At 40.7% G+C, this 72,089-nt stretch overlaps 1 protein-coding gene and 3 long non-coding RNA genes across 6 annotated transcripts; 1 reads left to right on the top strand and 3 right to left on the bottom strand.

The window, feature by feature from the left end:
• Positions 1–2,891: 2,891 nt before the first annotated feature.
• On the bottom strand, positions 2,892–15,149 carry LOC121820344 (uncharacterized). Of its 3 annotated transcripts, none has more exons than XR_006060847.2 (3): positions 14,723–15,148; positions 8,596–8,845; positions 2,892–4,783 (listed from the first exon to the last, which is right to left on the bottom strand). It is a non-coding gene; the product is annotated as an uncharacterized LOC121820344 (long non-coding RNA). The 3 variants fall into 3 exon arrangements; XR_006060848.2 differs by lacking the exon at positions 14,723–15,148 and adding an exon at positions 10,778–12,117; XR_009594973.1 differs by lacking the exon at positions 2,892–4,783 and adding an exon at positions 6,789–8,422 and having other exon boundaries at positions 14,723–15,149.
• Positions 15,150–15,299: 150 nt separating this feature from the next.
• LOC132657185 (uncharacterized) lies at positions 15,300–21,981 on the bottom strand. The gene is made up of 3 exons (XR_009594975.1): positions 20,972–21,981; positions 19,999–20,067; positions 15,300–18,906 (listed from the first exon to the last, which is right to left on the bottom strand). It is a non-coding gene; the product is annotated as an uncharacterized LOC132657185 (long non-coding RNA).
• Positions 21,982–33,909: 11,928 nt separating this feature from the next.
• Positions 33,910–44,879, bottom strand: LOC114116376 (uncharacterized). Its single transcript, XR_009594974.1, has 3 exons — positions 41,919–44,879; positions 41,298–41,434; positions 33,910–36,453 (listed from the first exon to the last, which is right to left on the bottom strand). It is a non-coding gene; the product is annotated as an uncharacterized LOC114116376 (long non-coding RNA).
• An 832-nt stretch (positions 44,880–45,711) lies between these two features.
• Positions 45,712–50,767, top strand: FABP5 (fatty acid binding protein 5). Its single transcript, NM_001145180.1, is given in 4 exon segments — positions 45,712–45,857; positions 49,197–49,369; positions 49,730–49,831; positions 50,522–50,767. Coding segments are annotated over 4 exon segments (408 nt in total). The 5' UTR covers positions 45,712–45,778; the 3' UTR covers positions 50,576–50,767.
• The last annotated feature ends 21,322 nt before the right edge of the window (positions 50,768–72,089 follow it).

Below are 72,089 nucleotides of genomic sequence, written 5' to 3' on the forward strand. Positions count from 1 at the left end.
CCTGCTTCGCTCAGTGTCAGGGAGACTGACAAGGAATTCGCCTCTCTACTTCTCTGCCCCTTGGCCATGCTGTACATAATCTGTCATAGTTTTGCTATCTCATGAAAATAAATGATCTTCATGCTGCTTATGTCGCGATTTAGTGCTTAAATAGCACATATTGTTTTTGTGTGTCATTCAGGGATACAACTTTTGAAAAACATATTCATTTGCATACATTTGCATAACATTGGAGCACAGACCAACATTCATGAGCTACTCCATCACAACTGTAAATAAAATAAGATTAAAAACCTGGAGGAAAATCTTTAAGACTATGAGAAAGTGGTTGGATAATAAAACTGAGGAGTAATGCCAAAGAAGGGAGAAAGAAATGTGATGTCTTTAGGAGGCAAGATTGGTGTTCTTGATCTGTTTTATTTTTTCTTCACTGAACTGAAAAAAAAATCTATTAGACTTCTATAAATTCATTCTTAACCTCAAGTCCTTTAACTATAATTTTCTTCTTAGGTCTCTTATCTGTGAGTTAAAATAATCATTGGACTTGGAGGCAGAATATAGAGTATCTGTTGTATAAAATCTCAAAACCTTTACCTCCTGCCTTCTCTCCCCGTCCCGCTCCACCCAGACCAGGCTCTGCCATAGCTGCTTTCTTTCTGTTCCTCACAGCTGTTCTATCCGGAACCTTCACATTACTTGCTTCTTTGACCTATGAGTGCGTGTTTTGTGATCCATGTATGCGTGGCTTTTTCAGAGAGGCTTCCCCAGATCCCTGTTAGTACATCATCCTGATTTTATTCTTTGCCTGGTGTTGATATTTTCCTTGTTGTGTGTTTGTGTTTGCCCATTCATTGATGAACACGTTATCTTCTCAATCCGTTAAAAAAACAAGCTCCCTGAAGACAAGATCTTGTCTTCCTTGTTTGCTGCTAAATGCCCAGTGCCCAGGTCTGAGTATAACCTACAGTGCGTGCGTGTGTGCTCAGTTGCTTCAGCTGTGTCCCAACCCTTCAGAACCCCATGGACTATAGCCTGCCAGGCTCCTCTGTCCATGGGATTATCCCAGCAAGAATACTGGAGTGGCTTGCCATTTTCTCCTCCAGGGAGTATAACCTACTGTACACTAATAAATATAATCAAGGCAATAGCCTCTTTGTTTTTTTTTTTTTTTAAACATTTGAAGCACTTTTAATAAATGCTTTCCTTTTTTTAAAAAAAATTACTTTACAAACAACATTTTATTGGTTTTGCCATACATCAGCATGAATCCGCCACGAGTGTACACATGTTCCCAATCCTGAACCCCCATTTGTGTGTGTTAGTCACTTAGTCATGTCTGACTCTCTGTGACCCCATGGACTATAGCCTGCCAGTCTCCTCTGTCCATGGAATTCTCCAGATAGGAATACTGGAGTAGGTTGCCACGCCTTTCTCCATGGGATCTTTCTGACTCAGGGATCAAATTTGAGTGTCCCACATTGCAGGCAGATTCTTTATCATCTGAGCCACCAGGGAAGTCTTATACATTTATTTTATTTTTAATTTCTCTTTTCAGTCCTAGATAGTCCAAATTCCGATCTCCAAATTCTAAATTTAGCCTGAGCTACTACAAAACTTGATTTTTGATAATAGTATAGTAGTCAACATTAGCATTTACACACCAGATACTTCTATATATAGATGCTGGCTATTAAGGTCCACAGGGGAGCAACTGGAGAGCATTGAGTTAGGGGGTTTAGCCTACTAGCTCTTCTTCTCCCTTGGCATTCCCATGGGAGGAGCACATGCAGAGAAACATTGACAAAGAACCGAGGACAGCTTCATTATGGGTGCTTCAGTTCCCAGTGCAGGGCTGCTAGTAAAATGCACTAGAGCAAGCAGTGTCCATCCCCGCCTAAGACACGTGAGGGAGACAGCGCTGGCCTGACAGCTCTATCTTCCCAGGCTAGGATAAAAATCCTGGTATTTTATCACTCCCTGTCCAAGAGCAAGATACAAACGATAGCGCTCATCTGAAACTCCAGAGAAGATGTTGTCTTAGCGCCTTTCCTATGGTAAAGACCCATTGCTCCCTTACTATTCTAGACACAGCATGTAGAAAGAACTACACACTATAGATACATTCCTATCCAAAGTGTGGAGCAGAGTCTTAAAAAATTAAACATACATTTACCAGAAAACCTAGCAATCCCACTTCTAAAATTTTACCCAAGATAAATGAAAAGCATGTTCCCACAAAGACTTGTATTTGAACGTTCCTAGTGGCTATATTTGGAGAAGGCAATGGCACCCCACTCCAGCAGTCTTGCCTGGAAAATCCCATGGGTGGAGGAGCCTGGTAGGCTACAGTCCATGGGGTCGCACAGAGTCAGACATGACTGAGCGACTTCACGTTCACTCTTCACTTTCATGCATTGGAGAAGGAAATGGCAACCCACTCCAGTGTTTTTGCCTGGAGAATCCCAGGGACGGGGGAGCCTGTTGGGCTGCCGTCTACGGAGTCGTACAGAGTCGGACATGACTGAAGTGACTTAGCAGCAGCAGCAGCAGTGGCTATATTTATGACAGTGAAAACTAAAGATAAAGAAATTTTGTCATTGATAAATAGATAAACTGTAAAGTGTGTGTATAACGTAATGCTAAGCTGCTGCTAAGTCACTTCTCCCCTATCCCTGGGATTCTCCAGGCAAGAACACTGGAGTAGGTTGTCATTTCCTTCTCCAATGCATGCAAGTGAAAAGTGAAAGTGAAGTCGCTCAGTCATGTCTGACTCTTAGCGATCCCATGGACTGCAGCCTACCAGGCCCCTCCGTCCATGGGATTTTCCAGGCAAGAGTACTGAAGTGGGGTGCCATTGCCTTCTCCGATATAATGTAATGTTACTCAGCGGGAAAAAAAAAAAAGCAAAACCCCATTAATCAAAAGAATAATACAAATGAATGTATATATAAAACAGAAACAGGTTCATAAACATAGCAAACTTTTGATTATCAAAGGAGAGAAGGAAGTGAGGAGGGATAAATTAGGGGGAGACCAGTGGCTTAGTTGTAAAGAATCTGCCTGCAATACAGGAGACAAGGAGAGGCAGGTTCAAGCCCTGGGTAGGGTAGATCCCCTGGAGGAGGAAATGGCAACCTACTCCAGTACTCTTGCTGGGAAAATCCCATGGTTAGAGGAGCCTGGTGGGGTGCAGTCCATAGGGCCGCAAAGAGTCAGACACAACTGAGCAACTAACTACACATTAACAGATATAAACTATTATACACAAAATTGATAAGCAACAAGGATTTACTTAGCACAGGGAAGCGTACCCATTATCTGGTAATAACCTGTAATGGAATAGCTGTTCACTGTTGTTCAGTCATTAAGTTGTGTCTGACTCTGTGACACCATGGACTGTAGCATGCCTTGCTTCCCTGCCCGGCTTCCTTGCCCTTCACCATCTCCCGGAGTTTGCTCAAACTCATGTCCATTGAGTTGGTGATGCCATCCATCCATCTCATCCTCTGTCATCCTCCTCTCCACCTGCTCTCAGCCTTTCCCAGTATCAGGGTCTTTTCTAATGAGTCGGCTCTTTGCATCAGATGGCCGAAGTACTGGAGCTTCAGTTTCAGCATCAGTCCTTCCAATGAATATTCAGGGTTAATTTCCTTTAGGATTGACTGGTTTGATCTCCTTGCTGTCCAAGGGACTCTCAAGAGTCTTCAGTCTGCAAAAATACTGAATCACCATGCTGTATATCCGAAACTAACACCATATTGTAAGTCAACTATGCCTTCATAAGAAACCCTTCACTGATACATAGGATACCATGGATGAACATTAAAAACATTGTATTGAGTGAAAGAAGCCAGGAAAAAAGGACTACATGCTATATGATTTTATCTTCTGATAATTTAGAAAAAGAAACACTAGATGGACAGAGTAGGAGCTGAGGAGCTGGGAGAGGGGTGGGAGGAAGGGGTTGGTTGCGCAGGACAATGTATAATTTTGGGGCACAAGAAATGCTCACAATGGTGGTTGTGGATACACAGCCCTTTACATTTGCTAGAACTCATCAAAGTATACCCTTAAAACTCCTGAATTTTATCAGTCATACCTCAATAAAGCTGATTAAATATCTACTAAAAACATGTCTTTGGAAATACGCTGCAATCTGATACAAAGATATTAGTACTGCTTTCTTTTGAAGAAGGGGGAAAATGGTTAACTTCTTGTTCCCATTTATGAGAAATGCCTCTGGGGCACGTTCTAGCAAAAGTACAATGGGAGACATACTTTCTGCTTCAGCCAACATGGCTTTGAATAGTTCTTCTCATTTCACATTTGACAATTACAAATTCTTCTTTGTGTTCTTCCGTGACGTGTTTCCTGAGTAGGTTTTAAAATTTTTTTCTTTTAAGTAGGACTGGGGCTGGACAGGGGGCCTGGGAGGGGAGTAAGTGGCTGCAGGCCTGCGCTCTTTCTAGAAAACAGGCAATTGGTAGTCTAGGATTTCCATGGTTTGTAGCTGAGCTGCCATGTGAACTTGATGTGACTTGACCTGATATATCCATCACATATCTAGAGTATTTTTATTGTAAACCTTTAGTTGTCATGAATGCCTCAGACTATGATGATTTGGGCGGAGTCTGTGTTATCTCAAGGATTGTAGGAGGTCCCCTTGACCTGTTCATGAGGAGGCTGGGTACTTCTATGAGTGAATTTCCTTAGAGTCAGTGCCATTCATAGATATGACTGTTTCAGCTCTTTGGGTAAAGCCTGCTTGAGTTTTGATTTCAACCTGAAAAACTGATGACAGAAGATAAAAATTAGGTTCGGCCTCTTAAATTCATTTTCTGGATGTTGTTTCTCTTTAATCATCCCTGTTAAATACTTGTACCTATTATCTGACAGGGTGGAGTAATATATAAAATTCACTCCAAGGAGACACGTGGTGCCCAAGTCAGACCTCGGGGTATTAAGGACCTGGCTCAGTCCCTCAGGATTCTTCATTCTCTAGATTTACTGTGGCAGACAAAGGCACGATAACCTGAAACCAGAGACAGCTTCATCTAAAATAGTCAACTCACAATATCCCCCTCCTCTGTGAAGGAAGAAATGAGAAGACGTGCATCCTTTTTAATTTTATTTTGTAGACTACACATTTCCAAATATGTGGGAAAGGATTTTGATTGTGATTCTTTTTTTACTTAAAAAGTAAAAAACTTCCTTTTACAGCTTAACTACAGAGTGAGACTTATTATTCCTGTTCCAATCTACTTAATTTGAAGAGAAACAGTTACTTCTAACGAGTGCTAAAGATCCCATAAAGGCTTCCAAGATTCGACAGTGCCCAGTCCAAACTCTGCCAAAGTGGGCCGGTTCTGCCATCTAGCGACTACCCTGACAAACTACATTGGTAGGGTATGGCCTGCTCTGGCCTGCTCAAGCCCAGAGAATTTTCATTTAATGAATTATGTGATTAGTTTGGGCCTTTGTGCCTTTTCATTTCTATCTACTATGTGTGTGACCTTGGGAAAATTATTTAATATTTCTGAGACTCAGTTTATTCATCTGTAGAATGGGGATAAGGGCTTACCCCTGTGATTTTCATGAGATACATGTGAGATAATATATGGAAAATGCCAATCAGAGTGCCTAGGCACAGGGTAAATCCTGAATAAAGGTTTGATGCTGTTATTATATTTCTTATTATGATAATTAAAATTATGCAAGTCTAAATATGAAAACAAAAATAGGCTGAAACACAGGAAATCAAGTTATGGATATATGAGTATTTCAGAATACATCAAGTCTACAGTATTTATGGGCTTCCTAGGTGGTAAAGAACTTGCCTGCCAATACAAAAGACATAAGAGACATAGGTTCGATCCCTGGGTTAGGAAGATCCCCCCGAGTAGGGCATAGCAACCCACTCCAGTATTCTTGCCTGGAGAATGCAACAGATAGAGAAGCTTGGTGGGCTATAGTCCATAGGGTTGCAAAGAGTCAGACAAGATTGAAACGACTTAGCATGCATGCATAATATTTGAAGCTTGGAAGAGAATCAGGTTTATTTAGGTGTTTTGTGTGCACTGCCAACAAATGCATTATTGCAATTATTCTAGCCTCATTCCCAAGTCTTTTCCCACCTCATGTTGAATGTTTCCATCACAGCAGACAACTCAATACTCTGCTCACATTTTAACGTCTTTCTTCCTCTTTCTGGACTATCCTCTCTCACATCTTTACACTTCACAATCCTTAACTCCTAACTCAAAGGGTAGCTTCCTGTACATACTCCTTAGTGCTGTTGCAGGGTTAAATCTCATGCAGCCCTTTACTCTCATCTCTATTAGAGAGTTTGTGCTGGGGAGAGCTGGGAACCGGGTGTATGTAGCCCCATAACTAGAGTGTGAAGTGCTTGCTGTGAGGTCTTACGTGTTTTCTTTTTATCTTTTCTCTCCCAATCCAATGCGTTAACACAAAGACTTCACACAATAGGTGTTCCATAGAAGGTTGCTGAATTGAAATCAGTTTGGCAAGTGAATACTTAGAGCAACTTTTTTGAAAAGGCTGAATGACTCTTAGAATCTTCTAATGTATATTGGACTAAATTGGCTTAATGGTCTGAGTTGTCAGGGTTAGTCCATCATAATATGCTTTGGGATTAAAAATTAAGTAATATTTATAATAATAATAACAGATTTTTATTAAAGAATATTTTGAAATTACCAAAAAGCAAAAAAGCTCTACTACCCAAATATTATTAATATTTGATATATTTTTCAATATTTTGCCTATACAATGCTTTCATTACATAGCTGTGATCCTTGTTTATTTGCAATCATATACCCTGATTTTTAAATTTAGTATATTAAAAATATTTTCCCATTAAACTATTTGCACATTAAAGGCATCATCATTTGAAAAAGCAGAATCTCACTGAATAAAAGTGCCAAAGTATACTTAACATCATAATATTTCAGGCATTTAGCTTGTTTATATACTTTTTTGGCTGAGTTGTAACAACACAAAGTATATCTTTGGGCATAAAGGTTTTCTTTGGCTAGGATTATTTGCTTTTATGAGTCCCAGAAGTAAAATCCCTATTGCCTTTCTTTTCATAGTGAGCCCTGATAGACCAAGAATTGGAATCTTATAATAAACGGAATGTCTTGTTAATAGAAAGATAACCAGGAAAGGGGTTTAGACTTATGGCTCTTGGTTCCCGTTATGAACTTTGACCTCTTAGAACTTATTGAAGATGTGAAGAAAGGCTTTATAAGATTAGGCTGAGCCAGCACAAAAGCACACTATTTTCTAAAACCATTCCCTGATATTAAATTGTGTTTTTTATTTTTAATTGTGTACTGAAGTATAGTCAATCTATGATACTGTGTTAGTTTCAGGTGTTCAGCAAAGTGATTCAGTTATATATAAACATTTTTTCAGAATATTTTCCATTATAGTTTAAAGATATTAAATATACTTCCTTGCTGCTTATGTATTTTATGTATAGTTGTTCACTGTTTCTTTGCACATTTGTGTGTGTGTGTGTGTGTATTTTATTGTTTCATTTTATAAGTGAAATACTTAGGCCCAATATGTGTTAGGCTTCCCCACTGGCTCAGCAGTAAAGAATGTGCCTGCCAATGTAGGAGACCTGGGTTCGATCCCTGGGTTGGGAAAATCCCCTGGAGAAGAAATGGCAACCCATGCCAGTATTCTTGCCTGCGAAAACCCATGGACAGAGGAACCTGCTGGGTTACAGTTCATGGAGTTGCAAAGAGTTGGACACAGCTGAGCAACTAAACAACAATATGTGTTAGCCAAATTCACATCTTTGTTCCACAAAGAATGATTGCTTTGGTTCCTAAATTTATCCATTTGTACATTTATTATTCATTTAAAAATACTGATGGACACCTACTCTATGCCAGGCACCTCCATCAGGCGTCTAACCAGGCATTAATGAGACATTTCTTGAAAGGATTATTATAACTTAATGAGAAAAAGACTAATAGACTATGACCGTGCCATATGAAGCTTCCCTCATAGCTCAGCTGGTAAAGAATCTGCTTGCAATGCAGGAGACCCCGGTTCAATTCCTGGTTTGGGAAGATCCGCTCCAGTACTCTTGCCTGGAAAATCCCATGGACGGAGGAGCCTGGTGGGCTGCATTCCATGGGGTCGCGACTGAGAGACTTCACTTTCAATTTTCACTTTCATGCATTGGAGAAGGAAGTGGCACCCCACTCCAGTGTTCTTGCCTGGAGAATCCCAGGGACGGGGGAGCCTGGTGGGCTGCCGTCTATGGGGTCGCACAGAGTTGGACACGACTGAAGTGACTTAGCAGCAGCAGCAGCTGGAGAAGGGATAGGCAACTCACTTCAGTATTCTTGCCCTTCCCTTGTGGCTCAGCTGGTAAAGAATCCACCTGCAATGTGGGAAACCTGGGTTTGATCCCTGGGTTGGGAAGATCCCCTGGAGAAGGGAAAGGCTACCCACTGCAGTATTCTGGCCTGGAGAATTCCATGGACTAAGTCCATGGGGTCTCAAAGAGTCAGATATGATTGCACAACTTTCACTTTCATGCCACATGAAACTTACCTTACAGAAGTAAGAACAGCATGGCTTTGGGAGCAAAATGGGGAATTCGTTCTATCTGGGGTAATAAGGAGACTTCACCTAGGAGCTTATACTTGAGTCTTGAATGATGTAGAAGTTTAACAGGTGGGCTTCAGAAGGGTTCCAGTTGGGCAGACCAATATATTCATGGTATGAGAAAGAATGGCAGGCGTGCAGGTCTCTTTGTGACCGAAGAGAGAGTCTTCATGGAAAGAAGGAGCAAGAAATCATGCTGTAGAGGTAGAATGAGTTAGATTATGAAGTGTTTCATATTTAAAATTCCAAGCCAAGAAGTGTGCATTTTATATTGCAATCTATTAGGAACCATTTAAAGTTTTCTTCTCTTTCTTCCTATCCTTCTTCCCCAGCCCCTCTTTCTCCCTGCCCCTCCCCTCTCACCTCCCTCTCTCTTCCTCCTGCCCTTCCTTTTCCTCCTCCTTATTCTTCTCCTCCTTCTAAAGCAAACAAATGCCATGAAAGTTACAGCATTCAGTAACTGAGACTTTATGCCAGGCATGCTGCTTGAGTATTTTTACAAGAGAAGTTTTCACGTCAGTGCTATCAGACAGTACAGTAGTTTTCTTGAATAATACGGAACAGGACAAAATGACACTTGGATAAGATAAGTAATTTGTCCAAAGTCACACAGCTCCTAAGTGGCCAGAGATACAGACCTGAGTATCCTTGACTGCAGAGCCCAGCCTCTTGACCACTGTGGTCTGTTGCACCTTTACAGTAATATTTTAGAAAGATCACTTTGGATTCTGGACAGAGGTGATTTATAGTAGAGAGAGAGTCCCAAATCAGAGGGTCCATTTGTGAAGATGTTGCAAGAATACAGGACTGAGGTGATGAGGTCAGAACTTGGAGGGGATAATGGCTATCAAAGTAATAGCCACAGGGAGAAGGCTTAGATAAAAAGAAATCACTGCAATTCTGGAAAAAGATAAATTTCACCAAAAAGACTGAAAATGTCCCCATTTGTGGTACTGCCTTTCAAGGACTCTTATAATGTTATAGAAGAAAGTTATCCATCTCTGGTTGGTCTTGGATAATGACATTCATTCTCAAAGTCTGATTTTCTAAAAAATCTCTTAGTTTTGTTTGGAGGGGGGATTTAGATCATTTTATAGATATTTTTCCATATTCTCATCATTTATTTTTTAAAATGCCAGGAAGACAATGTTAGAATTATGTGATCAAGATTTTAAAACAGCAATGATAGATATGTTTCCATTCTGAGTATGACTGTAACAAAAATAGAAAATTTCAGCAAAGAAATACACCAAAATGTCCTAGTGAATTCATAAAGCAAATGAAGAAGCAAGTAGAAACAATAGCAACAACAAGAAAACTTTGAAGTGTGTTTGTTTGGGGGGATCAGTATCTAGAGTTGCTACAGTTTATAATGGCATAATTTAGCTTTTAATCATAGGATCATCTTTAACATACAGATAATTGTTTTTAAGGACAATTGTTTTCAGGGCATCTATTTACAACATTGCTATATCCTGGGGCCCACAAATTTGGACGGACTAAAAACTTTTTATTCGAAAGCTCTCAATCAAGAAATGTTGGTAAGATCAGTACAAAATAACCACAGTGCTGACACAGTGACCCCAGAGGTGTGGTCAAGACATCCGGGGAGTTTCCAGGGAGGGGACAGTGCTCCTGGTTGTAGCCTATGGGCGAAGCCAGGGACACTTGTTAGAGGAAATTTACATTGAAGCTGGGCAAGAAGGATTTTGATGTGAGTGAAAGTAGAAAAGGAGAAAGTTAAGAAGGCAAATGGTGGGCTGTTGGGCATGCCAGCAGAGAGAAAGGTGCGATTCTGTTTAGAGGGCTCAGAAGGTGTGTCCAGGTGAGGGAGGGAGGCAAGGCAGGAGAGAAGCCGGGGCCTCAGAATGGCAAAGCCAGTCATTGCAAGTCACAGTGCAGGGCAAAGTGATGGGCACTCTTTAGAAGGACCATGACAGTAAATTCTCGATATGGAGGAAAACTACTTGTGGAGAATCACTGGATTATAAATACATGTGAGTCCTCACATCTCCAACATCCACAGAGTGTTGATGGCACCTGGTGCATTGCAGAAGTAAGTATTTGTTGAATGAATGAGGGAATGATGTCTGTCCTTCCCGCTATATGTATGATAGAGGAGACCTACCTTTAACTAAGTACACATCTTCCAGAGACGTTGTGGTTGTTGTTCAGTTGCTCAGTCGTGTCCAGCTCTTTTCGGCACTACGGACTGCAGCACCCCAGGCTCCTCTCTCTTCCATTATCTCTTGCAGTTTGCTCAAATTCATGTCCTTTGTGTCGGTGATGTCATCCAACAGTCTCATCCTCGGCCTCTTCTCCTTTCGCCTTCAGTTTTCCCAGGATCAGAGTCTTTTCCAATTATTTGGCTCTTTGCATCAGGGAAGGAGCCTAAAGTCAGAAACAGCTCCACGACTCACTGAGGATGAATTTATCTCTTTGAGGGCCCCATTTCCTCAATTTAAATTAGGAACAAAATGCAAACCTACCTAGTAAGGTTGTGACATTTTAAAAGCCTGGCATAAAAAGCACCACACAAAAGTGAGCTGTTATTTGGGAGACATTTAAGATCCTGGCTTAGCACCCAGAGCTGTTTTCCTGGGCGTCTGGCACCAGTCCACCTATCAGGAGATTATCCTACCTTATCCTCACATCTGTCCTCCTGCCATTTTATTTCACTCCTAGAAAAGCATAAAGCGAAGGATCATAAACATAAAAATCGTCACTTTTCCTTGCCTTAACTGATTGAAACCCTTTTCATATGGCAGGCTTCATGAGCTGCCTGCTGGCCCCGTCATCTCTTCCAGCATGCTGCCCAGGCCATCTGCTCTGCACCACGCCAAGCCATATGGAACTGGGCCCCCACTTCTGTGGAAATGCCCGGCTCTTTTCTTCTGTGTATTCTTTTCTTGGCTGTACTTTCCAAGCCATGTGACGTTTGCAGCGGCAATCTCTTTATTTTCCATTCTTAAAAGGGAAGTTAATGGCTTGAATTTTATTAGGCGAGTCTTGAGATTATGCATCTTAAACACTCCTGTTAAGTAATGACCAGAAACTTCACTAAAAAGTCCTGTGACATTTGTGACATCAGATAAATAATTCAGAAACCACAGTTCTCTAATTCTTTCCTGCCACTGTCTCTGTTCGCTACAAAGGGAATAATATGACATTTCTTTCCTTCTTCCCTCTGATACTTTAAGCTGCAATTATCTTCTTCCCAAGCTTAGAACAGCAGGTACAGCCCTGCCGAGATGATTAGTTCTTCACTGTGCCGGTTATTAGCTGCAGAGAAAATGATATGCAAACCAAGGCATGGTTTGTCTCCTACTGTGATAATCTCGATGAGATTTACAAATATCAAGGAGATTGCTAAACTCTCGCTGAAACTCAGCAAAAAAAAAAAATGCTTGTCTCTTAAAAGTAGGAGCTTAAATTAAACCTTAATCAGGTTTCAAAAATAACTTTGGAGGATTTTGTCTAAATCAATAAAAGTATAGGTGGTTTATTTTTAAAAAATCAATGGAACAGAAAATTTTTTTTAATGGAATAGAAGTAAAAAGATGCAATCTTAGCTGATTTTCGTCAAAATCATGAGGTGAGACAAGTTAGTTTTCTACTAGCCCAACATTCTTGAGGCCTTCCCCAGTTTTTGTTCTCTCTATGGCCTCAAGCCACTTATAAAGCGTACTTTTTTTCTAGCTGAAGAAAAATACATTAAAACACTAGGACATTAGTATAAATTAATTAAAATATGTCAGGCCCCTGAAGATAAAAAAATTACTTGCTTTACAAAGACTTCCCAGAGGGAGAAATAAGCAATTAACCTTCATTCTCACCATGGAATAATTTCCTTCCTGTTCCTTTTCTCTTAGGCAGTGATTCTGCTTCCATAAAAAACAAAAGCCCTTTTTCTTCCAGTCATTTTCCAGAACAGACTCAACACAGTAACATTCCTGTTAGCCTTGTGTTTCCTAAAGCTCTGAATGTTTATTGCCATGTTATTACTTATTTGGGTCCTGCTTAATGAGGTCCGGTAGAAAAAGCTCAATTAACTGCATCTTGTTCTTTGTACGCTAAGTTGCAGGCACCATGTATGGGTCCACTAAGTGTATAACAAATGAATTTGTGTTGAATTATTTTGTAAAGTCCGTCATTTACTAAGGAACAGAGAACTTTGCATGAACTGAAGGCACCTCTGCAGTTAATTGCTCTGAAGAAAGTGAAATCTTACATTTGAAGGCAAAAGAATTTCTTTATAGTTTTGTGGTTCTCAAACTTCTGTGTTCATACACATTTTAGGGGTCTTACATTTTTGGTGGCCTATTTTAAGGGGTTAACAAAACAAAACAAGATAAGTAATTTCAGTAGCAAAGATGACATATAGCTAGTATTTTGCAGCCAGAGGTCAGGGCAGGCTCCCTGGGATGACATGGGCAAGGAGGTACTTAACCCCTCACCTGATCCCACAGAGTTTTCACCAGCTGCCTCCAGGCTGAAAACCATTCTCAACAACATAACTGTTTAAATCAAAGATAGATCTAGCTATGCAAACTGAGTTTACATGTCTCCTATCTTCACTTTTCCAAGATAACCAACCTATATAGAAATTCAGCAGTCTTCACTGGTCAATTTTAGATCCATTACTGCAGTTGACTAAAGAATTATTCACAGCCTAAAAGTTGAGAGTTCTGTTTTATTTGGTGGAAATTTAGGGCACTTCAAGGCTGAGAGGCCCCCTCTCAGGTAACCCTCAGAAAACTGCTCAGGGAGGTGAGGATGAGAGGCAGGCTGTATAGGAGTTTTGCAACAAAGGGCAGGCAATCTGAACTCCAAAAGACTATTGTTAGTTAAATAAAGTCAGGGAATGCCCTGGTGGTCCAGTGGCTGAGACTCTGTGCTCCCAGTCCACGGGATTCAGGTTCCATCCCTGGTCAGGAATTAGATCCCAATGGCACAATTAAGAGTTTCGCATGCTATAACTAAAGACCTGGCACAGCCAAATAAATTAAAAAAGAAAACTAGATATGCTAAGTTAAGGATTTTAGCGCTTTTTTATGCATGAGAAGATACAAGAGTCCTGGCTTGCTAATATCATTTCTTTGACATGCGCATCAGCTATCTGGGGCCAGTATCCTGTGTTTTCATATACTGAGCTTCTTCAAGGCTCAGCATAGGGAGAGGCTTCAGCCTGATGCCTATTTGTTGTTGTTCAGTTGCTCAGCCATGTCCAACTCTTTTCAATCCCATGGACTGCAGCACATCAGGCTTCCCTGTCCTTCACCATCTCCTGGAGTTTGCTCAAACTCATGCCAGTGATGCTATCCAAACATCTCATCCTCTATCGTCCCCTTCTTCTGCCTTCTTTCCCAGCATCAGGGTTTTTTCCAGTGAATCAGTTCTTCATATCAGGTGGCCAAAGTATTGGAGCTTCAGCTTCAGCATCAGTCCTTCCAATGAATATTTGGGGTTGATTTTCTTTAGGATCAACTGGTTTGATCTCCTTGCAGTCCAAGAGACTCTCAAGAGTCTTCTCTAACACCACAGTTCAAAAGCATCAATTCTTCAGTGCCTAGCCTTCTTTATGGTCCAAATCTCACATCAGTACATGACTACTGGAAAAACCATAGCTTTAACTATATGGACCTTTGGCAGTAAAGTAATGTCTCTGCTTTTTAATACACTGTCTAGGTTTGTCACAGCTTTTCTTCCAAAGAGCAAACATCTTTTAATTTCATGGCTGCAGTCACTGTCCACAGTGATTTTGGAGCCCAAGAAAACAAAGTCTGTCACTGTTTCCATTGTTTTCCCATCTACTTGCCATGAAGTGATGGTTGCTAGATGGTAGGTCTTTCCTTCCTAAGTTCTCTCAGGACTCACCAGTTCAGCATAGGCTGTGGCCACATTTGCTGATGACTATGACATCTTTGTTTACTGATATGGCAGGAAATATTCCATCTATCACTGCCTATTTCTTATTGTCCAATCTGCCTTACCCAGGCTCTTTCAAACATTCAAGAGGCCAAGTCCTCTTACATTCCACTAACCTCTCTTTGGCACTGATCTCTACACTTACCTTTTACCTGTTGCGAAAGGTACTTTTATTCCACCTTCCACACACAATTTGGCTTCCCAGGTGGCGCTAGTGGTCAAGAACCTGCTGCCAGTCCAGGAGATGGAAGAGATGGGGGTTTGATCCCTGGGTGGGGAAGATCTCCCGGAGTAGGAAATGGCAACCCACTCCAGTATTCTTGCCTGGGAAACTCCACGGACAGAGGAGACTGGCGAGCTACAGTTCATGGGGTTGCAAAGAGTCAGACGTGGTTGAGGTGACTTAGTACATGATTCAGTGTCTAGCGAACAGTTAGTGAGGTAACAGCAGTAACTATTGTTACCAAATATGGGAGAAAAAGTGGGGAGCTTGTGAAAAGCACACAGCACTTCACTGACTTAACGGCCAAGGAAGTTGCATTAGCAACTGTGAAGACTCAGCTGATATCTAAGACTCCCTCCAGAATCCAGGCCCTTCAGTTTCCTTCCTTGAACCTTCACATCTCCTCTACCTAGGGACAGATCTGGCTTTTATGTCCTTGAAACTTATACAATTCAGAAATTCTTCCTTATGAAAGACAATAAAAATTACAAATATAGAATTAGCTACGAAAATGAATATTTATTTCAACTGAGGAGAAAAACACAACAAATTACATGTTAAAAAAATCTGAGATACACTTCAAACATCACAAAATCTACAAAAACAATATAATTTTTCAAATTAATTAGCTGTCTCATACAACTCTGTAATGATGCAGTTCTGCTGTTTTTAGCTGCATACCCTTTGGTTACTTCTTTTTATAAAAAATGGTAAGATTTCTGGGCATTTCCATTTTACCCAAGCAGTGACCAATCTCAAATATTTTTACATTGACAGCACTAAGCACCCTCTTTGTAGTAGCATATTATGGATTTTATATTACCTTAGTCAATGTTAGTATTTCCAATCATTAGCAAGAATTTTATCTCTTTTACAATGTGTTGATATAATTTACTCTTCTTACCTAATTTAATTATCAAAAATTCCAAAAGCTTATTTATCACTTCTTTAAAAAAAAAACAAAACTCTTCATTTTAATTAACTATGGATTTTGGTATGATCTGAAAGTTTAAAAAATTATAATTAGCTTCAAATGTCAGAATAATTTCTCTTTATTACCTTTGTTTCATATTGCATTAATTCTTGTCTGACATTTTTCTATATTAATAAGTAAATGTAAAGATAATATTTTTCACAATTTTCTAATTCTGGAGTCTGTAATTTCTTATCATTTTATTAAATGTATTTCCAAATTACAATTAAAATGGCATATATAAACTTTATCAACTATTTAATAAACTTATTATCAAAGGTTTTTACAATCTTCAAACATGCACTGTAGATTCTCAAAATATTTTTTTTCCCCATGCAATGTCTTGAGTAATTTTATAATGAGAATATTATTCCACGTCCAGAGTTGCTAAAGAAACCGACATTATGTTGAAGAAAAAAACCCAAGTCACCCATGTCTTTTAAAATGCTCCATTTACAAGGAGTCTAAACAAAATAAAAATGTGTAGCCAAATTGGAAACAGTCAATTTTCCCCTACCGATAAGATTAGGTGAATGAACTGTATACTGCATACATTCTGCAATTTTAAAAATATTTTAAAGAGCCCTTTTAGTCATTTGTCTTCACTATCATCATATGCTAATCGCTAATTAAGCATTTTATGGGCATTACTTTTTAAAATTTGCATAACTATCCTATTAGTTGTGGATACAATGACTAGTATTATCTCCATTTTACAGCTGAAGTGATTGCTTTAAAGTGTATCTAGCTAGCAAAAGACTGAGTCAGTCAGGCTCAGAATCTTGGAATCTAGGATTAAGCTCTTTACTACAACACCCTACTTTCTTTACTTCCTGTGTTAATGTAAGTGGAAAAAATATTTAGAAGAAGTGTGTGTCCTGAGGGTCCTGAAATTTCTGCATAGCCTTCACTTGGGGCTATGTGTGGCAAGGTAAACCATTTAGCACAGCTGAAATGGTCCATAATTTTCCCTATTACTTGTTCTAATGACTGGATTGTGGCAGACATTTTTAGTCTCTGAGACCTATAGAGGGAGTATATAGTCTTGAAGCTCATTCACTGTTTCCTTTGCTATACAAACCACAACATTAGCCTATTAGAAGTATGGTGGTATCTTGGATCTGCCCCTGACTCACTGTGACTTCTGTTAACCTCTATCACCAGACTGAGCTACAGCTTCCTCATGTAGAACCATGGAGAACTATGCTAAACAGGCTTTGAGATCCCATGGACTGTAGCCCACCAAGCTCCTCCGTCCATGGGATTTCCCTGGCAAGAATACAGTTGATGGTGCCTCAAAACGTCAAACATGGAATCACCATATGACATAGCAAATTCGCTGTTCAATATACATCCAAAAGAACTGAAAACAGTTACTCAAACAAGTTTGTGTACACAGTATTCATTGCAGCATTATTTCACAGTGCCAAAGATGGAAACATCCAATCCGTGGATGAATGAATGAATAGATATGGTATATCCCTACTATGGAATATTATTCAGTCAGAAAAAGGAATTAATTGGTCATGCAGGCTGTGACGTGTATGAATTTTAAAAATATACTAAGTGAAAGAATCCAGACACACAGGGTCACATAAATATGATTCCATTTGTATGAAGCATCTGGAGTAGATAAACCCATAGAGACAGAATGCTGATTGGTGGTTGTTCGGGGGTGGGGAAAGGGGATAATTATATGGTAGCTGTAACTGGAGTAAAGCTTTCAAAAATTGTAAATCACTGTTGTGTATAACTGTAACATATAGTACATCAAATTTCAATACAATTTTAAACAATATTTTGTTTTATGTTATGTGAATTTTATCTCAAATTATTTTTTTAAAGTTAGTAGAGACCATCTTTAAGTAGAGGTGTTGTGCATGATTTCTTCTTTTTAATTAATTTATTTCTTTTGGCTATGCCAGTGCATCACAAGGGATCTTCATTGCTGCCTGTGTGATCTTCTCTTTGGCATATGGAATCTAGTTCCCTGACCAGGGGTCCAGCCCAGGTCCCTTGCTTTGGGAGTGCAGAGTCTTAACCACTGGACCACCAGGGAAGTCCCATATGTGTGATTTCTTTCATCACTTATCTGTATTTAAAAAATTTTATCAATGAATAGTATTGCTTTAATTATCAGGAAAAAAATTACATAAAATAGCTTTTGAACTGTGGTGTTCAAGAAGACCCTTGAGAACCTCTTGGACAGAAAGGAGATCAAGCCAGTCAATCCTAAAGGAAATCAACCCTGAATATCATTGGAAGGACTGATGCTGAAGCTCCAATACTTTGGCCACTTGATGCAAAGAACCGACTCATTGGAAAAGACCCTGGGAAAGACTAAAGGCAGGAGGAGAAGGGGACGATAGAAGATGAGATGGTTGGATGGCATCACTGATTCAATGGACATGAGTTTGAGCAAGCTCTGGGAGCTGGTGATGGACAGAGAAACGTGGCCTGCTGCAGTCCTTAGGGTCTCAAAGAGTTGGACACGACTGAACAACTGAACTGAAAATAGCCCCCAAGAGCCTGAAAATTTAAAGCTACACTTTAAGACAACTGGGGAAAAATGGCTAAGAAAACTCTAGACATCTTTTTATACACTTTGAGAAAAACACATCTTTGAAGAAAATGTGAAAAACATAACATTTATAATGTACATCTCTGTTCATTAGCAATTAAGTTTTTTCATGTATTGCTTCCTGGAACTCTTAAGCAAAATAAGAATGGCAGCAGAAAAGGTCACAGAGTTTAGAGTTAGTGTCTTTGGGAGAAAAGAGAGTTGATGAGAAGGGATGGGATAATTGGGATGGAAAAGTAAATTCAAGTCTACTTTTATGAAAGAAACAGCTAGCCATTTAGAGAGTAAGCACCAAGTCTATTTCATAGCTGGCTTTGTTATTCTCTCTCTCTTTTTGGCTTTAATCATAAAACTATTCCCTGAAGAGTTTAGCTACAGCAGTTGAGTTTTGGTTTGAAAAATTTAGAGACGCAATAAAGGAGAAGAATGCTCCCTTCTCATGGCTTCTAATTTCCTTCCGTAATGAGTTTTCTGCTTAAATGTGCATCCAGTTTGTCCTTGCTCCTGATGGACAAATATGTGCAGTGGTAATTCTTCCAGGAGTTCAATTTGCTGTGTTGGAGAAAAATGCACATGGTTAATACCAGTCCAGGGACTTCCCTGGGGGCTCAGCGGTAAAGAATCTGTCTGCGATGCAGGAGACGTGGGTTTGATCCCTGGGTCAGGAAGATCCCCTGGAGAAGAGAATCACAACCCATTCTAGTATTCTTACCTGGGAAATCTCATGGACAGGGGATCCTGGCAGGCTACAGTCCATGGGGTGGCAAATGAGTTGGATACGACTAAACAAACAAGAGTTGACTCATTGGAAAAGACCCTGATGCTGGGAGGAATTGGGGGCAGGAGGAGAAGGGGACGACAGGGGTTGAGATGGCTGGATGGCATCATCGACTCGATGGACATGAGTTTGGGTGAACTCTGGGAGTCGGTGATGGACAGGGAGGCCTGGCATGCTGCAATTCATGGGGTCGCAAAGAGTTGGACATGACTGAGCGACTGAACTGAACTGAAACAAACAAGTCCAACTCCATGTGGGAAGCATTTGGAAGAATGTAGAAGGTGTTGCTGAAAGGAATAATGGATCAGAACTTTGAATTTTTCTTGTTGTGAGCTATTTACAAGAAAACAATATATATCTAATAAATCAGAGAAAATGATGGCAGCACATTTTTTCCAAAGTGTGGGGTGCTGACAACATAAATTTCCCCAGGTGCTTGTTAAAAATACAAATAGCAGGTCCAACCCTAGAACCACAGAAACAGAGACTGTGGGAGATAAAGCTACTTAAAAAAAAACAAAAACAAAAAAACCATAACGACGCACACATGTACTAGCTTGAGGTCAGTGAACTACAGCCATTGAACTAAATCCAGCCCACTGCCCGTTTTTGGAAGTGAAGTTTTATTGACACAAAGCCATTTATAGTCTGTGGCTGCTTTTGTGCTAAGGAGCTGAGCTGAGTAGCTGTGCTAGAAATTCTACAGCCCAGACAGCTTAAAATGTTTACTATCCAGCCCTTTACTGAAAAAGTTTGCCACCCCTACTCTAAGCCAATGCTTCTCAAATTCAAATGTTCGTACAAATCACTCAGGATGTCTTTGGGAAAGAAGGTCTGGGGTGGGCCTGAAATCCTTTGTCGCTTACATCTCCCAGGTGATGCTGCTGCCGCTGTCTTGCAGATCTCAGTTAGTAGCCTGACCCAGAGAAGTGGTCCTGGGAATATGAAACATGCAAATCCTCAGTTCCAAGGCAGACATATAGAATCATAATTGCTGTGGACTGGACCCAACAACTCGTGTTGTATCAAGCCCTCCAGGTGATTTCTGAAGCACATCAAGGCTTTTGAACCACTCATCCAGATTTTCCTTATGAAGATTAAAACTTGATAACCACTATCTTCAAAGAGCCTGAAATCATATGTTCGACTCCTTTATTACTGATCTGAACACAGTATATATTTGTTGATCATAATAATCAACTGGAAAGAAGACACGGGATGAAATTGTCTCTTACTACGGTATTTTTTATTTATTTTCTATATATTCAGAACGGCAGCCTTGGATAAATAAAATTTCAAGTGTATGTTTATTGGATTATTCCAGTTTAATATTTTACTTTTGGGGAGTCTTATCTTTATGGCCGCTCAAAATAATTTCAAATGCCATGTCATTTCTAAAATGACCAACAGAGGGAGCTGGTGTTATAATCTTAATCCTTAAATATCAGGGGAATTTCTTTCCCATTGGCTGAATCAGAGAACAACCTCTTAAATCATCCTTGAGTATAATAAAATATCATTGTTTGGATGTATAATTTCTGCTGTCCATGTTATATACATCTCTTTCTAATGCCAAGACAGCTGTATGATATATTTGAACTGAGTGTAACCTGTAAGCAATTCTATTCAATACTTCCAACATTCACAGACCCCCTAATCTATTTAAACAATATTGATGGTACAAGCAGAGAAGGCAATGGCAACCCACTCCAGCACTCTTGCCTGGAAAAGAGACTCTTAACACACAGACCCTGTTCTCAGTAAATATATGATTCTGGGGAGAGCAGGTGTAACAGAAGCCAGTAAATAAATCTAATTATATAGAATATGATCCCTTACCAAGATCAGAGAGGAACTGAAGTAGATGCAACAAGTAGATGTTTTGGTGCATTTCCTAGAAGTGGTCTTTTGGGTACACGATATGAATGGTCACAGGAGGAACCGAGGCATGTTGCACAGAACTGATGTTTTTTCACCATAGCACTAGAGGAAGTAGGAAGTGTTAATCTAACTATTCAGTTTGTTAGCAAGAAAGAGAATGTTTACACAATGCCAGAGAGGATATCCCCATGGGTGAGGGACCAGCACACAGATGGCAAGTGGACTGTACTGGTCCCTTGCCTTTACCTTCAGGAAAATTCAAAACCCATGACTGGCACAGATTCAGGACTTGGCTTTGTTTATCAGGTAAATAATACCTGATTGGTATTATTAAAGGATTGAAGCAAATGGTATTGCATCAATTCGTCATACCAAGTGACACTTTTTCTGATCAAGGACACCATTTGAGAGTACATTTTGTTCAGTATAGGCCAAATACTTAGTGCAGTGGGGATTCAGTAAATGTTTGCTGATGTATGAAGAGATGGATGAAGGACTGAATAACTGATTGAATTGATGGGATAAAGAAACAGTCGAAGTCTGATGAAGGTGTATGAAATGAATGAATCAAAGAACGAGACCAAGTAAAGAAGCATTATACATACAGCTAGACTCTCAGGGCTTGATAATTATTTGGATGCAGAATATAGAATTCAGTAGATACAAAAATGACTGTTGACTGAGCACTGATAAAAATAGTAGAAAGCTAATTGAGCTTGGGCAGTGAGTGTTTAGAGATGTGTTTACCTTTAGACTGAATTTGGAAGATCTATACCATCCAGGATGATATAAACAATAGGCTGTTGGTACTGCAATTTTCAGGTTTGGAAATTTGAAAATAGAGAGTTGAAATAAAACTAGGGATTGGAGTTGCCTTTAGAGTGATCTTAGGATAGCTTAGATGTATGATAAAAAGAAAACATATTTAATCACAAATGACCAGATCCATTCAATAACATTTATCAAAGACCGATGTATTCTCTACTCTGAGCTACAGGCTGAGGGTTGTATGCATGCATGCTAAGTTGCTTCAGTCATGTCCAACTCTGTGAGCCGCTATGGACTATTGCCTGCCAGGCTCCTCTGTCCATGGGATTCTCTAGGCAAGAATACTGGAGTGGGTTGCTGTTTCCTCCTCCAGGGGATCTTTCTGAACCAGGAGTTGAACCCATGTCTCTTATGTCTCCTGCATTGGCAGGCAGGTTCTTAACAACACTAGCACCACCTGCCAACATTTTTAGAGTATTTGTTATATGATAGGCACTGCCTGGAATAGTGGAGAGATTGGAATAGTGAATTTTGATGAAACTTAGATCCTGGTGGGGAGAGATAGAAAATAAATGAATTAGTAAAATATATCCTGTTAGGTAGTGATATGGAGAAAAGTAAGGCTAGAAAGCGAGATAGAGAATGTTAGAATCAGGGACTATGTCAATTTTAAATAGTGTGACCAGGAAAGGCCTCACTGAGAAAGTAATATTTGTACAAAGACCAGATGCAGGTTAACGAGCAATGATACGTGGGAAACAGAAGTTCCAGGCAGAACAGCGAGTAGCAGCAGGAACACTATTGCGAAGACCCTGGAGTGGAAACATTCCCAGAGGACTGGAAGAATGGCTAGAAGCCCAGTATTTTAGGCAGAGTTAGAGTAGAAGGAACTGAGGTCAAGGAAGGAACAGGGGCCAGTGAAAGTGGCTTTGATATTCACTAAGAGTGAGATAAGAACCTGCTGGAAAGATTTTAGTGGAGGACTGATATGATCTGACTTATATTCTTATACTATCAGTTAGTCTTCCATTGGGAAAAAATAACTAAAGGGGAAAGAACAGAAGCTGTTAGGAGCCTAATTCAGGTGAGACATGATTATGGTTCAAGGGAAATTTTTGGTCTTGAATAGCAGTGGAGACCAATAGTCGCATTCTGGACCTATTTTGAAAGTAGGGCCAATCAGACTTAGTGACTGATTGACTGTAGATTGAGAGAGAAGGGGATACAAAAACTGATGCCAACATTTTTGGCCCTGAGTGATGGGAAGCATGGTGTTGTCACTGGTTGGTTGGAAACTGAGATGGAGTTTATGGGAGGCAGCAAGTGTTGGGAGTTTTGCTTGCACATGTTAACTGTGAGATCCCGCTAGACAACCAAGTGAAGTCTTTCTATATATAGGGGACTGGAGTTCAGGACAGAATTCTAAGCCGGAGCTATAGACGTGGGAGTTGTCCTGTACAGATGGTGTTTGTAGCTTGAAGTGAATGGAATCACTGAGAAGATGAGTGTTAAGTATAGAGAAAAAGCTCAAAGGCTTTAACCTTGGAACATCCAGCATTTAGAGTCAGAGAAAACCATAGCAAATAGTAAAATAGAGGGTGTCAAGGAGGTTATATGAAAGGGAAATGCAGATGGAAATAAGTGTAAGTCTGTTTATATTTATTACAGAGGATTTTCAAAGGAGAGAGAAGTTGAGTTCATTAAAGTAGTGAGGGATTAAGAAAGATCCAGTAGAGAAGGACCTACCAGAAGTGAGGTGATGGTGTTCCAGACAGAGAGTGAAGAGATAAACAAATCCAGCTCACTGTGGAGGGGGTCAACAGCAATGACTTTGGACCCAGACTCTGGATTTGAATCCTGACTTTGTCACTTACTGGGCCTCCTTAGTAGCTCAGGGGTAAAGAATCTTCCTGCAATGCAGGAGACCTGGATTGGGAAGATCCCTTGGAGGAGGGCACGGCAACCCACTCCAGTATTCTTGCCTGAAGAATCCCATGGATGGAGGAGCCTGGAGGGCTGCAGTTCATGGGGTTGCAAAGAGTCGGACATGACTGAACAATTTTCTTTTTTTTCCTCTGCCACTTACTAGCTGTGTGACACTGGTTAAATCATTTAACCTCCCTGGGCCTCAATTTCCTCATTTACATAAAAATAAGGACAATAGTAGTACACATCATAAGGTTGTTATGAGAATCAAATAATTTAACATTTGTAAAATAATTAGATTACATAGCATGACATGATTTGACAATTTCCTGAATGATCATCATTGATTTTGTAGAGAGGAGTTTCTATGGGATTAATAGATTAGAAAGTAACCACTCAAAGGATGAAGGAGAAAGTGGGTATGGGAAAAGATAGAGAAGAGTAAGCAGAAGAACCCTTTATAAGATAATAGTTTCAAAACATATATTCATATCAGTTTAATGGAGAATGAACCCTGTGATGTTTCCAGGTATACCAAGATGCTTGTATACAACACCTATCAGCTCTTTGGTTGTTATCATATAAGAATTTCTGAATGTGACTGGACGTGGAACAACAGACTGCTTCCAAATAGGAAAAGGAGTACATCAAGGCTGTATATTGTCACCCTGCTTATTTAACTTATATGCAGAGTACATCATGAGAAACGCTGGACTGGAAGAAACACAAGCTGGAATCAAGATTGCTGGGAGGAATATCAATAACCTCAGATATGCAGATGACACCACCCTTATGGCAGAAAGTGAAGAGGAACTAAAAGCCTCTTGATGAAAGTGAAAGTGGAGAGTGAAAAAGTTGGCTTAAAGCTCAAGATTCAGAAAACGAAGATCATGGCATCTGGTCCCATCACTTCATGGGAAATAGATGGGGAAACAGTGGAAACAGTGTCAGACTTTATTTTTTGGAGCTCCAAAATCACTGCAGATGATGATTGCAGCCATGAAATTAAAAGACGCTTACTCCTTGGAAGAAAAGTTATGACCAACCTAGATAGCATAGTGAAAAGCAGAGACATTACTTTGCCGACTAAGGTCCATCTAGTCAAGGCTATGGTTTTTCCTGTGGTCATGTATGGATGTGAGAGTTTGACTCATTCGAAAAGACTCTGATGCTGGGAGGGATTGGGGGCAGGAGGAGAAGGGGACGACCCAGGATGAGATGACTGAATGGCATCACTGACTCGATGGACGTGGGTCTGAGTGAACTCCGGGAGTTGGTGATGGACAGGGAGGCCTGGCGTGCTGCGATTCATGGGGTCGCAAAGAGTCGGACACGACTGAGCGACTGAACTGAACTGAACTGAACTGACTGCTTTTGATTACAAATACGGTAATTTAATTTGATTTAATCCAATATCCCAAAATATCATATATTAGGTTTCCTACTGACTGGAAGTCAGATCTTCAAGTCTTTTGTGTCAACTATTCCCAGGTGGCACTAGTGGTGCCAGGTGGTAATCACTCCAGTATTCTTGCCTGGAGAATCCCATGGACAGTGGAGTCTGGGAGGCCACAGTCCAAAGGGTTCAAAGAGTTGGACAGGACTGAAGCAATTTGTCATGAATGCACATCAAGTCTAGCAGAGAGTATCTGAAGCGTAAAACTGCCAAGAACGCTTTGTGGTTCATGAGACTCACGGATAAAGTATAATGAAAACTGACCAAGTATTAATTTCATTTTTAGTGTTTGCTGATAGTTTACACTTTATGTAAAGAATCATCATTTTATAATACAGTATTATAAATCAGCAGGTTTCATTCTTTTTGCTAGATTTCCAAATACTCTGGGAAATAAAACCTCTCCAGATCCCTCAGTTTTTAATCTATGTATTTTTGAGAATGAAATAGCTATAGTAGAATGAAACTATGGTAACTCATCTGCTAAAGACATCACTCAGAGAAGGCAACTTTACTGAACTTGATTATTTTGGACATTACTCATTGCTTCAGTAATTTTTTCCCTCAAATGTAATTGCTTTGAGGCCAGTGATGTGAAGGGCATGTAAAATGCAATTAACAGATGAAAAATATCTCTTGCGATTTGATATTAAACAAGAGTGATGGAATGTGACATTATAAAATGGCATCAGAAGGTCCACAGTTTGCATTTCACTTTAATTATATCAATTTCAGACTCTGGAACACTGCAGTTTCACACACGCTTAATTAAATTATGTCAGAACCAATACTTTTAGGTCAAAAAAGTTTTAGCAGGAAGTTTCAGAGATAGGTAAGATGGAAAGTGCAATTCCTTGTCTTTCTGGCTACAGGACCAGAATAAGCTCTTAAAGTTTCTTTTATCTGTAAACATGATAAGGCCTGCTTTCAATGGAATTCAAAACCCCTAAGACAAATGACATCATTTCCAGTATACTTGGGACTCATGGGAAGGGAAGTTATCTGTATTAATTCCACAAATCTCCTCTCTTTATAAGGACCTATGTATATTTTTGAAAATGTAAAAAACAGGCAATAAAAGACTAACATAATTGTTTAACAATTAAAGAATTAAACCATTTCTTTTTGCCAAGGAAAAATTGTAAAGCTCTAATTATATTCATTTTGTATATACGAGACTAAAACTTTTAGATATCAGGGCTTAGGCTGGGTACTGTTGGTTGAACAGTCGATACTCAAGCTTACCTATAACATGCTGTGGTTGTTTAGTCACTGAGTCGTCTCCCACTCTTTGCAACCCCTTGGACTGTAGCCCGTCAGGCTCCTCTGTCCATGGGATTTCCCAGGGAAGAATATAGGACTGCATAGCCATTTCCTTCTCCAAGGCATCTTCCCAACCAAGGGATCAAACCTGCTTCTGCTGCATTGCAGGCAGATTCTTTACCCCTGAGCCACTGAGGAATTAAATACCACACACTAAATCCTATATTACACATTTCTTTCAGTGGATTAGATCAAAATGTTGGAATTACATATTTTTTTCCCAGTCCCTCCTTATGTTAATGGTAATGATCTTTTTGCCCCTTTGCTGCTCATGTTCTGCCCTCTTCTCCATTTTACCCTTTTCCTGGAGGCATCCTGTGATAAAAGTTCAAGTGAAAATCACTGCAGGGTTCCGAAACCCTCATCTGGGAGACATAAGTTATAGTGTTGTGCCAAGCAAGGCTCAGAGGCATGTTGGTTACTTAGATTCCTGAAGAAAGCATTTGAGACCACAGAGACTACCAGCTTCAGACTTCTGAGATAGCCTAGCTGTTTCCTGGAGCCCAAGACCATGCTTTTGGAACATTTTATCTTGTGATAAAAACCTTGAGAACAAAATAAAATTTACATTTTATGTTGGTTCCATCTATTTACTTTGTTGACAAATGGGTTAGGTAGTTCTATTCGTAAGGGTAGTTCCCATTAACCGGATAACATGCACTATACTCGCACATATAATATACACATGAAAGGGCTTCCCAGGTGGCCCTCGTGGTAAAGAACTTGCGTGCCAATGCAGGAGTTTTAAGAGAAGCAGGTTTGAACGCTGGGCCTGGAAGATCCCCTGGAGGAGGAAATGACAACCCACTCCAGTATTCTTGCCAGAAAATCTCATGAACAGAGGAGCCCAGAGGGCTACAGTCCATGGGGTCACAAAGAGTTGGACGCAACTGAAGCAACTGAGCGTGCATGCACACAGGTAATACAGCCCTAACTTAAATGGATATCACTAATCTTCTTTAAAGATGAGGAAACAGAGAAAGTATGTGACTTGCTCAAGATCACAAAGCTAGTTATCTATCTAGCAGAGTTAAAATTCAGACTCTGTTCCCTCTGGCTCCAAATTCCAACTTTTTTCCACTCTATCATGCAGTCTCCAAAAGGAGTCCTCAGATACTTCTTAGTCACATGTCACCCCCATAGTCGTCAGTGTAACCTTGTAAAGTGGAAAATCAAGATACTGCATGAAAGTGAAAGTTGCTCAGTTGTGTTCTCTTTGCCACACCAAGGACTATACAGTCAACGGAATTCTCCAGGTCAGAATACTGGAGTGGGTAGCCTTTTCCTTTTCCCAACCTAGGGATTGAACCCAGGTCTCCTGCACTGCAGGTGGGTTCTTTACCAGTCGAGCCACAAGGGAAGCCCAAGAATACTGGAGTGGGTAGCCTATCCCTTCTCCAGTGGATCTTCCTGACCCAGGAATTGAGCCAGGGTCTCGTGCATTGCAGGTGGATTCTTTACCAACTGAACAATCAGGGAAGCCCAAGTGCTGTGTAGTCCCCTCAAAATACACTTCCTTAACTGCTGAATTTAACCAACTCTAGCTGTACTCAAGTGAAAGGTTAAAATTGATGAAGTAAAAAGTTAGATAGCCTCTAACTAAAGAAGGCTGAGCACCAAAGAATTGGTGCTTTCGAATTATGGTACTGGAGAAGACTTGAGAGTCCCTTGGACAACAAGGAGATCAAATCAGTCAATCCTAAAGGAAATCAACCCTGAATATTCACTGGGAGGACTGAAGCTGTAGCTGAAACTCCAATACTTTGGCCACCTGATGCGAAGAAACAACTCATTGGAGGAGAAGGGGGCAACAGAGGATGAGACGGTTGGATGGCATCACTGACCCAATAGATGCGAGTTTGAGTAAACTCTGGGAGATGGTGAAAGACAGGGAAGCCTGGTGTGCTGTAGTCCATGGGGTCACAAAGAGTTGGACACGACTTAGTGACTGAACAACAAAAGCAATTAAAACAACGAGAATTCTTTTATAAGCTAGGATTAGTAATACATGTAGAATTTGATTGACCCACTTGCATTTTTTTTTCTGGAGACAAGATATTTCATAGTTCTTTCACTAATAAACATTCCCAACTAAAGCCTAACATTAAAGAGAGAAGAATACACAGACTCTATGTGTACAGCTTGGTGAAATATCACCAACATGAAATTTCTCATGTAATCATTCAGACAGAAAGCTTTCCCAGTGCTCTGAAGCCCCCTTATTCCCTTCCCAACAGCTCCTCCTTAGGTGAGTTTTACCTATTTTTGAATTTTTTTTTTTGGCTATGCCAGGTGGCTTGTGGGATCTTAGTTCCCTGAGCAGGGACTCAACCTAGTCCCTCAGCAGTGGCAGTGCAGAGTCTTAGCCACTGGACCACCAGGGACTTCACTTGAATTTTACTTGAGTAGAATATTTACATTTTTAGTCTCTGTGTGGATTCTTTCGCTCAGCACCTTTATGAAATTCATCCAAGTGGTTGCAAGTAGCCATAGTTCTTTCATCTTCACTGCTGAATACTATTCCACTGTATGAACACAGCAAGTCCCCTGTGTAAAAATGAGTTCTGAGAGGGCATTTTTAAGTCCAATTTGTTCTTAAGTCCACAAAGTTAGCCTAGGTACCCAAGTAACACAATTGGCTATACAGTACTACACTATAATACGTTTTTAATGCTTTCACACAAGCAATACATAAAAAACAAGCACAAAAAATAAAGGGAACATTTTTAATCTGACAGTATCTTGATGAGTACAGTAGTACAGTACAACAGCTGGCATATAGGGGCTGGCATCAAGTGAACAGGCAAGAAGAGTAACTGACTGGAGGAGGGAGAGGGGGTGGGAAATGGTGGAGCCGAAGGATTGTCAGCAATAGGAGATGGAGGGCAAGCTGTCATTTCACTCATGACTGACACTGATGGCACAGTATCTGGTTCCTTGCTAGATTTAGTTCTATCTACCTTCTTGCTTCCAGGCATCCTGGGCTTGAAATAAAGACCCTGCACTACAGTGCTCTATACAGTGCTACACAGTGAAGGACACAAAAGCACAACCACTTGTAGAGGATACCCACACATGACAACGTACACCAGATGCGTGAACTAAATAACTTACATGACTGGACAAGCAAATGAATGTTCGCCTCTTTGCCAGTTTGCAACTTGAAGGTTTGGATGTAGGAGACACTGTATGTCACACTAAAAAACTCATTCTTCTGTTGTGAACTTTTGAGTTCTTTCCATGTGGGGGAGGTGTTACAAATAACACTACCATAAGCATTTTTGTATGTTTCTTGGTGTAAAATTTCAGTTATAACAGATAATTCCAAACAGATTCTTGAAGTGGTTATACTGACGTACAACCTTGCCAGCCTTCTGAGGGTTCCGACCGTAACTTTTTGTCCTGAGTGTTGATATTTGTTAACAAGGTTGGGTGCTCATTGAAAGCATAACTCCTGCCCTAGTGCGGGTTTTATCTCTTCCGCCCACAGTGACTCAACTGTTTTCCTGGACTCTTGTCATTGTGACCTACTCCCTGGCTGCAAGGGTTGGCCCTCTATCTGGAACTGTTTTCTGGAGTATGCTGTAAATGGAACAATTAATAGCCTACCTAGGGCACCAGTGTGATGACCTTAGGTGTGAGTAACCAGTGTAAAATCACCTTTGTATTGTTGTTGATTCAGTGGTCTGAAAAGAGCAACATCAAAGTAAGCCATTCAGAAGGTAGAAGCCTGGACACTGTGTCGTACTCACAGCACAAATGAATGCTGAGGTCTTCCTAAAGTGTCTGTGGTTATCACAGTGTTTGGATGGACGTTCTAAAGGTGCCAGGGCTTCTGTAATGCACCATTCTAGAAGCTAGTGTTAACTGAATCAACAAAGGTGCCAAAAACTTCTGTCCCGTTTCTTTTCAGTAGGTCATACTCTTTTATGGAAGTTCCTTATAAATCCCAATAATCTTATTTCAAAAATTCTTCTAAACTATACTTTTCACTTTATTGTGAGAAAAGCTGTAAGAGATGCTTATTTACCTTGGATAATCCTGGGTGCCAGGGACAATTCCAGAAGTACATTTGCGAAATGAAATAGATTTATTACTTTAGCTCATCTTGGAGAAGTTCAGTGAGAGTGGACATGGTATGAGGATGAAAAGAGAATGATGTTCTTTTTGTGAGGTTATATATGTATACATAGTTTTTCATCCTGCTACTGTTAAGGAGAAACTGAACAAGCAAGTTAAACATGTAGCCTGAAAGAGATTGTCCCCTCCCAGCTTCCCACGTCTTAAAAGGTAAAGAGAAGGTAATATAATCCTTAATAAACAGAAGATAAACTGAGGCTTAATCTCCATTAGTATTTCCAGCACCCAAAGTTTCTTTGATCACAAAATCTATTCTCAACCTCTTGATTGCCTTTTCTAATTACATGAATGGTCGATTATGATTCACCAATTTCTAACAGAACACCAACATTCTTAATTGGGCTTTACAAGTGGCGCCAATGGTAAAGAACCTGATGCCAATGCAGGAGACATAAGAGATGTGGGTTTGATCCCTGGCTGGGGAAGATGCCCTGGAGGAGGGCATGGCAACCCACTTTGGTATTTTTGCCTGAAAAATCCCATGGACAGAGGAGCCTGGTGGGCTCTAGTCCATAGGGTCACAAAGAGTCAGACAAGACTGAAGAGACGTAAAATGCATGCATGCACATTCTTAACTACATTTTTTTGGCACATGGAGTCATATGAAGGATGGTATTACCATCATCAAGTGTCTGGAGATGGTAAAAAAGAACAAACCAAAAAAATCCCCCAGCAACCTAAAAGTGAGGCTTTCATGCTCCCATTTGTTTCCAGAGGCACCATTTGACTTAACTGATCTATATATCTGGCATAACCCTGGCAATTATTTTAAGAAATAATAGAAATCTCCTAGTACAGGGGAAAAAAGAGAGAGTGGGGTTAATGAAAAGGAATGTGAGTAACTCTTGCACATTTCACAGGAGTTAAGTGAACACACATGTAACTGAAAGGTTTAAAGAGTGGACCTTCTCATTGTGCAAGAAGAAAGCAGCTTCCTGCCCTCCCGTAGCTTCTGCACAGCCTGGAAAACTTCTATGGGTGAGTATGGAGACCTCTCCTCAATCATCATCCTGTCTCCTTGAGGCTACCTCTGGCTGCTCTCATGTTGTGGAAAAAAGCAGGGTGGTGGGGGGGGGGAAGAGTAGAAAAAAATCTTATTTGACTGGAATAGTATGAGGTGAAACTTATTTACATTTGAATGGTAAAATATATTTGGCATTTGTTTGCTCTTAGTGAGAGTGAGATCATAAAGAAGGCTGAGTGCCGAAAAATTAATGCTTTCAAACTGTGGTGTGGAAAAGACTCTGGAGAGTCCGTTGGACAGCAAGGAAATCAAACCACTTAATCTTAAGGTAAATCAACCCTGAATCCTTATTGGAAGGACTGATGCTGAAGCTGAAGCTCCACTACTTTGGCCACTTGATGTGAAAAGCTGACTCATTGGAAAAGACCCTGGGAAAGATTGAGGGCAGGAGGAAAAGGGGGCAACAGAGGATGAGATGGTTGGATGGCATCACCGACCACGTTTGAGCAAACTCTGGGAGATGGTGAAGGACAGGGAAGTCTGGTGTGCTGCCATCCACGGGGTCACAAAGAGTTGGACACAATTTGGTGAATGAACAACAGATTGCTCTTGGTGAGTATTTAAAGCTGCCTACTTTTTTTTTGTTTTTTCACGCATAAGATACCACTGTGGATTCTTTGGAGAATCCATCCCCATTTCTTATCACTGAGAATTTCTTACTTGCAATTTTCTTGACTCAGAGAATTCTTCCATTTCTGCTTGGAATGCCCCCTTCAGCAAGCTCTCTTGCTGGGTAAACAGGCTGGACAACAATAATAAGGATTTGCCCAGGTGGTGGGATCTGAAAACAGTCAATGGCATGTATTTTTTTTTCAACTATTATATTTAACCCTTAAAAATAGATGATAAATGATTAAAGGACACAACTTGGAGTTTTTTTTTGTTCTCTTTTGTCAATGCAGATTTCCTTTTAGGTTGTCAAAGAAATGCTTTGTAAAATTAATATGTATGTCCTTGAAAATTTGATTTACTCTGTTCTCATTTTTCAGATGAGGAAATAAAAATCTAAGTTTACACAGTTATTCTGTAGCAGGACAAAAGAGTCTAGAACTAGGGTTTCCTACATTTTTAGGACACTGTTCTTTCATCTATATCATTGTGCCATTAGGGTGGATAATTAATAAAAGTATTGTTTTATGAGTGGTCAGTGTTTCTATGCCTGTCGTATCTTAAAATAGTGCTGCATAGAGTTAAGAAGGAGACGAAAGTTGCTCTAACTCAATTCTTAAACAGTCTTTTTAAGATAAGCTTATCCAATCGAAGGGAAGGTAAAAGATTTGAGACCACAGTAATTACATTTTAAAAAACGTTTCTCTAAGAAACCATAAAGGCCTTGTTATTGTCGAAATAGTGAGCAAATCATGTGTGTGTGTGTGTGAGTGTGTGTGTGTTTATATGATGCATATTGTCATTTTGATACATGGCTCTCCTAAGGAATAAGGGTGAAGGCTAAGCAACTGCATAATTAATTTTAGTGTTGTTTGCCAAAGCTATTTAAAATCCACACATGAGTATTGCTCTAATCATCAATTATTAACTATTATTTTCATAGGCCAAATATGAATTGATAGAAATAATTTAGGCTAATTCTCTTCTCATTTGTCACTTTAATATTTCTCCCTATAAGTGTTTTTAATACTCAAATAATCTCTGAATATAGCTGATATTCTTTGTAAACCTGTAATTTGGGATTCTGTTATTGCTTACTTACTCTGGAAAAACTGCATTCTGAGGCAATAGTTGCAGTTGCATTATGAAATACTCTATGTTGAGTAGAGTGGAAATGATTCTTTTTCTGAATGTTTTGTAATAGTCACATTAAACAAGATTTTAGTTATTATTATGTGATCCTTCCTAGCCTCTGCTTGCGTGCTAAGTCGCTTTAGGCGTGTCTGACTCTTTGCAACCCCAGGGACTGTAGCCCACCAGGCTCCTCTGTCCATGGGATTCTCCAAGCATGAACACTGGAGGGGATTTTCCAGACCCAGGGATTGTACCCATATCTCTTATGTCTCCTGCATTGGCAGGAGGGTTCTTACCACTAGCACCACCTGGGAGGCCCTTCCTAGCCTCTAGCTTAGTCTAAATTTAAAATGTAATTAGAATTACTATTTTTTTACTATTCCTTTTTCTCTAATTAATACTTTTCTCTCTCCATGTATATATATATATATATAAAGATAGAGTGTGTATATATATACACATGCACCCACCTATACATATATGTACATACACATTTATATACACATACACATAATGTATATTTTATACAATTTTATTTATAGTTCTCTTTATCCAAAGTACCTTATATACAATATATTTGGATTCCTAAGCAACTATCTATGTTAAGTATCATCATCAAATACGTACAGACCTTATAGGTCTACCATGAGAAAATCAGCGAGCAGACATTCTATGTTATTCCAAAGGGTCAAACTAAGACCAATAGCTATAAATCACTGAAAGAAGATTTCAGTACATAGTGATAATGGCTTGCCCCCAGTTAAATGCACAAAGGACTTATTGGTGGGGAAGAAATGTCTCCATCCCCAGAAGGATTTAAGTGAGAGGTTGAATTTATTTGTACTAAGAGAAATCTGAATGGGCTTACATTGAAGTAGAAGACATCTATAATTCATCCAAGCTCTAAAATTTTAAGATCCTCCTTTAGTTCTGATTTCAAATCATACATTCCCATTCAGAAATGAAACCACCTGACTTTCAGGGATTTACTGATATCATGTGGGCGTAACTGACAGCTAATGGGGCTGCGATCAGGTTTGACTAGAAATTACTGCCAAAATGTGCAAATAAAAATTCAGTGACTTGGGTGTGGGAACCAGAGATCAAGTTTAACTTCTGAATATGCAAAAATGACTTCAATTTCCTCAGAGTAGAGGCCTTCAGGGTTGGGGTTGAGAAAGTCAGTGTGGGAAAGAAATGGAGCCCTGCTGTACAAAAGGCGGGGCCGCTACCACTAGCCCAGGAAAGATGAAAGCGAAAGGGAGCTCGCTGCTGCATTCTTCATGAATGCTGGCAAGTGATAAATAAAAGGTTTACTGAATTCTGAAGCAACTTTTATCTTGTTTCGGATTATGACTCATATCCCTGTGCATGAGAGCTCAGTCGCTCAGTCACGTCCAACTCTTTGTGACTACGTGGACTGGCCTGCCAGGCTCCTCTGTCCATGGGATTCTCCAGGCAAGAATGCTGGGGTGGGTTGCCATTTCTTCCTTCAGGGGATCTTCCTGACCTAGCTATTGAACCTGTACCTCGTGTATCTCTTGTGCCGGCAGGCAGATTCTTTACCGCTGAGCCACCTAAGAAGCCCAATTTATATCCCTACTTGCTTTCAAAATTAGATATTAGGCAGTTATAATTTTCTGTTCTTAACGGAGCCCAACTTCTGCTTCTGTAAATATATCTCAGAAGTGATTATGTCAACCAAAATGCAAAAATAAAATGGAAAGATATACAATATAATGGGGGAAAACCCCCTGTTTTTTCATATAGTAAGTGGTATAAAATGACTTTCATGTAGTAAGTAACATTCAAAGGGACACCAGTAAGTGACATTCATTCCTGTTTCCAGAAGCTGGTCCTATTCTAGAATAGCAGACAAGAAGGGAAGTTAGGATCTATTTTAGTTTAAGGGGCCTGTCTGTTGCAAGACTGGTGTGGGTCTGTGACTTCTCAGAGGATTTGTTATGATACCTTTGTGTGTTTTCCTTGACCGACTAGAGTTTTTATTACTTTGTATGATATACTGATAATATAGCTACAGAAGTAATAATATTTTGTATTGTATAATAAATACAATCAAACTTGTCATAACAGTCATATTCTTCTTCCAGGAACCACTTATAATTTCTACTGAAAGACAAAGGTATCAGAGGATGTGTGGGAAAATTATTAAGCTTTGCTTCTGAGTCTCTTCTTTCCAAAGAGGATGTCATTGATACAGTAAAGGGAACACAGCAGGATTTTCTGGTCCTTGCCCAGCCTGGCTGGGGTGGTGGAGAATCTCTGCTGTGACTTGCACACTGGCAGATTTTATTACGCAAGTTGTGTATCTCACAATGTTCAGTCACTCAGTCGTGTCCGACTCTTTGCGACCCCATGAATAGCAGCACGCCAGGCCTCCCTGTCCATCACCAACTGCCAGAGTTCACTCAAACTCATATCCATCGAGTCGGTGATGCCATCCAGCCATCTCATCCTCGGTCGTCCCCTTCTCCTCCTGCCCCCAATCCCTCCCAGCATCAGAGTCTTTTCCAATGAGTCAACTCTTTGCATGAGGTGGCCAAGTATTGGAGTTTCAGCTTTAGCATCAGTCCTTCCAGTGAACACCCAGGACTGATCTCCTTTAGAATGGACTGGTTGGATCTCCTTGCAGTCCAAGGGACTCTCAAGAGTCTTCTCCAACACCACAGTTCAAAAGCATAAATTCTTTAGCACTCAGCTTTCTTCACAGTCCAACTCTCACATCCATACATGACCACTGGAAAAACCATAGCCTTGACTAGACGGAACTTTGTTGGCAAAGTAATGTCTCTGCTTTTGAATATGCTATGCCAAATGTCAGTTTATTCCCAGGTTCATGGCAATGAACTACTTCTGAAACACAGGGTGATTGGAGTAGTGCTGTGAGTTGCTTCATGCTCTCTGACCCAGTATTTCTTAGTCAAGATCTTTCTGATCTTAGTGAATGTTACCTCAGGGGGTTCTGTGGCATTTGGTACATTAGTTTTCAACAGGACATATCATTCAGTGCCCTCACCTCATTCCTGTCAAAGAGATGACCTGTTCAAACAAACACACCAACAAACAAAACAATCAAAAATCTAGAGTCGAAAGTAGTTAGGACTATATATGCAGTCACCGCCTCCCTTCCCACCCCTCCCCCCGAAATAACTCCCCACCCAGAAGGCTCTGTGGTATCTTCTTGGAAGTTCAATTAATGTTACAAAGATATCTATTTGATGTTTTCAGAGGCACTTTTGAGAAGTTTCAGAACTAAGAGAGAAATGTTTTAATAAATGTTGATAAAATGAAAAAATTATATAAATGCAAGTTCCTTGGTTGATATAAGCTTAGATGACAAACTCCTTGAAAACAAGGACTACATCCTATTCCACATAATTGTTAGGCAGTATAAAAATGCAGGCTGACTTGAATCAAAGGGGTTTATCACGTGTGGACAGCTGTGTTTGTCTTTCATTTGTGGGTAAGCAGAGCAGTGCACACATGACATATTGTGTAAGGTCATATGAGTAGGTCATGTGACTATGCCTCACAGCCTTTCTCCTCTGCTGTAAAAAATCTTCAGGTTTTACATTAGATGATTATTAGTGTCCCACGGTAATGTCATACTTGAAATTTAGTCTTTAGAGCTGCCTGGAAGGTGATAATTACATTTTATTACTCTTCATCCAATTTTATTACTCTTCATCCAATATTTAATTTGAGTTACTTTGAGTGACAGTATTGTTTATAATTACACCAGGACAACAGCCATCACTCAGACTTGTCCTAAGGCTAACTGGGACATATAGGCAATACAGCTTGCATTATGTCAAAAACAGTGTTTAGTTCTGCTAATCTACCAGGGCAGAAGAGGCATTAGGAAACTCAACTTGGTATTGAGGGATTAACAAAGGATTTTGAATCTATAAGATGATAAGAGCTGAGATTTGTGGCACAAATATTCTTTATCCACCTTCTAACATAGACCCAAACCAAGATCATGGTTGACCTCAATGGGTAACATCCACTCAGTTCCCAGTTCCTGTAGGAAATCACAGCATCTAGCCAACCCAGAAAACAGGATGTGGTTCATTGGAAATGCAAATTGGCTTCTTATTATTAACAGAGTCATTCATTGGTGTAAAAGGAGGAGTTCAGGAGCAAAAGAGGCCAGATGACATGGGGATAACACTTGGAGGGATAAAACAAACATGTCACTACATGCTGCTGAATTTATATCTTTAGTCAGTGCTGAGGTGGGCAGGTGAACGAAAAGTGTCCACGCTGTTCACGGGTAGGTGAAGGGAAGCACTTATCCTGCCTCTTGGCTCCTTAAGGTGGGGCGCCGAAGCCCGCGATGCTGTTTGTGCAGTGCTGCGCATGCCTCTAAGGGACGATGGAGTAGGTCTCCCACCACCAAGTTCAGAGGACCAGAGAGAATCCAGGAAGCGCCTTCAGTTGGATTTAGGTAGGTTATTAAATTCTGATGGTTCTTACAAGCTAATTCAGGCGAAAGGAAAGCAATGGGCCTGACCCATCAGGGTAAAAAGCTCAGGGCAAGTTATTTTGTATGTTGGATTTAAAAAACCATTAATTCTAGTAAAAAGTGTCAATAAAGAGAAATGATCAAATGGTGTTAAAATCTGGAGAGAAAAATACTCAATCATAGAATAGCATTTGGAAGGTGGGACTGAAAAACGGGATAGTATAATCTGCCAGAAAACAATTTGGCCACTTCCCTGGTAGTTCAGCTGGTAAAGAATCCACCTACAATGCAGGAGACCCTGGTTTGATTCCTGGATTGGGAAGATCTCCTGGAGAAGAGATAGGCTACCCACTCCAGTATTCTGGAGCTTCCTTGGTGACTCAGATGGTTAAGAATCCACCTGCAATGCAGGAGATCTGGGTTTGATCCCTGGGTCGGGAAGATCCCCTGGAGGAGGGCATGGCAACCCACTCTAGCACTCTTGTCTGGAGAATCCCCATGGACAGAGGAGTCTGGCAGGCCAGTCCACGGGGTCACAAAGAGTCAGACACGACTGAGCAACTAAGCACAGCACATAGCACAGCGGAAAAATATTATTTGGAGTTTTTGTTCTTTGCAAGTTTAAGAGGGCAAAACTGTCTTTTATAAATTGTCTGTATGTGGCCTGCCAGACCCAGTCTTTGTACATAATATAGTGCATGTTAGGAGTAGCAATATGCTTAGAGGTAGTGTTGCCAGGATAGTTGTCTTCAGGCTGTATTGCCTGGTGAAGTTAGTGTTTTTCTGATAATTTGGTGTTTACTGGGGAGCTCTGCAAGCATTCTGTTGTCCACTTCAAGACGTCCCTTTAGGTGCTGTGCTTTCAGACACCTCGAGTGCTGCCTGCATGAGGCATGAGAGGGTTAGCCAAACTACATATTTCTACAGTCTGTTGCTGTGAGCTAATAATGAAATCAATGCCCAATAACACATAATTCTGGAGAGCAGGAAGACCTGTGTAAGTAATGGAAATGGATTTCTCTCACACTGAGATGAGTCACTATGACCTCTGCCTTGTTTTGAAGCTGACAACCTTTTATTATTGTGACACTTGCAATATCTCGTTGCAAGCACAGAGTTACCATGAATTATTTAGCAACTGGAAAGTTTTAATGGTTACAGCAGTCACATTGTGTAAGAATCAAATTGCTTTAAGCAAAAGGACGAAGTTCATAAAATCACTCCATTCTTAGAAGTACTTTAATAAGAAATAATCTTATTATCTAAAACAGAACAATCTTCCATTGAAGGATGGTAGTTATTGCCAGTTCCTTGTTGCTGCTGGATCCACTGAAGGATTTAGAACTTAACAGTCAAAGTGTGCCTTAAGTATTGTGGCTTCCTGACTTTATTCTTATCTGGAAAATTCTGCTGCTGTAGCCCTCAGTCAAGATGCAGCTCCATGCTCTATCTACTTATTAGCATATACTTTTGGAACTGATTTCAAATGGGATTTCTTACGGAATATTTGGTTTTAAGCTGAGTATTCAAAGCATGTCTAGAGCAAGACAAGCCATAAAGGGTCAGGGTCAGAAAACTGGCTATAAGCTTTTCAACAAAGAGATTAAAACTATTATCCATGTTCCTTACCCCATGTGAAGCTTCCTATCATGCTTTCCAGTGAACAGAGAGAAACATAGCTTGGCATCTGGTCCCATCACTTAATGGCAAATAGAAGGGGAAAAAGTGGAAATAGTGGCACATTTTACTTTTTGGGGTTCTAAAATCACTGTGGACAGTGACTGCAGTCATGAAATTAAAAGATGCTTGCTCCTTGGAAGAAAAGCTATGATGAACCTAGACAGCACTCTATTAAAAAGCAGAGACATCACTTTGCTGATAAAAGTCCATATAGTTGAAGCTATGGTTTTTCCAGTAGTCATGTATGGATGTGAGAGTTGGACCATAAAGAAGGCTGAATGCCAAAGAATTGATGCTTTTACATCGTGGTGCTGTGGTGGCTCAGATGGTAAAGAATTAGCCTGCAAAGTGGGAGACTTGGGTTCAGTCCCAGGATTGGGAAGATCCCCTGGAGGAGGCCATGGCAACCCACTTCAGTATTCTTGCCTGGAGAATCCCCATGGACAGAGGAGCCTGGCAGGCTGCAGTCCATGGGGTTGCAAAGAGTCAGACACGACTGAGCAATTAAGCCCGCGGCTATGGCCAGTGGAGAAGACTCTTGAGCGTCCCTTGGAATGCGAGGAGATCAAACCAGTCAATCCTAAAGCAAATCAGCCCTGAACATTCACTGGAAGGATTGATGATGAAGTTGTGACTCCAATACTTTGGCCACCTGATGTGAAGAACTGACTCATTTGAAAAGATCCTGATGCTGGGAAAGATTGAAGGCAAGAGGAGAAGGGGACAACAGAGGATAAGATGATTGGATGGCATCATCAACTCAATGGACATGAGTCTGAGAAAACTCTGGGAGACAATATAGGACAGGGAAGCATGGCATGTTGCAGTCCATGGGTTGCAAAGAGCTGGACTTGACTTGGCGACTGAACAACAACAAAATGAGAAAAAAGTCAAAATGTTGAGTGAGAGAATTTTGGGAGTGAGTTTGTTTGATTTCCCATTTTTTCTCTATATTTTTATGGGGATACGGTCAGAAAATACACATGTACTGAAGTGAAAGTCAGCCAGGTGACAAGCCTTAGGCAAATTTGTACTCATTTTACAGCCTTTCTACTCAAAGCAAGGTCCCTAGACTCCAGTATTGGCATCACCTAGGTGTTCGTCAGAAATGCATGGTCTTATGTCCTATTCTGAAACTGCTAAATCAGAATCTGTACAGTAAGCAGATCCCTGAGTGATCTGCACAGTAAAATTTGAAAAGTAACACTTGATAGAGATCATTTGGCTTTTTCTCGTCCTTTTTGGATTAATCTGGGAATACACTTAGAGAAGACTCAATAGTTTGAACATGGATTGCTTTCTGTTATCTGTAGTGATTCATTTAATGCGGTGTTCTCTTTTTCAACCAGCTGTGAGCTTCTAGGTCACCAATGCTTGTTGTCTTAGGAAATGATTACACATTATAACTAACTGTGTGGGAGGCCCATTCATCTATACAAACTGAAACTGGAAACTTGTCTTTAAGCAAAACTATATGATATACGGAATGCATGTAAGAATTGAAGATTTTAAAATTTAAAAAATAAAAAACTAAAAAAAAAAAAAAAAGGTATTGTGTGATTGTGGAAGTTGACAAGCTACTAACACTTGCCAAAGAAAAGCTGCCAGAAATACTTCATTTTGCCACTAGGTGGAAATAGAGTAATTTTGAGTATTTTCTTCAGGGCTATCAACTACTGCAACAGTACTTCATAAACTGAAAGAGATCTAAGAAATCAATTAGTCTAATCCTTACCTCCTTAATTCCATAGATGAGAGAACTGAGGTTCAAAGATATTAAAGAAAACTTCATCTGTCTTATAACTGGTTGTCTTGTAGAGCCACTGGGTGAAGAGATGCTAGAGTAATTCAGGATTCTTCAGCCATTTTCACCTACAAGAATAAATATTGTTTTATTATCCTCTAGCATGATGGAACACATGATGTGACACCTGTATTGATTGTCTCTGTGCTGCCGCTAAAACTAATGACCAGCACGGCTCCTTCTGCTTTAAAGATAGGCTGCAACAAAGTTATTGGCACTTTTTCCCTGTGTGTGCCAAGTTGTTTCAGTCATGTTGTACTCTGTGTGACACTACGGTCTGGAGCCCACCAGGAAACTCTGTTTACGGGATTCTCCAGGTAAGCATACTGGAATGGGTTGTCATGCCCTCTTCCAGGAGATCTTCCTGACCCAGGGACTGAATCCATGTCTCTTATGTCTCCTGCATTGGCAGGTGGGTTCTTTACCACTAGCGCCACCTGGGAAGCCCTGTATCCTAATCTCAGTTCATTTCAGTTCAGTTCAGTCGCTCAGTTGTGTCCAACTCTTTGTGACCCCATGAATCACAGCACACCAGGCCTCCCCGTCCATCACCAATTCTTGGAGTTCACTCAAGCTCATGTCCATCGAGTCGGTTAGTCTCAACCAAGTGACAATGCTCTTCCCTTTGTCCAATGAAGAGATGCTCAACCATTCTGTAGACTGGGGAAAAAAAAATGCACAAACTAAAGGTTGAGAATTATATTTTATTTGGTGAACTTTTTAAGAACTTACGCCAGGGATACAGCCTCTCAGCTCTGAGGGACTGCTCTGAAGAGATAAGGGAGAAGCCAGGATATACAGCTTTTGCGGAAAACAACAACAAAACAAATAAACAACAACAAAAAAAACCCTATGTAGTCAAATATCAAAAGATAACTGCTAAACACTAAAAATGGACATCTCACGATGATTTTAGTGCTTTTCTTTGTATGGGAAGATGCAAGAGTCTGGGCTCATTGAAATTATTTTTTGATATGCATCTTAACTACCTAGGGCCGATGCTGTTTTTCCTCCATCCTGAATCCCTTCAGGGCGCACATCAGGACCACTGCTGTATCCCGTTGCTGGCTATAGCAACATCCTTTGTTTTCTGAAATGACAGGTCTTTGTCCACAATTCCATAAAGTCATACTAGACTTTACTCAGATTTGTTATCACAGCATTTTTTGTTTTTACATTTATATTGGGTTCAAGTTAAGTAGCCTAGAACAGGACTTTAGTTTGAAGGTTAAGGAAATACTTAATGTTTTTTAGAGTTTGTAATCCATTACTGGGCTTCCTCGGTGACTCAGCAGTAAAGAGTTCATCTGCAATGCAGGAGATCCAGGTTTGATCCCTGGGTTGGGAAGATGCCCTGGAGGAGGAAATGGCAACCCAGACCAATATTCTTGCTGGGAAAATCCCATAGACAGAAGAGCCTGAAGGGCTATGGTCCATGGGGTTGCAAAGTCAGACATGACTGAAGCATCTGAGCACAAGGCACACAATTCATTACCAGTTTAAGAAAGGAAGGGAACCTGAATTTAGGGGTTGAGGGACCTTAGAAATAACCTGACTTCAGTCTCTCTCCATGTCTGTAATACAGTTAAGAGGCATCAGAAAACAAGGGATTAAGTGCATTGCTCAGAGTAGCAGAGCCATCACTATACCCTTCGGCTCTGTCTTATGGGAGACACTAACAGGTATTTTGACCTGTATCTTTGTTTTGTCGATGTGTTTTAACCACAAAAGTATTATTTCCATTTGTTGACCGAAAAAAATGCACAAGCTAAAAGCTGAACGTGTGTGCGCTCAGTGGCTCAGTCATGTCCGACTCTTTGAGATCGCGTAGACTACAGGCAAAGGTGAGAAGTATGTTTCATCGGGGGAATTCCGGAGGACTTAAGCCTGGAGGATGACCTCTCAGATAGCTCTGAGGAACCGTTGCAAAGAGGTAAGGGAAGAGCCAGGATATATAGGAGTTTTTGCAAAAAATAAACAAACAAACCAACCCAAAAACCAGATAGTCAGAACATCAAAAGACTAGTGTTAAAGAAAACCAGGTCTCCCCACTTAAAGATTTCAGTGCTTTGCTTTCTTATGTATGGGAAGAGGCAAGAATCTGATCATACTTGTGCAGTTTCTCAGTCTGACTCTTTGTTACCCCATGGACTGTAGCCTGCCGGGCTCCTCTGTCCATGGGATTTCCCACGCAAGAATACTGGAGTGGGTTGCCACTTTCTACTCCAGGGGCTCTTCCTGCCCTAAGGACTGCACCCACAACTCCTTCATTGGCATGCGGATTCTTTAGCACTGAGCCACCAGGAAAGTTGCAAGAATCTGGGCTCACTGAGATCACTCCTTTGATGTGCACCTTACCTATCTAGGGCCGGGATCCTGTTTTTCTCCAACCCTGAATCCCCTCAGGGTGCAGAGTCAGGGCAGTGCTTCGGCTGAGGCCCACAACATCCTTTGTTTACTGACTTGGCAGGCCACATTTTTTCATCCACATGCTCATCACATCAAAGAGTGTGCTTAAAAGTTAAATTTTGGATAATGCTTCTGGTATAAAAATGATTTCTTGTACTTAAGTATTTTAGGTGTCGTATCAAGGCATTAGTATTAGTATCAAGGTGTCGTTTTCCTTTTGATATTTCTATCGCGTGCTTGATTATGATCATTTAAAAACTAGTATTCCAGTACTGAGTCCTGGCTATTACTATCATATTCAATACAAAAATGGACAAACATATTGACCTAGCACATTGAGAAAACTAATCCAAGCACACAGGAGCTGCTTCTCTGGGAGGCAGGGGCCATACCAAGTATCTGGAAGCCAGCACTTGCTCTGCTGGGCAAATGACGTGCTCAGCTGCCGTCAGAACAGGAACATTTTCTGGGAGCACTTGAGCCTCAAGTATGGGGCTGTTGGCATGGGGACATGCCAGCCCTTAGTGGCACAACTATGTGACCTAAGTCACTCAGTATTAAAATGGTGCCACTGGGGAAACTGGGGTAACCCTAGGATTAGGGCAAAAATACACTGTAGGTAAGTAAATGTCCTGAGGCATTCCGGGAAATGACAAGCTCAGATTTCAGTTTGTTAGGGAAGGAAGAATAAGTTTTTCTTATTCCAAGAACTAGTGTCTTGGAATAATTCAGGAGACTGTATGTAGCCTCTACTCTTAATCCCATGAAGAGGAGGGTGAGCCTGAGGCAGCCAGGTTTGGTCCTATTTCACAAAGTCTAGAATGAGAGGAACCTGGACAGGAATTCTGGTTCTTCCACTCTGCAAACTTTCCCTGCCTCATTTCTCTCTCAGAAAATTGGGATAATACCCTTGAGTAAAAACCCAGTAGGCATCAGCATTAACAGATATAAAGGGGCCAGGTATTCAACAAATGGAGCTTATCTCCACCAAGGTGGCTACCCTGTCTGTATGGCAATTTCCACATCTCACTCCAAGTCACTCCCACAGCAACCCAGGAGCACAAAGATCCTGTGACAGACACACTTTGAAAAGTAGAAAGTTCTACTTACAAATAAATACAAGGTAGTATTAAGATTAAAGGAGAAGAGGAGAATCACTGGAGTCTAAAGACTTGGGAGCCTGAAGAGAAATTGTTCAGGGCTCTGTTCAGCTGAAAATATAAATAGTAAAACATACTTGAATGAGAACATTTAATAGCAATGGCAGTCACTTAAACTGATAACTTTCTATAGAGTCTGAGTTTGGAAACCGAACTGCCTGGGACATCTCCCCGCACCCAGGACCTTCTGCTAAGATAGCTGAACTCAACTCAGGTTAGATACCCTCTGAGGCCGCAGCTGGGCCGGGAGTGGCGTGAGAGTGGGAACAGGTTATTTCAAGAGGGTGTTTCCCCCGCACCCTCGCCCCAGCAGTGGTTAAATAGGTGAAGAAGTTTATCGATCAGTCAATTAAACTACTGATCAATTCCTGCCATGGGAACCGAACGAAGGCTAATCGATTCTTTGTGGGTGTCACGAACGGGAAGAGGGGCGGCAGCTTGGCATGGGATCAACGGGCCCGGGAGAGCCGGGCCGCGTCCGCCCGCAGCCCCTCTGGCTTCCTGGGCGTGCAGAGGCGCGGGGAGTGCAGGGTCTGGCGTCCGTGGCGGCGTGGGGCCCGTCGGACTAGGACTAGTCCCAGCTCGCAGGAGCAGCCCGCCGAGCCCCAGCGGCCGCGGCAGGTGGAGCAGTTTAGCGCTTTCGGACCCCAGGAGCCAGATCCGGGTGGGGGCTCGCGGGGCGGGGCGGGCGGGCGAGGCGCGCTTCTCATTGGCCTTCGGGCACCGCCCGCGCGCGCGCTCAGCCTTTATAAAGCCGCGCGAGTGGCCCGCCAACCGCACGCTTGATTCCCGGCGCCCTGCACTCCGCAGCTCACCTGTCACGCTTGTCCGCTCGGACCCACCATGGCCACCATTCAGCAGCTGGTAGGAAGATGGCGCTTAGTGGAGAGCAAAGGCTTTGACGAATACATGAAGGAAGTAGGTGAGGTTCTCCGCCATGCGGCGCTGCAACGTGGCACGTGTGTGTAGCTGTCTGTCCGTAGGCTCCCTTCGGCGTGCTAGGCTGAAAGGCTGGGCGTGCGTGGCCGCCTACCCCCGACCCCGTTATCCTCCACCTTCCACCCTCATCGCAGGCGAGCAGTGGAGAGCGCCTCCCGCCCGCTCCGGATTCCCCGGACCCTTGGCCTCTTGATCAGTCCCTCTCTCTGCTGCTTTCCCCGGGCCCACGCGACCCCTGCTTTCCTGCCCTTTAGCGCGCTCACCCCTCTCCCACCCCAAGCTTCTTTTCTTTCGCCCCCTCCAGGCGGCCCTCTTAACTTTCCCGAATTTTCTTCCCCCACCTCTTCTGCCATTGTCCTCCCTCGCACTCGCGCGGTCGTGGCCGCACCTCCTTGCCCTGACCCACCTTGCCGCATCTTTTGTTCCCAGGTGGCGCGCAGGGTCCCCTCCCTCTTCTACACCCGAACTCGATTTCCAGCCGAAATGCGGGCTACCGCTTCAGCTTACATTCCGCTCTCGGTTGCATCTCCCCCACCCCCAGAGCCCCCGCCCGCCTTGGCCGCGTGCGTCGGCCCATTTTGGGTTGGCCGGGCTCCCCCGGGGGAGCATCAGGGCATCCTCCTCTCCACGCCCCGGAGCGGGGCTCAGAGGCGTGGCGCTGGTGACAGTGACCTGTTGGCACCGCTCGACTGGGCGCTGCGGTGGCCGGTTGGCGTGTGGGAGGAGCGCGGTGAGGTCGACTGTACCCGAGGTGGCAGTGCCCTGCAGCCTTCTGCGTCTGGAGGGTGGAGGGCAGAGAGGCTTCACCGGGAAACCGCAGTCAGAAACTGCCGGTCCTTCAGCTGCTTTCCAACTGCATCCAAGATGGGCGTGGCCTTGCCCAAGACACTTGATTTTTTTTTTTTTTTTAATTTTTGCAGCGTTGTGTTGATTTCTGCCATACAGCAAGGGGAACCAGGCATGATTATGCATGTGTCCGCTCCCTTCCAAGCCTCCCTCCCTTCTCCCCATCCCATACCTCCAGGTCATCACAGAGCACGTGACTGGGCTCCCAGTGCTACACACAACTTCTTGCCAGTTCTCCATCTTATACCTGATACTGTGTGTATGTTGATGCTATTTTCTGCATTCCTCCCGCTCTCTCCTCCCTCACTGTGTCAATAAGTCCATTCTCTATATCTGCAGTTCTATTCCTTCCCTACAGATAGGTTCATCAGTATCATTTTCCTAGATTCCATATATATGCCTTAATACCTAGCAACTCCACTACTGGGTATATGCCCTCAGAAAACCAAAATTGTAAAAGACACATGTACCCCAATGTTCATTCTATCACTCTTTAGGATAGCCAGGACATGGAGGCAATCTAGATGTCCATTGACAGATGAATGGATAAAGAGGATGTGGTACATACCTACAGTGGACTATTTCTCAGCCAGAAAAAAGAACAAATTTAAGTCAGTTCTAGTGACCTAGATGAACCTAGAGCCTGTTCTACAGGCTCTTGACTTAAAAGCCTTCCAAGGGAGGATGCATCTCTATAGAGAGATTGAAGTTCTCTCGCTCAAAATAGTGTTGGATTTTCTGTTGTCTTTTTCATAAGCCGGTGACTATAAAGAGTGCTGATTGCCACATTGGGTAGATTGGCAAAGACGAACCTTTGTCACAGGCCCCTAGGAAGTGAAGCATAGCAAAGATCCTGTCTGACACAACTGCTGGGGCTGTAGGGTTGTTTTAGAAGCTAGCCTCCTGCAGATAGTAACTTTCTGTTACCAAATGTTAAATGAGTGAAGAAGTCATTACAAAGATCTAGACCCAGAAGTACCCTGAAGTACTTAAAAAAACACACCTTCTAGCTCATGGCTGGTTAAGTGTGGCTCTGGTGAATCTTGAGTGTGTTTATGATCCCATGAATAAAACAAAGCAGTATTTTTTTTTTTTTTCCCCTCCACTCTATACCTTGATCAAGGTGACTCTGGACAAAAAGCAACTAACTGCACTCACAAAGGAGAAATACATATGTGTGTGTTCACCTGAGTGAGGACCACAGTAGGCGGTTTCTCTGCCCATTGAAACCAAACATGTTTATCAGATGGCTTGTTTCCAGAGTTCTGGAGTCAAGGTTGTCAAGGTACAGTTCATTAGAGAGCAATCAAGGTGTGGAAAGAGCAGAGCCCTTTATTTGTCCAAAGTGAGAAAATAATGACTCAACTAATGAAACAAAGCACCAGTGCCTAGCTGCTGAAAGAGAAGGCTCCGTGGGGACATGTCAAGCCAGGCTGAGCGTTCATCATCAAGTCAGTTACTCTGTTTAGGCTGTAGTCGCCTCATCCATGAAACTGAGATTTGGCCTAGAAGGAAGTTTCCTACTAAATGTTAGTATTAGGGGGAAATACATAGATTATAAAATAAATGTATTAATAGAGTAATCTGAGTTACAGAGTTCTGAAATACTATTTTTGAGGGTAAGATTTTTCCTGTTTGTTAGCATCATGATTGTGTGGTTAACTCTTAAAACTGCGATTTGAATATCTCAGGATTGATACTGATTTTATGTAGTCTACTAATCAAATATTTATCAGGGACTTCTGTGCTAGACTGTGTGCTGGAGTCATATAATACAGTGGTTGGCAGAACTGAGGAAATTAGAGAAGTCAGGATATCTTAAGTTTCTGAGGGCCAACATGGCATGGTGTCTTAAAGCTGAGATTTAGAGCCGGGCTGCCCGCGTTGTTGGTTCTCAGCACCTCCCTTCTTAGCTGGATGAGCTTGAGTAAGTTACATCAATGCCTCACTTACTTATCTGTCAAATGGAGACTATCTACCTCTCATAAGGTCCTTGCCAGGCTTCCATGAATAGTGTATGTCAAGTACTAGCACTTGGTAAGCGCTGGATATGTGTATGTTCACAGTTGTTATTGATGACTGCTGCTGCTGCTGCTAAGTCGCTTCAGTTGTGTCTGACTCTGTGTGACCGCATAGACGGCAGCCCACCAGGCTCCCCTGTCCCTGGGATTCTCCAGGCAAGAATACTGGAGTGGGCTGCCATTTCCTTCTCCAATGCATGAAAGTGAAAAGTGAAAGTGAAGTTGCTCAGTCGTGTCTGACTCCCAGTGACTCCATGGACTGCAGCCTACCAGACTCCTCCATCCATGGTATTTTCCAGGCAAGAGTACTGGAGTAGGGTGCCATTGCCTTCCCCATTGATGACTGAATCGTTGAAAATATGCACAGCATGGTGATTGCAATTGAATTACTGCTTTTATTATGTAAACAAGAAATTTGGTCTTCCGGGTATCTAACATGGTTTAACTTTCCACAGGAGTGGGGATGGCTCTGCGAAAAGTAGGTGCGATGGCCAAACCAGACTGTATCATCACTTCTGATGGCAAAACCCTCAGCATAAAAACTGAGAGCACTTTGAAAACAACGCAGTTTTCCTGTAAACTGGGAGAGAAGTTTGAAGAGACCACAGCTGATGGCAGAAAGACTCAGGTTAATTATAATTTATAATATCACAGAACCTTGCAGAATGATTAACTCTATTAATAACATTCTTACTGCTTCCAGGCCAGAACTTAATGAAAAAGTCTCAAGTTGTTTTATGAATTGAGTTTTGACAAATTAGTGAAAAATACTGATTTCACAACTTAATCTATTTTGTAAAAATAGTTTTAAGGGACATCTAAATTAAAAAGCACAAACTATATTATGAATGAAATTACTATGGGTTAATGTGGTGAAGTAGACCCAGAAAGGAAAAGATAAAAAAATGTTGATTAAGGAGGTTATAAGTCACAGAAACTCTTTTTCATTGTGCTTTGGAAGATTAAAAAGGATACTTTATTTTGGCAGACTGTCTGCAACTTTACGGATGGTGCATTGGTTCAACATCAGGAATGGGATGGAAAGGAAAGCACAATAACAAGAAAACTGGAAGATGGGAAATTAGTGGTGGTAAGTGTCTGACATCATATGTCTTATATGAATTCATAATTCACATAAGTGTTCTAGATCACTGATCATGAACAGGAGAGCTAGGTTGGAGGAAAAAAAAAGTGCCAAATAACAAGATAAATACAAGAATACTTACTAACTAAAAAAAGCCCTTTGTGGAGCTGGAGAAGATGATATAGCAGGAGCTGGGTCTAGTCCGTGTTCTGCTGCTCCGTTTACAGTGCAGGCACACTTCAGAGATACGGTAGGTTCGATTCCAGACCATGACAATGAATGGAACATCGCAGTACAGTGAGTCACACAGAGACAGGAAGTGAGCAAATGCTGTTGGAAAAAATGGCTCCCTAGACTTACTCAGTGCAGGGTTGCCACAAACCTTCAGTTTGTAAAAAAATGACTATATAACCTTGAGCACACATTTTTCTGTTTCTTTAAAATGAGGAATAGTATTTGCTAAAACTAAATGAATAGTTTAGATATTGCAAATCAGTAGTTTTCAGTAAAGCATATACACATCATAAATAAAATAACGGCTCTAGCTTTTCAAATCCAGGAATCCTAACGTGTATTTTCTCCATCTGTGAAGTAGATTTCAATGTTTGTAGGATTGTGATCCTAGCATTCAACTACCACCATTACTTTGTGATGTAAGACTAACTTGCCTCTTTTTAATGACATTCTGTCTCCTAGGTATGCGTCATGAACAATGTTACCTGTACTCGGGTCTATGAAAAAGTAGAGTAAAAATTCCATCATCATTTTGCACAGAAATTAGCTGCGAGGATGAACAAGCTCAGTTCAATGAGCAAATCTCCATACTGCTGGGTTTTTTTTCATTATTGCGTTCAATAATCTTTATCACAAACAATTAAACTATTTCAAAATGTTGGTTTAATTAGGGTCATCTCTTTGGTTAGTAAATAAATCTGTTTGTGCTACACCAGTGTTGCATGCTTTTTTAAACTTTATAGGAATTTAGTGTTGAGTTTTAACATTTACAAATGGACTAAATGGGCTAGCCTTGAAGATACCATATTGAGATTATATTTAGTAATTTATATATAGAACTACTTCTGTGGCCAATAAGCTACCAATCATTAATCTTGTTTTGAATTTTGTATCAACTCAAGAATCTTAAATTTGTGGCAGAGACTGTTCTCATTGAAAAATAGCTACATAAACTTTATAATTTAAATATAAGAATAAAGATTAAATCACCATCATTGGCTAGTAATCATACTTTCAATAGTGTGTTTATAACTACTGCTCAGGAATTCTGTAGCCAGAAATCCGTTTAATAAACTTTCTGAGGACCTACCAGGTGCCAGACTGTCTTCCAGAGGTTGAGTTATATCTGAACACAGGGACAAATCATTGCACTCACTGTGACAAATGCTCAGCTTCGAGAGCATGCAATGTTCTCTTGTTTTATTAACAAAAGTAATTAAAAAAGTAATTCAACTCTGAAATACTTGTGTGTGTATATATAAAGAATAACTAGAATTCTAGTGACTTCTGTCCTATTTCTTAACCCAAATAGCAAATATCAATGGTTCACATTTGGAAAGTTTCTGTAGGCACTGGGCTAAAACTATGTACGTGATCCTCATAGCAATCCTTGGGGAAGTTAGCACCATTATTTCTTTTGCAAGTAAGAACACAGGTTTTTGACTAGCTAACTTGTTCAAGGACACAGGAAGTTGTAGAGTTGGAATGGGAACCTACAACTCGTTGAGCCCACTCACGACTGATCAATCATCCTACAACTCTGGCATGTCTCAGCTTATATGAAGATCCTGAGTTAAATTTCCTAAATGTAATACTTGAGACTTTTATGAAACCACTCTCTATACATTGAAATGTTAACTTATAAGAATCTTTTAATTACTGAACGTTAGTAGTCAATGAAAGAGTTGGATTTATTGATGCTATAGCCCTGTGGTTGCTGAGCACCGGGTAAGTAAAATACACATAAAATTTAAAGAACTTGATACCAAAAAAATGAAAATGCCTCTGACTTTTATATTGATTATATATGGAAATAACATTTTTAGATATAGTTGGTTACTTAAATATTGTATATTAATAAAATTAATTTTACCTGTTTCTTGCTTTTTTTAATGTGGCTGGGGAACATTTAAATGTTGCATGTGCTGAAAAAAAACTTGCTGGCAGTTTTTTTTGATCCATATTTTTGGATGGACAGTGCTGCTCTAGACTTCCTTTTCTATTTGAATTTACATCTTGCTTATTTAAGTCTCTATATTGGACTTCCTCTTTCATCCCCTTTTTCCACTTCTAGTAATAGTGTACATTTATATGACTTCCTGAGCCAAACGCTGAACCAAGTACTCTAAAGAGTTCCATAATTCTCAGAACCACCCTAGATGACGTATGTTAATAATTGTTTTCTGCATTACTTAGACAAGGAAACGAAGTCCCAGGATCTAGGAAATGATCCCAAGCCATACAGCACGTTCAAGTCAGAACAGATTGTACGCGAGTTTATCTGGCTAAGACCAACACCATGTTCTAATGTCTATATTGCTTCACTTTATGGAATGTGGAGTATTGCTAGAGGGAGGGCCGACTCAACGCTTTTCCCATGGAGAAGCTATTGACATTTTGAATGAGAGAACTTGTCTTCATTGTGCTGGACTGTGACAAGTCAGTGTCCTAAGATCGTTGCCGCAAAATGCCCATGACACCCATTAGTCTACCCCAAACATCCTATACATTTTCAGATGTCTTCTAAGGGTGTCCTACCATACCTAGTTGAGAACCACTGGGTGGAACTAGAACAAATATAGTTCAACTTTCTTATTATCTGGTGTCAATCAAGCCCTTCTTTCTGCTATGTTGTTTAGTTGCTCAGTTGTGTCTGACTCCAACCCTGTGGACTAGAGACCACCAGGTTTCTCTGTCCATGGGATTTCCCAGGCAAGAAAACTGGAGTGGGTTGCAATTTTCTTCATACCGAGCACTTAAAATGTGGCAAATGCAACTGAGGCATTGAATTTAAAATTTTAACTAATTAATATGTAGACGTTAATACCAACATATGATCAGTAACTGCTGATTCGGACAGCACAGAATGCTAACCTCATGTTTTCCAAAATCAGATGTCTTATTTTGATTCCAAACCTACTCTTATGGTATCCTCCATTTCAATCCAATTCTTTGGCTAAATGCTTTAGAGTCATCTTTAATTCCTATCTTTCTCTCCCACATCATACCTGATCCATTAGCAAATTATTTCAGCTTTACTTTCATATTATATGTAGAATTCAAGTACTTCTCACCTCTTCCACAGCTAGGACTCTGATTCAAACTCCACTGTTGTCTCTCCCCTGATCTCCTTGTTTGCATTTTTAGTCTTCCAGAGCTATCATTTTAAAATGCATGTTTAACTATGTCACTCCTCTGGTGAGAACCCTCCACTGGCTACTCATTTCATTCAGAAGAGAAGCCAGAGTATTTGCAGAGGTCTTCTTTGATCTTGCCCATGTCTCCCAAGTTCCCAGCATCTCCGCTCCTCTTAGTTTCTTCTCCTACCAACCCTCCTTGCAAATATTCCCTTCCAGGAGGTCATTCTGGTCACAGGTGTATTCCTGCCTCAGGGCCTTTGCACTTGTGGTTGCCACTGCCTGTTATAATCTACCCTTTGAAATCTGCAGCCCAGGCTTTCTCAACTTTCTTAACTTCCTTTAAGCCTCTTCACAAATGTCACCCTAGCAGTGAGTCATCCCTAGACCACACTGTGTATATTTGTTACCACTCCTCCCCCATACTCTGTATTCCCCTCTGCTGCCTTTGCCCTTATCACTACCTGAGTAAGTATATGTTTACTTGGGTTTTGACTTTTAAAAGTTTTTTTGTTGTTGTTGCTATCTGTTACTCTCACTGAAAAGCAAGCTCTGTGAAGAAGTGGGCTTTGATTTTTATCATATTCTCTATCACTCAGGAGACAACCCAGCACATAGAAGATGCTCAATAAATATCTGTTAAGTGAATAAATTCATTAGTAAATCAATGGCTCTTCTGTGACTATTTAACATTTTGATATTTATGACCCTTAATGATTTTACTTCCATTTGCGTTATTTTTTTAAAAACTATATTTCTTACCTTTGTACAAATCTTTCAACTTAATCAGGTCTTTACTCAATATTTAAAATTTATTTTACTACAGCTGAGCATTCTGCCAACAGGCAATGTCTGTCAAACAGAACGTGACCTGAGTTGTTTGTGGAACGGAGTGCAGACTAGGTACAATTTATCATAGGTGAGATGCTTGAACATAAATCAAACTCTCACTAAGGGAAAAAGTACAACCAAGAGATGACTTAACTTTTGGATTATGTCCCTGAGTACTGCAAGGACACTGACTGTTCTCTTCAAGCAGAATATAAATGTCTAAGGCTGCAGAAGGGCTTCCCTAGTAGCTCAGCTGGTAAAGAATCCACCTGCAGTGCAGGAGACCCCGGTTCAATCCCTGGGTTGGGAAGATCCCCTGGAGGAGGGCATGGCAATCTACTCCAGTATTCTTGCCTGGAGAATCCCCATGGACCGAGGAGCCTGGCAAACTACAGTCCATGGGGGTCACAAAGAGTCAGACACTACTGAGTGGCTAAGAACAGCACAAGGATGCAAAGTTATGACATATCATGCCTGTGAGGTCTTTGTAGACAATATGTAGCTTTGCTTTATGCTAGTATAATGACTTTGCATTTATTGCTGACTTAGCAGTTTCTTGAGTTAATCTTTTCAAATGTTTTCTCAAAATTCTGGTATTTGAAATTGTGCCAGATCATAAAAAGGCTGAGAACCATACTTTTAGCACCTGGATTTTAGTGTTGCCAGCTCACTTGAGGCTATTAGCTCAACTTTTAGTGCTTATTAATTAATAATTATTGATGTTCTATTTAAAATTACTTACAAGTTTATGAGAATAATTATAACTTTTCCCTGGGTTTCATGTACTCACTATTCTCTCTTTTCTTGCTGCCCTCTTAGAATCCACTACTGTTTGGTGGGTCAAATGTGATGTGGGTTAGTGGGAAGAACTAATGAAGATGGTGAACTGGTTTAAAAAGTTGAGTGAGACATGTTGTGAAATACTGTGAAGGCAGGGTGGAATGACGAGTCACTGGTCCCGCAGTAACTGGAAAGTAAGTCTTATGACATCTAGTCTGTCATGCTCTGTCATCAGATTATACATGAACATTTATTTAGGAACAAGTCCATCTCCTCCTCCCAAACTGCACACTTTAAAAATGTATGAACGAGAAATAATAATACTTTTTACAGAGCACTTTTAAAAAGTGCTGGTGATACATGATAGGGGAATGAGATAGAGCAGGGCCAGGGTCCTTTTCATGGGGTGACATTCTAGTGAGAAAAGATGGAACACTCATGATAAAACCAAATGGCATGGAGTGATAGAGGCAACAGGAAAAAAAAGAAATCAAGGAGTAAACACGGTATCTGGGATGGCCAGGAAGACCTCTCAAAGGAGGTATTGTTTGAACCCAGATCTGACTCATGCGCAGAAGACGATCAAGTAACATCTGGGGGCGTAGTTTCTGGGCAGGTGTGAGCAATTCCTAAAGCCCTTTGTAGAGACAAAAAGACACAATGACAGATGCCGATGGACAGAGAAGTAATGAGGGACATCAGAAGCAAAGATGCAGTCCGAGATCTGAGGAGAACACAGGATCTGTAGGACCTGGTATTTGCCTTTGTCTGGGTCAAGGGAAACCCTGGAGGGTCTCAAGTAGAAAATGCCAGAGCACATAAAAAATGCCGTACTTTTACTCTTGGTAATGGAAAACTTGATATTTGTAAATAATTCTTACTAAAAACAGCTGGAAATACCCGACAAAATATACATATATTTAACTTTCTTTATAAAATACTGAGAAATTACTCGGGAACACAAAGACTTAAGTTCAGCTAATAGGACTGGTTTTGCCCGGAAGCATTTATTTGTGAATCCAGACGTGTCTGAGACGCTGAGCTGTAGTTTTGGTAACAAAGGGAACAATTGACCTTTGTCTGATGGTAGACAAGCTGACTTCATCTTCTGTTGTCTTAGAAAAAAGAGATTGCTAATGGTTGAAAATTTAGTAACAAGGATGTTCATCAAAGTACTGTTTATACTATCAGAGAACTGGAAAGTACATAATTTTCTAGAAATGGGGGATTGGTTAAATAATCATGATATGTCCATACTATAACACACTAATAAGCATTAAAAAGAATAAGACCAAGAAGAGCTTGGAAGAAGCCTCACAATGCTCTCTAAGGTGAAAAAATATCCTGACTATAAAATATTATGTATGGGAGTTTGGGATTGACCTAGACACACTACTATATTTAAAATAGAAAACCAACAAAGACCTACCATGTAACCTGCTAGATACTGTGTAATAAACTAAGTGGGAAAGAATTTGAAAAGAATAGATACATGTATATGTAAAACTGAATCACTTTGCTGTACACTGAAACTAACACAATTTTATAAATCAACTATGGTCTAATATAAAGTAAAAGTTAAAAAAAATTATGTACATGTTGTCCCATTTGTGCAACAATATGTGCATATATGTAGGAAAATGCAGAAAAATGTTAATAGTGGTTATCTCTTAGAATTGGGGTGCTTAATTTCTTATATATCTGTAATAAAAAATGCAAAAATCTAATGCAAAAATCTATATATTTAATGATAAATAGCATATTAGAAATACTTCAGAAAAGTACAAAGAAGAAAATAAAATACCCCTGGAAATATTTACCCTTTATATAGTCCCCATAGCACTTGGGCTTTCCTGGTGGCTCAGATGGTAAAGAATCTCCCTGCAATCCTGGAGACCCGGGTTCAATCCCTGGGTTGGGAAGATCAGTGGAGAAGGGAATGGCTGCCCATTCCAGTATTCTTGCCTGGAGAATTCCATGGACAGAGGAGACTGATGGGTTACAGTCCATGGGGTCGCAAAGAGTTGGACTTGTCTGAGCGATTATTAGCCATTGGCCATAGCGCTTAGCTTTCCTTATAACATAGGTTAAGAATTGCCAGGCTGCAAACAAAACTGACCTCACAAAGTTCTAGAATTGTACCATGTGATTAAAGGAAACTTCTATCCTACAAAATATTTTGCTGTCAAGATGTAATTTAACCATTGATATTTTAGCAAAGAACACATCTTTTCCTTTATACAGTTAAAGATTTAGAGTCAGGGAAGTGTTAATTCTTAAGTTAACCTCATTGACAAGTTAAGGTTATTAATGATGTGTGGCTTTGTTCTTTCTCATTTGCTGGGCTTTACACAAGACCCTGATGTTTGCTTGGGCACAATTCCGAGGGCCTCCATTCTCCTTTTCTTCTCTGTAGTAGGTCCTGCTCTGTTGTGTGAAAGCTATGGGGTAGGCCACCAAGGCCCTGGTTTCTGGTTTAGTTTGTTTCTTGCTTGGTTGCTTTGTTGGTTTATTGATTCTCCAACCAGATCATTACTAAAAGAAATACAAAAGAGAAAAATCCCAGGATACCGTTCAATTTCAGAACAGCAGCAATGAAGATAGCGCTCACACAGAAGTTCAGAAAAGTTACATATAAGAGAACAAAGACTTCTTTCATAAATGAAACAGAATTGGTTTGACAATGATTTTCAGCAAATCGCATAACCAAATATAGAAATGAAGGTTGCTGACTCAGGCACTTGCCCTAACCACTAAATTCAGCTTCCTCTCTTTGCTGCACACAGCAGGAGCACATGAATAATAAAAAAAAAAGATGCTACTCTTTCTGGAACAAGCAGACTTTGGGAAAATGGCCAGTTCTGAAGGTTGACCTGTATGATGCATCATCTTCTGAGATGCGAACCACACCCAGAAACCTTGGAGAAACCATCATGACACAGATGAGATAATTTCAGAATCTTCTGATTGCATATTGAAATGATTAACATGTCAGAAGATTCTGACGAGAATCTCAATTCTTTACTCTAGAAATAGGTGGTAATTCTAAGATCCCATAAAACTTAAATCAGTTTCAGTTCTGTTTAGGCAGTTGATGGGAAATGGTGTTGTTTCAAGTCCATATATCAAGGGCATAAAGACACAGATCAAAATAAGAAGGCACCAGATCAGAATGAGGCAACACAATGTGAATGAAGGCAATATGTCCAGGAGATAATTTCATTACAATGTCATCAGAGTATTCACCAAACAGAGAATTACGTATGTTCTATCATATCTTTTATTTTATCTACATAGATTTATATATCTGAAGTCATTATTTTTATACCTAAGAGAAGTACTTCTTTTATACCAAGAACAAATTCATATATATGTTAGCTCTTCCTTATTGTATCAGCTTTGCTTAACTAGCAGATAAGGTCTTTGAGTCCCATTCCAGTGTCAGCATTTCTGAATGGACTAACTGTCTGATTGATTCATTTATTCAGTTCAGCAAATGCGAACCCCTACATTGAGCCCCTACCATGTGCCAGGTATTGTGCTAAGAGCTGGACATACAAAAACGAATAAAGGTAAAAAGTCCTTGACTTAGTGAAGTTTAGAGTCTGGAGGGAGAGAGAGACAATAAATAAAAACTAACGTGAAAATTGGGCTTACCAGATGGCATAGTGGTAAAGAATCCACCTGCCAACGCAGGAGATGCAAGAGATGTGGGCTCGGTCCCTGGGTCAGGGAGATCCCCTGGATGAGGAAATGGCAACCAACTTCAGTATTCTTGCCTGGATAATTGCATGGACAGAGGAGTCTTGTAGGCTATAGTCCATGGGGTCGCAAAGAGTCAGATACAACTGAGCATGTTCGCTTTAAGGTAATAATTATATATTGACATAATTGCTTTGAAGGACAAAACAGCATGCTTAATAGGGAATGACAGCAAGAACCAATAGCAATAGGGAAGGCCTCACTGGGGAGGAGAAATTTAAGTCGAAACCTGAAGGAAGAAAAGGAGCCAGATAAGAAAGGAATGGGAAGAGCATTTCCTACAGAAGGAATAGCAAGTGCAAACGGCAGGAGGTAAAGTCGTAGTAAAAAGTAGACACTCCTATCCCAGTCCCTTGGCCAGACATATTTCTGAACTCAGAACTTGTTTTGCATTTTAAAAAGTTGTTGTTGTTGTTCAGTTGCTCAGTTGTGTCCAACTCCTTGCGACTGCTTGGACTGCAGCTGCCAAGCCTCCCTGTTCTTCACAAGTTCCTGGAGCTTGCTCAAAGTCATGTCCATCGAGTTGGTGATGCCATCCGACCATCTCATCCTTTGTCATTCCCTTCTCCTTCTGCCTTCAATCTTTACCAGCATCAGGGTCTTTTCCAGTGATTCAGTTCTTCATATCAGGTGGTCAAAGTATGGGAGCTTCAGCTTCAGCATCAGTTCTTCCAATGAATATTCAGGACTGATTTCCTTTAGGATTGACTGGTTTGATCACCTTGCAGTCCAATGGACTCTCAAAGAGTCTTCTCCAGCACCACAGCTTGAAAGCATCAGTTCTTCGAGGCTCAGTCTTCTTTATGGTCCAGCTCTCTCAACCATACATGACTACTGGAAAAGCCATCCTTTGATTAGATGGACCTTTATCAGCAAAGTGTCTGTGCTTTTTAATATGTTTCTAACAGTTCTAACTGTTGCTTCTTAACTTGCTAGCGTAGTCCATGTATGATATCCATATATTAACCCATGTATTATATATTAATAACACTCCCAGAGACACCTGGGGACAGTATGGTTGTAATAAACCACATTAATATATCTGCAGTGGAACATGTAAATCATCACATAAAATGGGATAAAGACTATATAATTCATGACATGATCTTCTGTCCCTGATGGCTCAAGACGATAAAGACTCTGCCAGCAATGCAGGGGACTCGGGTTCAGTTGCTGGGTGGGGAAGATCCCCTGGAGAAGGGAAGAGCTGCCCCCTCCAGTATTCTTGCCTGGAGAATCGCACGGACAGAGGAGCCTGGTGGGCTACGGTCCATGCGGTCACAAAAGAGTCAGACAGGATTTAGTGATTAAACAACAACAGTTGTACCAGCTATTAAAGCAATAACTTTGTAGGCATAATTTCATTTAGTCCTAGAACATAAGGTAGATATGAATATTATTTCCTTTTTTACTGATCAAGAAACAGAGGTTAAGAGCAGTCTGAAGGGGACACTGGATCTGTATCTGTAGAGGCAGGCATGCCTCGGGGTTTACACCCTGCTGTCCAGGGTGGGAGATGACCAGTGGCGACAGGTGTGGGGTGAGAGTGCTCAGGCCCCTTGCATCAGGGCAGGACAGCCCTCCAGAGGAGCCCAGTGGATCAGGTGCAGCCAGTTTTCTGAGGAACTGCTGCCATCACACCCTGTCTTGGTTCCGCCCTCCTTCTGCTCCTGCATCCCCTCCCCTCGCCTTCCAGATCTCTCCTGACTTCCTTTAGCAAATTGATTGCTCAGAAAGTCTTGCCTCAGGGGCTGCTTCTGCTTCAAAACAGCCCTGCTGAGCCCTGGGGAATTCCTGGCTCATGGAAACTGAGAGAGATGATTGTTGTTAGTGATTCTTGTTTGAACCATGATTTGGGGCACTTAGATGGGCATAATAGGGAGTCAGAACTGCCTGCAATGCTTCAGTGAGTGTATACAGCAAGGATTTACTGGCTCTTCCTCAGCAGAATCTGTGACTCTATCCAGATTAGGCAGACACACACACCTCGCAGATACAGGGTTTCCCTTCTTGCTGTAGGTTTACCAGCTTAACACCACTGTCTCAGGGACCACAACATCTGTCTAATTTGCTGAAATAGCATTACCTGAATCAAGAGCCCTACTTTATGGCAAATGAAGTGTGACAAGGTGTGCATGACATGGAATCCACTGGTCCTTCCATGAACCATCTCACTTGGAAAATTCTAGCCTGAATTTTCATGCAGGGGCATGAAACAGTCCCCTGCAGGCAAAGCAAAGAGGAGGTGCCGTCCTTCAGGGGTTTTTTGTGTACCACAGAGTGACAACCATTGCATACCACTGGTGACCCTATAGGAGGGATATAGAGGTTCTGCAAACAGGAATAAGAGTGGCTTCCCTGGTGGCTCAGTTGGTAAAGAGTCTGCCTGCAGTGCAGAAGATCTGGGTTCGATCCCTGGATCAGGAAGATCCACTGGAGAAAGGAATGACTACCCACTCTAGTATTTTTGCTGGAGAATCCCAGGAACAGAGGAGCCTGGTGGGCTATAGCCTACAGCATCACAAGAGTTGGACGTGACTGAGCGACTGAATCTGCCTGCCTTGCTCACCGTTATTCCCGGTGACCTACTTCTTGTTGTTCCTTTGTATCTATTTCTAGTTTCCCTTTTCTCCCCCAGCTTTGGTGTACTTTCAGCAGTCACAGCATGGCTATTCATGGGCAGACTGTCTTCCTCAGACTATTGGGGCATGTTCCTTGCAAGTGAGGAGGCCGGGAGATGTCCTCCCTTCCCCATAAGGCTCAGGTTGGGGTGTAGGGAACAGAATTCCGGTTTCCTCCCTCTGAAGCCCAGCTTGCACTCCAACCACCCATGCAGAACCAGGCTGAGGTATCATCCTCTCCTTCTGCTTCAGAGGAATCTGACCTCACTCATTTTCCAGGGTCATCAATGAAATAAATGGTGGGTTCAGGACCCAGGACTGTCAGACTGAACAGGTAAAAATGCAAGGTACCCATTTAGATTTGAATTTCACATAAACAGCATTTTTTTTTTAAAGCTTGAGTATGTCCCATGCAATACTTGGGACATACATATATTTAATTTTTAAACATGGTTTATCTAAATTTCAAATTTAACTGGGTGTCCTGTATTTTATTTGGCAACTGTATCCGAACACTAGCCAAAGTCTGATTTCAGTATCTAAGGACCAAAGGGTTCCAACTCTTCGGGACCCCATAGCCTGTAGCCCACCAGACCCCTCTGTCCATGGAATTTTCCAGACAAAAATACTGGAGTGGATTGCCATTCTCTTCTCCAGGGGATCTTCCTGACCCAGGGATTGAACCTGGGTTTCCCATGTTGCAGGCAGATTCTTTACTGTCTAAGCCACCCATGAAGCTCCTTTGAAATTAATAAATCACTTTAAATCTATAAATAAACTCAATGTACATACCACAACATTCAAGAGGCAATGTAACTAAGCAAGGACTTGTGGGCAGAAAGCTAAAGTTTGACAGTGGGTCTGTAGCAAAGTAAGGCTTCATTACAGGGTGGCAAGCAAAGGAATGGGAGACATGCCTCAGATTCACTTCCACTAACTCTTTGAGTTGGGAGCATTTTACAGGGGAAGAACAAGGAAGCTAGGGTTAATCATTGTCTTGTGACATTTCTGTGACATCTCTTAATCATAGTTTTGGAAGTCAGGATGTTCTGGTTTGATTCTCTGGCCAAGTGGTCCATGGCTGGGGGTCTCTCAGCTCATCTTGCTCTGGAGAAACAACCTGAATTTGTATGGTAATGATGACATCTATAATAGCAATTTTACTATAGTAACATGTTATCAACAATAGTAATTTTAGTCATCTGACTCTGGTTGATTAGTATTCAGTTAGCACAGGATTGAGGTCAGAAGGGACAAGAAAGAGAATAAAGTTTTGGATAGAGGGCATAATCATAAACTCGGCAGGGGAGCTGTTTAGGGAGAACTTGTTTTAATAGAGTAAGTGATAAGTCTTTCTACACCCTTTTGCCCAGCCACTCAGGTCTCCCACTCAAATCTACCATTCAGAGGCAATCATGGTAGCTTGTTTCTTATTTATCTTTCTAGAAATATTCTCTGTAAATCCAGGCATAATTATACACGGATCTCTGTACTTTTCTTAAGTAGTTTAATGACCTCCCTTGGAGATAGGTCTTATTAGCCCATCTAGAATTGCCTTGTTCTTTTAAATGATTGCTCATTTATTAAAAAAATTTTTTTTAATGTGGACCATTTTATTTTTTAATTTTTATTTTTACTTTATTTTACTTTACAATACTGTATTGGTTTTGCCATATATTGACATGAATCCACCATGGGTGTACATGAGTTCCCAATCCTGAACCCCCCTCCCACTTCCCACCCCATATCATCTCTCTGGATCATCCCCGTGCACCAGCCTCAAGCATCCTGTATCCTGTATCGAACATAGACTGGCAATTCGTTTCTTACATGATAGTATACAGGTTTCAGTGCCATTCTCCCAAATCATCCCACCCTCTCCCTCTCCCTCAGGGTCCAAAAGTCCTTTCTATACATCTGTGTCTCTTTTGCTGTCTCGCATACAGGGTTATCATTACCATCTTTCTAAATTCCATATATATGTGTTAGTATACTGTATTGGTGTTTTTCTTTCTGGATTACTTTACTCTGTATAATCGGCTCCAGTTTCATCCATCTCATTGAAACTAGATGTCCATCAGCAGATGAATGGATAAAAAGCTGTGGTACATATACACAATGGAGTATTTCTCAGCTGTTAAAAAGAATACATTTGAGTCAGTTCTAATGCGGACCATTTTAAAAAGTCTTTCTTGAATTTGGTACTTAATGTCACCTGGGAGTCAGTGCACTTTCTAAAAGGAATTGCGTAACAGTGGAATGCCTACTGCTCAGATCCACAATGATAAGAGTGTTTTTTTTTTCTTTAAAAAACTGTTTCTAGAATAAGCAGAAGGACCCATAAATCAGTAGCATTCCTTTCTAAAAAAGCAGCCTCAGAGAAAGAGGCTGGTAGGTTCCTGGAAGGTTGTTATGCTAATATGTAACAGAAGGGAAGATTCATTACAGGGAAGGAAGACACAGGGTCCAATTTGCTCAGGGTTGATACATATGCTGGGTTTGGAGGTGACAGGAGATTGATAAGAGCACAAAGTCTAATGTATCATCAAACAGGGACATTCTTGCTGGCTGCTAGAATGGTGGGGAGAATGGGAGGATGGCGTGGCATGCCTAAAGTTATTATAGACTGATATTCATTTGAGGCAACTTGTGGGATTAGAGATGTCCCTTGCCCTCAGTAGGTTTACAAAATAATAGACTGACATGGAAGCAAAGATGCTATCTAAACAAACACAGAATCATTTTGAACAGAATCCGTATGTGGTGGTTTAGTCACTCAGTCCTGTCCAATTCTTTGCAATCCCATGGACTGTAGCCTGCCAGACTCCCCTGTCCATGGGATTCTCCAGGCAAGAATACTGGAGTGGGCTGCCATTTCCTTCTCCATGAATTCATACATTACTGTACAAATACATAAACATATATATATATATATATATATATACATAAGATGCATGGTATAGATTTCTTTGAATTTCATAATTCTCTGCTAGTCGTGTAATGAACCCAGGCCCTGAAATAAGCCTCAACAAAAGCCGGCTAATATGGTAAGAATTTAGTTTAAAAAGAAAAATACAATTTCTTTAATTGCTCTGTATCCTCTGTTCTTTCCTTTCCACAATTAATCTTTTCACTGCCTTTCAAAACTAAAATTTAAAACAAATAAAAATTATTTTATGTATTTATTTATTTTTGGCAGCATTGGGTCTTTGTTGCTTTGAGGGGGGCTTTCTCTGGTTTCAGCAAGTAGAGGCTACCCTTTGTTGGGACGCACAGGCTTCTCATCATGGTGGCGTCTCTTGTTGCCGAGCGCACCTCTAGGCACTCCGGCTTCAGTAGCTGCAGCACAGAGCTCTGAGGTTGTGGCCTGTGGGCTCTAGAATGTGGGCTCAGTAGTTGTGGCATGTGGGCTTAGCTGCTCCGTGGCATGTGGAATCTTCCCTGATCAGGGATCAAACCCGTGGCCACTGCAATGACAGGCAGGTTCTTATGCACTGTGCCACCAGGGAAGTATCAAAACTAGACTTAAAAAAATCTAGTCCTATGGGAAGTTTAATATTGGGAAAAAGAACATTAGCTGAGTACGCCCCATAGCTTTGGCTTTTTCTTTTTTAACACTCTTGAATCAGACATCTACTGGGACAGGGTAGCAGGTGTTCTCTGAGATGCGTGCATGGTATCTGTGCTCTTAGTTTATGTTAAATAAATATCACAGGAACCCAAACAATCGAAGACTCTTCTCAGCCACAGGATTTACTTTAGCACTTCCTGAGAAGTGCTACTGTAAATATACAAGTCATGCAACCCACTTGCAAACAGTACTTGGCACCATGTGAATGAGTTTCTGGAACAAACTCATTCATTTGGGGAGGGGCTAGAGTGTCAGAAATATAGGTTCTTCTAAAAACAAACAAATAAAATGGGTATTTTTCCAGGCATTGTCTGGTAGTACTAGTCTGCCTACACTAATGTTTCTTATTTCTTACCCTTTCTGGGTTACCTACACTTCATTTCCTCACCAGGTAGATGAAGATGGTAAAAACAGTGAAAATGATATTTATTCCTAAGCCTTCTCACTTCATCAGTCCACCGAGGGACTTTCCTGTTCTCATGGGTTGGCAACATAGGAGAGGAAAATTTTTTTCTCATCCTTCTTAGTGTCCTTGGCTGGATCTGCAAATTAAACTGACAAGACAGATGAACAGGAGAAGAACAGACAAATTATATTGAGTTTTTATGTGAAGATGGAGCCTGCACAAGAGAATGGAAATCCAAAGAAGTGATTGGAGCAGGAAGCTTTTGTATCTTTTAGACAAAGAAACAATAATTTGCGAAGAATCGAGAAGAAAAAGGGGTTTGGGCTAAGGGTGGTAAATGGTGAAGAAGTAACTCAGAATATAGGATTAGCTTAACAATCTTGTGTTGCAGACTTTTCTGCTGCCTTCACTGGGTTAAGAGTCTGTCTCCAGTGAAAGGAGAATTTATTTCCTGTGTTGAGGCAGAACGGGGGTAACTTTAGCTGCATTTACTGCTTCTTCATTGCCTTCAACTCAAAATAATTTTTATGTCAAAGAGGCATATTTTGGGATGATATTCTGGTTTTCCTTCAGCAAACAGGAGTCATGGACTCAAATAACTCTAAGCCCAGAGGGACTTGGAAGGGCCATTTGGTAGAAAAATCCAGGAGAAATAAATATAGACTCAGCTTTTCAGGGCTGGAAGGAAACAAGAGAATTCAACTCCATATCACATATTTGAATCTCTCTGGAAATGTGTAAAACTGTAGAACTGAAAGCTAGAAAAGAAATTTCTAGCTTTTTGAAACTGTAATTTCTTAAGCGTGTTTCTTTCCCAACCTTGAAACACTAATAACTAATTCCCACCGTTCAAACCAATAATATTTCAGAATGTTGCAATTATTGTACTTAATACAAAAAACTATCATTCTATGTTGCTGCTTAGATTGCACTTTTGGTTTTTTATATTTCTTTAAAACAGTAGTTCTTTCTTTCCTGTGATAATCTTCTTGTATATTTTTCTGTTTTCTCATTTTCCATATCAGTGAGAAAATAGATATTATCTTTGTTTTCATCTTCTCTTGGTTCAAATCTCAAAGGGTATTGAATTGGAAACTTGAGGGGCCTAATTAGCAGAGAAAATAAAATAAGAAAAAGTCAATACAATAAGCTATTAAAAAAAATTAATTCATCAGCAGAGGAGACCCTAGTTCAGTTCAGTTCAATTCAGTCTCTCAGTTGTGTCTGACACTTTAAGACCCCATGAATCACAGCATGCCAGGCCTCCCTGTCCATCACCAACTCCCAGAGTTCATGGACTCAAACTCATGTCCATCGAGTCAGTGATGCCATCCAGCCATCTCATCCTCTGTCGTCCCTTTCTCCTCCTGCCCCCAATCCCTCCCAGCATCAGGGTCTTTTCCAATGAGTCAACTCTTCACATGAGGTGGCCAAAGTACTGGAGTTTCAGCTTCAGCATCAGTACTTTAAATGAACACCCAGGACTGATCTCCTTTAGAATGGACTGGTTGGATCTCCTTGCGGTCCAAGGGACTCTCAAGAGCCTTCTCCAACACCACAATTCAAAAGCATCAATTCTTCGGCACTCAGCTTTCTTCACAGTCCAACTCTCACATCCATACATGATCACTGGAAAAACAATAGCCTTGACTAGATGGACCTTTGTTGGCAAAGTAATGTCTCTGCTTTTTAATATGCTGTCTAGGTTGGTCATAACTTTCCTTCCAAGGAGTAAGCGTCTTTTAATTTCATGGCTCTGATCACTATCTGCAGTGATTTTGGAGCCCCCCAAAATAAAGTCTGACACTGTTTCCACTGTTTCCCTATCTATTTGCCATGAAGTGATGGGACCAGATGCCATGATCTTCGTTTTCTGATTGTTGAGCAACTTTTTCACGCTCCTCTTTCACCTTCATCAAAAGGCTTTTAGTTCCTCCTCACTTTCTGCCATAAGGGTGGTGTCATCTGCATATCTGAGGTTATTGATATTTCTCCTGGCAATCTTGATTACAGCTTGTGCTTCTTCCAGCCCAGCGTTTCTCATGATGTACTCTGCATATAAGTTAAAAAAACAGGGTGACAATAGACAGCCTTGACATACTCCTTTTCCTATCTGGAACCAGTCTGTTGTTCCATGTTCAGTTCTAACTGTTCCTTCCTGACCTGCATATAGATTTCTCAAGAGGCAGGTCAGGTGGTCTGTATTTCCATCTCTCTCAGAATTTTCCACAGTTTCTTGTGATCCACACAGTCAAAGGCTTTGGCATAGTCAATAAAGCAGAAAGAGACGTTTTTCTGGAACTCTCTTGCTTTTTCCATGAACCAGCAGATGTTGGCAGTTTGATCTCTGGTTCCTCTGCCTTTTCTAAAACCAGCTTGAACCATCAGGAAGTTCACTGTTCATGTATTGCTGAAGCCTGGCTTGGAGAATTTTGAGCATTATTTTACTAGCATGTGAGATGAGTGCAATTGTGTGGTAGTTTGAGCATTCTTTGGCATTGCCTTTCTTTGGGATTGGAATGAAAACTGACCTTTTCCTGTCCTGTGGCCACTGCTGAGTTTTCCAAATTTGCTGGCATATTGAGTGCAGCACTTTCACAGCATCATCTTTCAGGATTTGAAATAGCTCAACTGGAATTCCATCACCTCCACTAGCTGTGTTCATAGTGATGCTTTCTAAGGCCCACTTGACTTCACCTTCCAGGATGTCTGGCTCTAGGTGAGTGATCACACCATTGTGATTATCTGGGTCATGAAGCTCTTTTTTGTACAGTTGTTCTGTGTATTCTTGCCACCTCTTCTTAATATCTTCTGCTTCTGTTAGATATCACTTAGCAAAATATCTCCATATTGTAAGATGAAGAAAGGAAGATCCAGAATGTTTGTGTGACTTGTCCAAGGATACGCAGATGGTTAATGATGGAACCTCCACTGGTTGCATTCACTTGACTTCCAGACAGGGCTGTGAGAAAGATCTTAAGAGAAACTTCAATGCATAAAGAGTATTTTAGTTTTTCTCTGTTCCTAAAAACTTGCTTACTAGATATTTGGATTCTAAGAACTTCTTTTCTTTCTTTCTTTTTTCTTTTTCTTTTCCTTCCTTTCTTCTTCCTGCCTTCCTTCTTCTCTCTCTCTTTCATATTTTCTTTCTCTTTACACAGAGAAGTTAACTCCAATTTAAACTCTTTTGTCTTCAAAGTTATAGAAAATATGTATCTACTGAGCTGATTCAATTCTCAGACAATTCTCAGTGTCTGGAAAGAACTTCAGACTCTTCTAGGTCTTGGCTGTTTACAATAATGAAGAGGAGCAGTAGGATAGGTAATCCAGATTAATCAATCATTCTTGAGAAATTGCAAACTAGTTCAAATATAAACATTAGTAACTAGACTGATGTCTTAATGGGAGCATCTTTCTTAGGCAAAGCCTAAGAAATACCAGGCTATTTAGGGATTTGTTTTCAAAAGGAGGGGACTTACATGACAAAATCCAACACTATCCCTACAGCCTGTAAAACAAACTTTTATAAGAGCAAATAATACTTGGGAGACAGTGTATTAAAAAGCAGATATGCAACTTTGCTGCAAAGGTCTGTATAGTCAAAACTCGTTTTCCTGGTAGTCAGGTACCAATGTGGGAGCAGGACCATAAAAAAAGCTCAGCAGCGAAGAACTGTTGCTTTTGCGTTGTGGTTCTGGAGAAGACTATTGAGAGTCCCTTGAACTTCAAGGATATTAAGCCAGTCAATTCTAAAGGAAATCAACCCTGAATAGTCTTTGGAAGGACTGATGCTCAAGCTCCAATTTTTGGCTGCCTGATGTGAAGAGCCGACTCATTGAAAAAGACTCTGACCCTGGGAAAGAATGAAAGCAAACGGAGAAGGGAGTGGGAGAGGATGAGATGGTTAGATAGCATCACTGACTCAATGGACATGAATTTGAGCAAACTCTGGGAGAGCCTGGAGAACAGAGGAGCCTGGCATGCTGCCGTCCATGGGGTTACAAAGAGCCAGACATGACTAAGTGACTGAAGAACAGCAGCAATATTTGGGAATACATTTCAGATAACAGGAGTCTAAGCAATTGGTTATGGTTTGCTTAAAGAATGGAATATACCGAATATATGAAGGAAAGTGGATAGTGGGCCTTCTATGATAAAGTTCCTAGGGTGGATCTCATTTGAAAATGCCAAAAAGTTTAGAGAGGAACCAAAGGGAGTGATCAGCTATAACAATTCCCAGGAATGTTATTAACATGGCTTTCTGTATAAACAGTGGTGCTCATTCCTGCCTACCCCTTCCTCCAGTGAATTGTTGTTTTCAAATGCATTCGAACTCTGTGAATCTCCTCTCTTCTGGTTATTATTATCTTTCTGATTCTCGCTTTTTTAAGAAAGAAGGTAAGCTACTGTTTTTATTGAAAAGGAACTCCAGATTTTACATTTCTTCTCTTTGAAGATTTTGCAAAGTAGACACCATGAATAATTGAGAATTTTCTCTTAGTGGCAACATTTTAAAAACGTTTTCCCACGCATCAACACATGGGAAATAAAAAGATGTTGATACAAAATAAAACGATACTGACCTGTGAGTTCACTGTTCTAAAGAACAGTGTGTATCCTTGAACAGCTTGAGCAATGGCAGATCACAGAAGTTCTTTAACGACTGTTTTTCAAACTGCTAGATGGGAAGAATACAAATGAATTAATTTCTTCCTTAGTTCAGAATCTGGAACTGAAGATGGCATACTTCCACTTTCTTTAGACCCTTTTACTTTTTAAGGGTTATGTGACCCTTTGTTTTCTTCAGGTTGATTCTTCTTATACGAGGGATCTCAGAACCAGAAACCTTTGTGGACAAATGTTTTGCTAAAAAGTAGTTCTCCCTTTATTTATAGCTTTGCTCCTTCAGACCATTCTGTTCCCTAAATATCCCATTTCCCAGTTTCTGACCACTAGGTGTCATAAGTATTCACACAATGCTTCCAAGATGTAAACATAAACTTTACCTATTAAAATGAGGCCCTAAATGTGTGACTTCTCATATATGATCTTATGTCACCCGGGGTCACATATTAGCTCCAATTTACATGCAATTCAACCTCCGAATAAAAAGTTCAGGGAAAGTCACAAAGTTAAGGAAAAATGAAATGGAACTCTTGTGGTATACAAATGGTTAACGGTTAATGGTTAAACAAGCTCTGCAGAGCTTGTTCCTTCCTAACCCCTTTCCCCACTTGACCTCCAGAGTTGCCTCTAGACTCGCATGAGATTAATAGTCACCTCCTTTTAGGAATGGGCTTCACAAGAGCATATTGATAGCCTTGGGAAATCTCTGCACTACTTTGCAATAAGAATACACGTGAGACACTGGGACACACTCTCATTCTGCTTATTTGAGTTTCAACTAAAGGGACTGACACATTGAAAAATTATTTTCAAGTCATTCTGAAACTAGGATGATCAATTCAAACCTTTTCATTTTATGTTAGGGAAATGATACCTGAAAGAGTTTGCTCATTGTCCAAAGATAGTCGCAGAACTGGACCTTGGACTCACATCTTCTGACTCCTAGGCATCCTAAGTCTTCTGTGTAGTTATTGCTGTTCTCAAGATAGATTTACGCATTTGTTTTGGAATTTTGAAAAAAAAAAAAAAAAAGTAAACCAAAGTATTCCTTAGCCTGTGTTAATATTGTAAGAAAAACCTTAGCTCAGAAAACTTCCTCTGTGGAGATTTGTTGCTAAAAAACAGGAGTAGTTTATTAGTCATTGGAACAGGACAAGATATAAATTTTAATGCTCTTATTTCACAGAATTTGCAGATTTGTTTCGGATAGATGGAAAAACTGTCCCGTTTAGCTTTTCTTTGTATGCCAAGTCAATCAGATTCATATATGTCTTTCAATGAATTTTTTAAAAAAGATGACCATATTTAATGAACAGATAATCTTTTGGTATTTCAAGTCAAAAAATACTATTGTTATTCTCACCAAGATGAAAAGAAAATAGGCTTAGTCATTTGGCTATAAAAGCAGTGAAAATATTGCATTTTAAGCTGTTGTTCAGTCACCTCATGGATTGTAGCATGCCAGGTTCCCCTGTCCTCCACTATCTCCTGGAGTTTGCTCAAATTCATGTTCATTGTGTTGGTGATGCTTTCTAACCATCTCATCCTCTGCCACTCCATTCTCCTTTTGCTTTCAACCTTTCTTAGCATCAAAGTCAGATTCTTTACCATCTGAGACACCAGGGAAGCCCTGGGGAGTAGCTGTACCATAAAATGATTAATTTTATTTATGTAAGGAAGGAAATGGCAACCCACTCCAATATTCTTGTCTGGAGAGTTCCAGGGACAGAGAAACCTGGTGGGCTACAGTCCATGGGGTCACAAAGAGTTGAACATGACTGAGGGACTAACACTTTCACTTTCACTTTTATTTCTTGGGACGAGCAGCACTGTCCTTGTACGATCAGAAGGCCAGAAGGGTCCATATCAGTGGTGTTAGCTCAGTTCCCCTGGAGAGGACCCTACACTCTCTGGTAAATATGGTTCTCTTCTTTATTCTGACTGAGATTTCCATGGTAAGTTCAGGTGCAGAATTTCTTTTGAGTAATAATTTCCCCCTAATTATAATACTAAACAATTGCTTTACAATTGCTTTGACTAAATTCATTTATACAAAATTTGGAAGACTGAATTAAAAATTAGTTATTTGATTATAGTGAAAGTACATGGAACTAGTTAAACTGGTAATTCTGAGCATTGTTTGAGATGTTTTACCAAAAAAATGTTGCAAGGTCAAATAGGTTAGGGAAACAAGGTTTATGCTTAAAATCCTTTCTTAAACATTAATATTGCTGCT

Source organism: Ovis aries, chromosome 9 (assembly GCF_016772045.2).
Source record: "Ovis aries strain OAR_USU_Benz2616 breed Rambouillet chromosome 9, ARS-UI_Ramb_v3.0, whole genome shotgun sequence".
NCBI classification, from domain to species: Eukaryota; Metazoa; Chordata; class Mammalia; order Artiodactyla; family Bovidae; genus Ovis; species Ovis aries.